At 40.3% G+C, this 60,948-nt stretch overlaps 2 protein-coding genes across 2 annotated transcripts; both read right to left on the bottom strand.

Annotated features, from left to right (window-relative positions):
* Positions 1-16,237: 16,237 nt before the first annotated feature.
* On the bottom strand, positions 16,238-16,585 carry LOC102967122 (40S ribosomal protein S15a-like). The gene has a single exon (XM_042988814.1). The coding sequence runs from the start codon at positions 16,583-16,585 to the stop codon at positions 16,238-16,240; it is 348 nt and encodes a 115-aa protein (XP_042844748.1).
* A 5,159-nt stretch (positions 16,586-21,744) lies between these two features.
* LOC122239496 lies at positions 21,745-42,725 on the bottom strand. The gene is made up of 6 exons (XM_042989214.1): positions 42,534-42,725; positions 41,756-41,793; positions 35,067-35,296; positions 28,929-28,979; positions 24,501-24,593; positions 21,745-22,614 (listed from the first exon to the last, which is right to left on the bottom strand). Exons 1-6 carry the CDS (start codon positions 42,723-42,725, stop codon positions 22,559-22,561), a joined length of 660 nt encoding a protein of 219 aa, XP_042845148.1. The 3' UTR covers positions 21,745-22,558.
* Between the last annotated feature and the right edge of the window lie 18,223 nt (positions 42,726-60,948).

Raw genomic sequence — 60,948 nt, 5'->3', positions numbered from 1 at the left:
TCGGGGCCTTTTGTGGTTCCATATGAATTTTAGGATTGCTTGTTCTAGTTTTGAGAAGAATGCTGGTGCAATTTTGATTGGGATTGCATTGAATGTGTAGATAGCTTTGGGTAGTATTGACATTTTGACAATATTTATTCTTCCAATCCATGAGCACGGAATGTTTTCCCATTTCTTTATATCTTCTTCAATTACCTTCATAACCTTTCTATAGTTTTCAGCATACAGATCTTTTACATCTTTGGTTAGATTTATTCCTAGGTATTTTATGCTTCTTGGTGCAATTGTGAATGGGATCAGTTTCTTTATTTGTCTTTCTGTTGCTTCATTGTTAGTGTATAAGCATGCAACTGATTTCTGTACATTGATTTTGTATTCTGCAACTTTGCTGAATTCATGTATCAGTTCTAGCAGACTTTTGGTGGAGTCTATCAGATTTTCCATGTATAGTATCATGTCATCTGCAAAAAGTGAAAGCTTGACTTCATCTTTGCCAATTTTGATGCCTTTGATTTCCTTTTGTTGTCTGATTGCTGATGCTAGAACGTCCAACACTATGTTAAACAACAGCGGTGAGAGTGGGCATCCCTGTCGTGTTCCTGATCTCAGGGAAAAAACTCTCAGTTTTTCCCCATTGAGGATGATGTTAGCTATGGGCTTTTCATAAATGGCTTTTATGATGTTTAAGTATGTTCCTTCTATCCCGACTTTCTCAAGGGTTTTTATTAAGAAAGGGTGCTGAATTTTGTCAAAGGCCTTTTCTGCATCGATTGACAGGATCATATGGTTCTTATCTTTTCTTGTATTAATGTGATGTATCACGTTGATTGATTTGCGAATGTTGAACCAGCCCTGCATCCCAGGAATGAATTCCACTTGATCATGGTGAATAATTCTTTTTATATGCTGTTGAGTTCGATTTGCTAGTATCTTATTGAGAATTTTTGCATCCATATTCATCAGGGATATTGGCCTGTAGTTCTCTTTTTTTACTGGGTCTCTGGTTTAGGAATCAAAGTAATACTGGCTTCATAGAATGAGTCTGGAAGTTTTCCTTCCCTTTCTACTTCTTGGAATAGCTTGAGAAGGATAGGTATTATTTCTGCTTTAAACGTCTGTTAGAACTCCCCTGGGAAGCCATCTGGTCCTGGACTCTTATTTGTTGGGAGATTTTTGATAACCGATTCAATTTCTTCGCTGGTTATGGGTCTGTTCAAGCTTTCTATTTCCTCCTGATTGAGTTTTGGAAGAGTGTGGGTGTTTAGGAATTTGTCCATTTCTTCCAGGTTGTCCAGTTTGTTGGCATATAATTTTTCATAGTATTCCCTGATAATTGCTTGTATCTCTGAGGGATTGGTTGTAATAATTCCATTCTCATTCATGATTTTATCTATTTGGGTCATCTCCCTTTTCTTTTTGAGAAGCCTGCCTAGAGGTTTGTCAATTTTGTTTATTTTTTCAAAAAACCAACTCTTGGTTTCGTTGATCTGCTCTACAGTTTTTTTAGATTCTATATTGTTTTTTTCTGCTCTGATCTTTATTATTTCTCTTCTTCTGCTGGCTTTAGGCTGCCTTTGCTGTTCTGCTTCCATTTCCTTTAGGTGTGCTGTTAGATTTTGTATTTGGGATTTTTCTTGTTTTTGAGATAGGCTTGGATTGCAATGTATTTTCCTCTCAGGACTGCCTTCACTGCATCCCAAAGCGTTTGGATTGTTGTATTTTCATTTTCGTTTGTTTCCATAGATTTTTTTATTTCTTCTCTAATTGCCTGGTTGACCCACTCATTCTTTAGTAGGGTGTTCTTTAACCTCCATGCTTTTGGAGGTTTTCCAGACTTTTTCCTGTGGTTGATTTCAAGCTTCATAGCATTGTTGTCTGAAAGTATGCATGGTATGATTTCAATCTTGTATACTTATGAAGGGCTGTTTTATGACCCAGTATGTGATCTATCTTGGAGAATGTTCCATGTGCACTCGAGAAGAAAGTATATTCTGTTGCTTTGGGATGCAGAGTTCTAAATAGATCTGTCAAGTCCATCTGATCCAATGTATCATTCAGGACCCTTGTTTCTTTATTGACCGTGTGTCTAGATGATCTATCCATTTCTGTAAGTGGAGTGTTAAAGTCCCCTGCAATGACCACATTCTTATCAGTAAGGTTGTTTATGTTTATGAGTAATTGTTTTATATATTTGGGGGCTCCCGTATTTGGCGCATAGACATTTATAACTGTTAGCTCTTCCTGATGGATAGACCCTGTAATTATTATACAATGCCCTTCTTCATCTCTTGTTACAGCCTTTAATTTGAAGTCTAGTTTGTCTGATAGAAGTATGGCTACTCCAGCTTTCTTTTGGCTTCCAGTAGCATGATAAATAGTTCTCCATCCCTCACTCTCAATCGGAAGGTGTCCTCAGGTCTAAAATGAGTCTCTTGTAGACAGCAAATAGATGGGTCTTGTTTTTTTATCCATTCTGATACTCTATGTCTTTTGGTTGGTGCAGTTAGTCCATTTACATTCAGTGTTATTATAGAAAGATACGGGTTTAGAGTCATTGTGATGTCTGTATGTTTTATGCTTGTAGCGATGTCCTTGGTACTTTGTCTGACAGGATTCCCTTTAGGATCTCTTGTAGGGCTGGTTTAGTGGTGACGAATTCCTTCAGTTTTTGTTTGTTTGGGAAGACCTTTATCTCTCCTTCCATTCTGAATGACAGACTTGCTGGATAAAGGATTCTCAGCTGCATATTTTTTCTGTTCATCACATTGAAGATCTCGTGCCAATCCTTTCTGGCCTGCCAAGTTTCAAAAGAGAGATCAGTCACGAGTCTTATAGGTCTCCCTTTATATGTTAGGGCACGTTTATCCCTTGCTGCTTTCAGAATTTTCTCTTTATCCTTGTATTTTGCCAGTTTCACTATGATATGTCGTGCAGAAGATTGATTCAAGTTACGTCTGAAGGGAGTTCTCTGTGCCTCTTGGATTTCAGTGCTTTTTTCCTTCCCCAATTCAGGGAAGTTCTCAGCTATTATTTCTTCAAGTACACCTTCAGCACCTTTCCCTCTCTCTTCCTCCTCTGGGATACCAATTATGCATATATTTTTTCTTTTTAGCGTATCACTTAGTTCTCTAATTTTCCCCTCATACTCCTGGACTTTTTTCTCTCTCTTTCTCTCAGCTTCCTCTTTTTCCATAACTTTATCTTCTAGTTCCCCTATTCTCTCCTCTGCCTCTTCAGTCTGAGCCGTGGTTGTTTCCATTTTATTTTGCATGTCGTTTAAAGCGTTTTTCAGCTCCTCCTGACTGTTCCTTAGTCCCTTGATCTCTGTAGCAAGAGATTCTCTGCTGTCCTCTATACTGTTTTCAAGCCCAGCGATTAATTTTATGACTATTATTCTAAATTCACTTTCTGTTATATTATTTAAATCCTTTTTGATCAGTTCATTAGCTGTTGTTATTTCCTGGAGATTCTTTTGAGGGGAATTCTTCCATTTGGTCATTTTGGATAGTCCCTGGAGTGGTGCGTACCTGCAGGGCACTTCCCCTGTGCTGTGGTGTATAACTGGAGTTGGTGGGTGGGGCCGCAGTCAGACCTGATGTCTGCCCCCAGCCCACCGCTGGGGCCACAGTCAGACTGGTGTGTGCCTTCTCTTCCCCTCTCCTAGGGGCGGGATTCACTGTGGGGTGGCGTGGCCCATCTGGGCTACTTGCACACTGCCAGGGTTGTGGTGCTGGGGATCTGGCGTATTAGCTGGGGTGGGTAGGCAAGGTGCACGGGGGCAGGAGGGGCAGGCTTAGTTTGCTTCTCTTTAGGTGATCCACTTCAGGAGGGGCCCTGTGGCAGCGGGAGGGAGTCAGACTCCCTGCCAGAGGGGTGGCTCAGCAGAAGCACAGCATTGGGTGTTTGCCCAGAGCAAGCAAGTTCCCTGGCAGGAACTGGTTCCCTTTGGGATTTTGGCTGGGGGATGGGTGAGGGAGATGGCGCTGAGGAGCGCCTTTGTTCCCCGCCAAACTGAGCTCTGTCGTCCAGGGGCTCAGCAACTCTCCCTCCCTTTGTCCTCCAGCCTTCCTGCTTTCTGAGCAGAGCTGTTAACTTATGACCTCCCAGATGCTAAGTCCCACTTGCTGTCGGAACACACTCCATCCGGCCCCTCTGCTTTTGCAAGCCAGACTCGGGGGCTCTGCTTGGCCGGTGGGCTGGCCCTCCGACCCGGCTCCCTCCTGCCAGTCCGTGGAGCGCACACCGCCTCGTGGCCCTTCCTACCCTCTTCTGTGGGTCTCTCGTCTGCGCTTGGCTCTGGAGACTCCGTTCTGCTAATCCTCTGGCGGTTTTCTGGGTTATTTAGGCAGGTGTAGGTGGAATCTAAGTGATCAGCAGGACGCTCGGTGAGCCCAGCGTCCTCCTATGCCGCCATCTTCCGAAGATCTCCTGCTTTTAAAAGTTTCTATCACTACTTTTTGCCATTTTAATTACTACGTGTCTTGGTGTGGACCTCCTTGGGTTGATTTTGTTGGAAGATCTCTGTGCCTTGTGAATCTTGGATTTCTGTTTCTTTTCCCAGATTTGGGAAGTTTTTTAAATACATTTCAAATGTATTTTTTCAAACACATTTTCTGCCACCCTTTCTCTCTCTTCTTCTAGGATCCCTATAATGTGAGTGTTACTATATTGGATGGTGTCATTGAGTTCCCTTTATCTATTCTCATTTTTTATTTTTGTTTTTCTTTTTGCTGTTTAGCTTGATTGGTTTACATTACTATGTTCTCCAGGTCACTGATCTGTTCTTCTCTTTCCTCTAGTCTACTATTTACTCCATCTAGTATATTTTAAATTTCAGTTATTGAGTTCTTCAGAATCTTGTGACCTTGCTGAATTCATCTACTAGTTTTAGAGAGTTTTTTTCTTTTTAAAAAATGTATATTCCTTGGGATTTTCTATCTAGACAATTATGTCAGGCACAAATTAGATATTTCTTTCTTTCTAATCTGAATTTTTAAATTTTTTCTTACTCTACTGACAATACTATGTTGGATAAAGGAAGTGACAGTGGGCATCTTTGCCTTATTTCTGATCTCACAAAGAAAGGATTCGGTCTTTCACCATAAAGTATATTAGTTGTAGGTTTATTGTAGAGACTATCAAGTTGAAATTTAAAAAGTTTTGTTGTGTTAAATGTTATAAATATGTTGAACATGAGATATTGTCAGTTTTCACTGAAAATGACTGAAGGGGCGCCTGGGTGGCTCAATCAGTTAAGCGTCTGACTTCAGCTTAGGTCATGATCTCATACTTCATAAATTCAAGCCCTGTGTAGGGCTCTGTGCTGACAGCTGAGAGCCTGGAGCCTGCTTCGGATTCTGTGTCTCCCTCTCTCTCTGCCCCTCTCCCATTCGCACTCTGTCTCTCTCTCTCTCAGAAATAAACATTAAAAAAAATGAAAATGTTGCCTTATATTCTTTTCAATTAAATATATTTCTTTAAATTTAATGGTCTTTGTCAGTCTGATATGTAAAAAATAGTGTCTCATTGTTAGTCTTTTTTACATTTTTATGTAAGCAAATTTATTAATTTTTCTTTATGGATTTTGGAATTCATAGCATTTCCAAAAAGCTTTCCTTATTCCAATTTTATAATTTTTTACATGTCATTAGATCCTCTTAAGATTTAATTTCTTTTTAGAACTGTGTCAGTACTTCATCAAAAGGTTTTCCTACACACAGAGTATCTTTGACAAAAAGCGCTCTTTCAGTTGAAATGTCTTTATCTTTTTCTATCAGAATAGAAAAATTAGAGTCTGTTTTAATTACCATCATGAAGAAATTACTCTTATAATAAAAATGTCTAAGGTGAATGTAGATAATCATTTAGAAAAATATATTGCAGTGTTGTGAGAGCTGCAGCATATGATGGTGAAACAGATTTTGAGCCATAAGACCTGGGTCTAAGTACTATTTTCACCTCTGGAATTGTGTGGCTTTAGACAGTTGCTTAATTCCCCTGGACCTCAATTTTCCCTTTGTAAAATGAAGGGGTCATATTAATCTAGAAGTTTCCATTTTCTTCTGCATATATTTGAATCTATGCAGAATTGTATTGTTAAATACTTAAGCCTGCAATATTAAATGGTGTAGAAAATTTGATCATATTTGTGTTTATCTACTTTATCTGCTGATGTGAAAAAGTTGTAAACAGTTTTTTTAGATTATAACACATACTCTTCTGTCTTAAATACCATTATATTGTTAATGCTTTTGCTATCTATTGTTCTGGAAAAATTAGACATTTTTTAAGAATTTTTTTTAACATTATTATTTATTTTTGAGAGACAGAGAGAGACAGAGCATGAGTGGGGGAGGGGCAGAGAGAGAGGGAAACACAGAATCTGAGGCAGGCTACAGGCTCTGAGCTGTCAGCACAGAGCCTGATGCAGGGCTTGAACCCACAAACTGTGAGATCATGATCTGACCTGAAGTCGGACATTCAACTGAGCCACCCAGGCGCCCCATGCAAAATTTGACATTTCAATGAAAAATTAGTAAAACCCACAGTTTACATTTCAAGGATGCCAAATTATCTTATTTTTGTTCTCTTCATCATTTGGACTTGTCTGGAAATCATTTACTGGAAATGCCTGTGTACCTGTGGCTTGGTACTTAGATTGATGAGCTAATCTCCCCAAACACACATGTATCCACTGTGGTTTGTAAACATTTGGGTTTCAGTAATCTTACAGAATGTCTTTTATGTAAACCAGCAATAAAATGTAAACAACTTATTTGATCACATTGTTTACAATATGGAAATAATTTGGCAGAGGATATGATGGAACTCATTGAGGTGGGAAGCTTAAGTGGGTACAAAGGCTTCAGATGGGAAAAGTTTTATTTATGGGAATAACAGTACACAACTCAGTTTTTTGTTTTTCGTTTTTACCTCCCCTGAGAACATAGTGTATTTGCTAAACCTCAGAGAGCAAGCACCTATGTAGCTCATTCTTGGAGTTTGCCAAATAAACATTCTCGTAACCAAAAATCTATTCAGAATACTCAAATTCTTTACTTGTAGTTCTCAAAAATGTGGGAGAGATTCACATGTATAGTCCACTGAAACAGTTTTTAAAATCTTCACTCCTTTCCCACCTATTTCTTCACAATCCTCATCTGCCATAGGGCATTTTGATCTACAATTTACCTCAAATATCCTCCTAAGTCCAGCTTAATGCTGCTCTTCCTTCTCACCTTGCTTCCCAAATCTTTATTATGTAGATCAATATTTCGTCTTTTGGACTGGTGAGGAGGTGAAATTGGGCTGGAAAATGCAGTTATTTTCTTTGGCAGGGTGGGCTTAAAGAAAAGGCTGTGAGAACAATTTTGGTTGCATTATATTAACAATATAGCACAAACTAGAGGCCTAGCTAATATTTGTTGAGTAAGTGAATGCACTCTGATCATTCTCATTATCCCAGAAATTGCCCTACTTAGTTAAAAAGAAAATCTAGAAATATTATGAAATATCAGCTATATCCTGTTATCAAGCTGAATGGAAACAGATCTTAAATTAACTCAGCTGTAATCATCTTGGCTGGCATGTTAGAAGATTTTTCTTTTGGATGCTGAGTATGCAGCATTTAATACTCACTAAACCATGTCATTTTGCTTCAAGGGACAGAAATGGAGTGGCTTTTTAATAAAAGCAATATAAATTGCTTATATAAGTTATATAAGTTATATTGCTTTTATGAAAGCAATATTATATATTGCTTTTATTAAAAATAATTAGAGCTCTTCAATTGAAATACTTAGTTATAAGTCTAAAAAAATATGTAGAAGACCTATAGGAGAAAAACTGTAAAACTCTGATAAATTAAAAAAAAAACTAAATAATTGGAGAGATATTCCATGTTCATGATTAGAAAGATTCAACACTGTCAAGATGTCAATTCTTCCCAACTTGATCTATAGGTTCATTGCAATCCCAATCAAAATCCCAGCAGATTATTTTGTGGATAATGACAAACTGAATATAAAGTTTATATGGACAGGCAAAAGAGTCAGAATAGCCAACACAATATTGAAGGAAAGGACCAAAGTTGGAGGACTAGGACTACTCAACTTCAAGACTATGAAGATAGTGTAGTATTGGTGAAAAAATAACAAATATACCAATGGAACAGAATAAAGAGTCCAGAAATAGACCCCCATATACAGTCAATGATGTTTGACAAAGGAGTAAAAGCAATATAATGGAGCAAAGATAGTTTCTTCAACAAATGGTGCTGGAAGAATTGGACATCCACATGCAGAAAAATGAATCTAGACACAGACCTTACACCCTTCACAAAAATTAACTGAAATGTATCATAGATTTAAATATAAGCTATTATAAAGTATAAAACTATAGCCCCCTAGTAGATAACATAGGAGAAAAGTTAGATAACTTTGGGTATAGTGCTGCCTTTTTAAATACACCACCAAAGGCATGATCCATGAAAGAAATAATTGATAAGGTGGACTTCATTAAAGTTAAAACTTCTGCTCTGTGGAAGACAATCTCATGAGAGTGAGAAGATAAGACACAAACTGAGAAAATATTTGCAAAAGGCACATCCAATAAAGGGCTATTCTCCAAAATATACAAAGAAATTCAACAATAAGGAAACAAACAACTGGATTAAAAAATGGCTAAAGACCTTAACAGACACCTCACTAAAGATGATATAATAGATGGCAAATAAGAATATGAAAATATATTCAACATCATATCTCATTAGGGAAGTGCAAATTAAAACAACGAGATACCACTACATACTTATTAGAATGGTCAAAATCTGAAACACTGGTAAAATCAAATGCTGGAGAGGATGTGGAGGAACAGCAACTCTCTCATTCATTGCTAATGGGAATCCAAAATAGTACAGCTACTTTGAAGACAGTTTGGAAGTTCCTTGCAAAACTGAACATAATCTTATCATATGATCCAACAATCATGCTCCTTGGTAATAATCCAAAGGATTTAAAACTTATGTCCACATAATCAAAGAAATAGAAAAGCATTCCATGCTCATGGATTGGAAGAATAAACACTGTTAAAATGTTTATACTACCCAAGTCAATCCCTATCAAATAACACCAGCATTTTTTTGCAGAACCAGAACAAACAATCCCAAAATTTGTATGGAACCACAAAAGATTGTGAAAAGCCAAAGCAATACTGAAAAAGAAAAACAAAACTGGAGGCATCATGATTCCAGATTTCAAGATATATTACAAAGCTGTAATCATCAAGACAGTATGGTACTGGCACAAAAACAGACACATAGATCAATGGGACATAATATAAAAGCCAGAAATGGACCCACAACTATATGGTTAGCTCATCTTCAACAAAGCAGGAAAGAATATTCAGTGGGAAAAAGTCTTTTCAACAAATGGTGCTGGGAAAACTAGATGGCGACCTGCAGAAGAATGAAACTGGACCACTTACTTATGCCATACACAAAAATAAATTCAAAATGGAAGAAAGATCTAAATGTGAGACAGGAAACCATCAAAATCTTAGAGAAGAACACAGGCAGAGATCTCTCTGACCTTGGCTGGAGCAACTTCTCACTAGACACATTGCCAAAGGCAAGGGAAACAAAAGCAAACATGAATTATTGGTACTTCATCAAGATAAATAGCTCTGCACAGTGAAGGAAACAATAAACAAAACTGAAAGACAGCCTATGGAATGGGAGAAGATATCTGCAAATGACACATCTGATAAAGGGTTGGTATCCAAAATCTACAAAGAACCTATCAGGGAGGTAGAGAGTGTTTAAGAAATTGAATTATATTTTCAAGTTTTTAAGATCAATTTCATTTAATGCCCCCCAAAATGTTGTGTAATATTTGTATGTCTCTATTAGTGCAGATCCAGTGATATTTCTTTTGTCTGTTTAATCATATATGTGTGCACATATATACATATATGCACATATACCTAATACATGCATTTGAAAAAAACACCATTATATCTACTTATTTCCAGACAAGTCAGAGAAACTTATTTAAACTAAAAACAATATAGCTGAAGTTAATGTATACATATGCTGAAAATTCAAAGCACAGCAGGGTATGAAATGAAAGATAAAACTCTCTCAATATACTCCTCCCATCAGGAATCATTGTCAACTGTTTCTCATGTAGTCTTTTGTACATTAGAACATTTTAAAAATTCTCCATGTGTAGGCAGATATATGCTTTTTAATATTTAGTTTTATTTTTACCTATTGAAAAATTTATTTGTACAGTTGATATACAATGTTACATTAGTTTAAGGTTTATAACGTAGTGATTCAACATTTGTATACATTATGCTATGCTCACCACAAATGTAGAGAGATGGTAGCTTTAAAAAGATTTACACAAAAAGAATATACTACATTTACTACTGTGAGTCTTTTTTGTTTGTTTCATTTGCTAATATATTACAAATTTTTTTATGGTTTTATTTTTGAAAGACAGAGACAGAGCATGAGTGGGGAAGGGGCAGAGAGAGAGAGGGAGACCCAGAATCTGAAGCAGGCTCCAGGCTCTGAGCTGTCAGCACAGAGCCTGATGCAGGGCTCGAACTCACAGACTGTGAGATCATGACCTGAGCTGAAGTTGGATACCTGAGCCACTCAGGCGCCCCTCACTTGATAATATATTTTAAGCCCATTTCCATTCCATTTCAACAAGATCTACCTAATTTTGTCAGGGCTGTATAGCATTCCATTGCATAGACATAGTATAATTTTTATAAATAAAATTAAATGATATTTAGTTATATATAATTATTAGTTATATATATATATATATAATTTTTTTCTATTGTAAGCAGTACTGCAGCTCATAGCCGTGTGTGTGTGTGTGTGTGTGTGTGTGTGTGCACGCGTGCGTGTATGTGTGTGTGTGTATGAATATATTCCTAGCTATTGAATTACAGGGTAAAAGAGCATGCACAGTAAAATTTTAAAAATAGATTTACCAAAATGTTCCCATCCCAAATGTAAAGATTTATTCTAACAGTGTATGAGAATGCCCATTTCCCTACCCATCATAAAAAAAATGTGTGCATATTGAGTAAATAAACTTTTGTTATTCTGGTAAAAATTCAAAGACAGGCATTTTGCTTTTCTTTTGACTTTTAATCTTGAAAGCTTTCTTCATTAAGGACTTGCAGCTCCCAGGAGGAGCTCTCTGGTCACCCCTGAACTGAGGATTAGCCTTCTCGCCTAATCTTATCCCCAAAAATAATCCTTTGAAACAAATGGTGATGATTGGTGGGGTGGTGGTGGCTAGGTTCTGGAAGGGTAAGTGGTTTTAGATCAGATAAGGCTCATGATATTTTGTTATTCCATAGCAAGTGGAGGTGATTCATATTATTAGGTTCGAGTTGGCAAACTACAGGTCTATGAGAAGCAGTGTGGCTCCAGTATAAACAATGGAACATGCAGAAAGAGCCCAGGGTAGACTGATATAAGGTGGAGTCTACTGTGCATCTTTACATGCACTGCATCACTAGGTAGAGTCAAGTACATCTCAATTCACTAGGTTCTGTCTCAGGACAGGGCCTGATTAGTTTTGGAGGGCATCTACGGTAGGGAATAGATCATTTAAACCTTCTTTACTGTGCCAGGTACCTTGTAAGCCTTCCATATATGTGTGACTAATTGAATTGAACTCATAGGAGCTGCATTAAATGGCTATGGTGTTTTGGGCCCAGTCAATACAAGCTGATTGAGCATAGGGATCACTCTGAGGAAAGGGACTCACCACTTAGGATCCAGAAAGGGTGTCCTCTCATTGTCACATTGGTTACACTCCTCTATATGCCATGGACTCTATAGATAATTTTTGGCTCTGATTGATGCCTCTTTATTTGTAAATAAATCATACTTTGGGGGTTCCTGGGTGGGTTAGTTGGATAAGGGTCTGCCTTTGGCTCAGGTCATAATCTTGTGGTTTGTGGGTTTGAGTACCACATTGGGCTGACAGCTTGGAGTCTGGACCCTGCTTTAGATACTGTGTGCATCACTCTCTCTCTCACTCTGCCTCTCCCCTGCTCACACTCTGTCTCTCTCAAAAATAAATACTTAAAAAAAATTTAAAAATTTTTCATATTTTCCAGGTTATACTTGCTTAGCAAATAGTAAAAAGTGGGGAAAAAAATCTCATCTGTATTATACCATAAAGAGATGGCCATTGTATTGACTGGCTCTAGTTAATTCTCTTCTGTGTATGTATTTATTTATCACATATTTTATAATTGTTATGAATAATTTAAGATATACCAAAAGATACAAAAATATTACAGCCAACACGCAGGTACTCACTATCCTGCTTAAGAAGTAAAACATTGGGGGCGCCTGGGTGGCTCAGTCGGTTAAGCGGCCGACTTCAGCTCAGGTCATGATCTCGCGGTCCGTGAGGGCTGTGAGTTCGAGCCCCGCGTCAGGCTCTGTGCTGACAGCTCAGAGCCTGGAGCCTGTTTCAGATTCTGTGTCTCCCTCTCTCTGACCCTCCCCTGTTCATGCTCTGTCTCTCTGTGTCTCAAAAATAAATAAATGTTAAAAAAAAAAATTAAAAAAAAAAAGAAGTAAAACATTGACCCATGCTGTTGAAGCTCCTTTTGCCCGTTTTTCCTGTCATGTTTCTTTCCCTCTCCCTAAGAGATAGTTGTTACACTGCTATATATATTCTTATATTTATATGCATCTATCATTATGTATTGTAAAATATTGATTTACATGTTTTTAAGATTCGCATAATTATTTTTTATGCAATTTGTATTTTTTAAAGTTTATTTATTTATTTTGAGAGAGTGCGCCTGTGAGCAGGTGAGGGGAAGAGAGAGTGGGAGAGAGAGAATCCCAAGTGGGTTCTGCGCTGCCAACACAGAGCTCAACGTGGGGCTTGAGCTCATGAACTGTGAGATCAGGCCTGAGCCGAAATCAAGCCAGATGCTCAGCTCACTGAGCCATCTAGGTGTTCCTGCAATTTGTATTTGATGCTTAATATGATTGTGAGAGGCATGTTGACGTAGCTCTAGTTCCTCCATTTTCATTGCTGTATAGTATTCCTCCACATGACCTGACTACCATTTATTCATCCATTCTCTTATTAGTAGTTAGTAAGTTGTTTTCATGTTTTGCTATTACAAAAAGTAAAATTTTCAGTGGTTGTCTCTTTATGTACTTGTAGAAAGTTTATTTTGGGTTAAGTTTCTCTTAGCAAAATTGAGTCCCTTATTTTATGCATTTTAATATAATTGAGGTCATCCTATATACACATATTTTTCCACTTACTATTAAGACATAAGGATTCCTCCTTGTTGCATACTTTTCATAAATAATTTTTTAATGTTTATTTTTGAGAGACAGAGAGAGAGAATGTGAACTGGGCAGGTGCAGAGAGAGGGAGGGGCAGAGGATCTGAAGCTGTGCTGATGGCTGAGAGTCTGATGTGGGGCTCAAACTCATGAATGGTGAGATCATGACCTGAGCTGAAGTTGGATGCTTAACTGACTGAGCCACCCAGGCTTTATGAAAAGCCACCCTTTTCATGAATATTTTTTAATGGTCATATAACATTCCAACATGTGAGTAGAATAAAACATTCTGGTATTATTAGAAATCCAGGTTGTATCCAGATTTTCACTATTATAGATGATGCTCTGAATGAATTTGACTAGAAAGCTTTTTAGGTATTTTGGATGATTTCCTTAGGTTGGCTTTCTAAATAGTGAATTATTGGGCCAAATGGGATGTATGATTCTACAGCTTTTGCTACTACCTTGCCAAATTGCTCTTCAAAAGGCTCATAGTAAGATTCTTGCCAACTAGCAGTGTACAATCTGAACCTGGAACTTGAAGGGCATTGTTGATGTCTTTTCCTGATTTAGGGGAGAGTGGTTCCAAATACTTCCTACAAGCAATTCAGAGTGTCCTGGACCAGAGGACACAGAAAGAGATGGGCACTAAATAAAAGAGCGAGAGGCTAAAATATTACAAGGTTTCTTGTCTAAAGGAGAGGACTGCTTCTCATACTGTTCCAGAGAGAACTGACTACAGGAAGGTGGGGCAAGACATCTAAAGATGCCTTGCATATTTGCTCAGAAAGTCCCTTTTTCCTCAGTGTCTTTCTTCTAGTATAGCTCATCTCTAACTTCCTTTTTGTCTCCTTTTCTCTTTTGATTTTCAGGTAAATGATAATATCTGCAGATAAAAACATGGGAGTCAGAAATCTTTTAAAGAAACTGAATCTTTTTTCTTAGAAGATATTATCTGTCATTTTGTTTATAATACTCAATTACAGTCAACAAATATTAGGCATCTGCCATATCCCACGCTAGGATACAATGGTGAACAAAATATATTATGATAGTTTATTATTGTTAGCATGAATCCTATGATAGTATATTGAGTATATACCCTGTACGATAACCATACTTGTTGTAGAGAGTAATGGCAGTCATGTCTATCATTAGCAATACTAATAAAGATTACTACACTGACTAGCAGTGTCTGCGAATTTGTTGTGTTGACAAGTGTTTTTCTGGGCACTGCTGGAAATGAGATGTATAGGCAGATATTTTTCCTGGAGTTTCCAGATCTTTCATTGCTGAGCAGGCATGCCAGATTGGTTGCTTATTAAAACTGGCATGGTGCCCTGTGGGGCTAATGTGTTAATGACAAGTAGTGCTTCTCTTGAGCATTGGCCCTGCCCCTCATTAGTGTCCCCCAGGATCTGCCGCTGCCACCTTGGGTCTCCATTCTGCCCCCAACATTCCACTGAAAGCCTCCAGGAGTGGGGTTTCAGTGCTGCTCATACATCATAGGTGAGTCTTTAAAAAGGGATCTTAAAGATGGCAGGATAATTTAATGGCCAAATGTAATATTTGTAGCTCCAGAGGCTAAGATAATGATGAAAGCAATGAAACCTTAGGGTCTGGAGCAGGGTCTTTCCACCGAAGAGGGTGAAGAAGGTTGTGGAAGTATTTATTTATTTTTATTGTTTTGAACTTCCTTTGAATGTTCATGTATTTGCTAACAGGTCATGAGGGAAGGAAAGATATAAAAGTAGCTAAGAGGGAACTATGGTATTTTGAATTGGTATGGTGGTGTGGGTGGTTTCATTGTATGAAAGTAGAAGAAGGATGGTGGAAACTAGAAGAGGGGTGACCTACTCAATAGACCTGTGCAAACCTGACCACACAGGCCAGTTGGGGAGCCTGTTAGCTACAAATACCATGTTCCAGTTGTTCATGGAGAGGGCTTTCTCAGGCTATATTATACTTTGAACGGTAAGGGCAATTTTTATGCCCTCTATGCACACATTCCCAACAAGGGTTTATTGTTACACAATTGTTAAGAGTTAATGATATATTTATTGCACTGTTTCAGCTTTTGGCATTTGTCAACACTTTTCAATAATAATACTGGGCAAAAAAATGATTGCTGAGAGCTCACATTATTAGTGAACTGATTTTCTAAGCTCATAGAATTTAAACACTCTTGGAAAAAATTTCTCAATATAAAAAATTGTATCTGATCTGTTAATTTTATAAGCGTATTCATTATTACTATTATTAAAACTAATGAATTCAACTTGGCATTGGATCAACATATAATTAGAGGAATAAAATTCACTCTGAATGCTGAACTCATTGGGAATGGATAATTTGACTACTCTAGCCAGTTCTATTATTAATTTCGGGGTTGTTCAGTTCAGCTTCAATTAAAATCAAACATTTATTAGTTTCAATTGAATTGAATTGAATTGTTATCTTTGAATAAGTAATGTGGGTAATATATGCACAAGGTAATATATGCAATGATAATAAAATTCAAACATTATAAAATGGTATACAGAGAGAGTAAGTCTCTGTCCCATCACTGACCCTGTGTATCTGCCCTCTCCTCAATGGCAATCACTTTATCAGTTATGTGAGTGTGTGTATGTGTGTGTGTATCCATTGAAAGATGTATCAGAGACCAATCTATCTGTTTTTCTATCTTATCTCTATCCATATGTGATTTTATTTTACATAGATAGCAATATGGTATAAACATTTTTCTCCTTCTGCTTTTTAATTAATATTATACCTTGTTCATAGTTTCATATCATTTTTTTTTTGTCCATTGAGGAATCTTATTTGCACATCTAGTACATTCCTAGAAGAAGAATCCTAGGATTTTCTCTCCTGAGTATTTTCATCTTGCTTCTTCATGGTCCAGGATGCCAGCTGAGGTTAGTACAATGAAACCAAATTGGTGAGATGGGAGCAGATTATTCTGCCATTTTTCTACATCTTTGAGCTGTACATCAAATCTGGGGCTGATCACTCCATACTTGTTTAATCTGCCCATGAGGTTCCCAACAATTTTCCCAGTTCTATGATCATCAACAATTTCAAATTCGCCAATGTAACCATGGTTCATCGTTACAATTAGAAACTGGATGACTTTGGAGCATGGCCTGATAACAACCTGGCATTTGCCTCTCTTTTCAGCATTGTTAATGCTCTTGAGAGCATCCACCAGGACATTCATGTGCACCATTACGGTGGCACAGACAGATGGTGGAAACAGTTTTCCTATCTTTTTTGAAAAACTGTTGAGCATTTTACTATAACCCAAAAATGTATGGAGTACCTACCATGTTCTAAGTATTGCCTGGGAAGGAAAGATGAATATGACATGTTTCTGTCTCCCAGGGCTTATGTTCTGGTGGAAAAGAAGATATATCTCTGGGTGATTATAAAAAAGATAGGCTGTAGGTGTGCTGTAAGAATGGTGGGAGCAGAGTTAAAAGAATGAACCTATAAGAAAAAGATTAATTCTATTTGGAAGACATGAGAAGTTCTCCCAGAAGTAGAAGCTTTGAAAAAGATATTGAATAATTGGTATATCTCTGATGGGTGCAGATGTGGGTTAAGGGTTTCCAAGCAGGAAGGGGGAGAAAGGGATGCATGCTAAATCTGTTCAGGGCACAGTAACTATGTGATGTGGTTTGGATATCAATTTGGTGGTGGTAGTGGGCATGTTTGTGGGAGAATGGGAGTGAGAGATAGAGTTGGTTTGTTGCTTTGAATGTCAGAGTGAAGAGCAAAGCTGTGTGTGTATGTGTGTATGAGAAGTGGGTGGAGATGAAGGAGGGAAGGCTTTTGTGTAGGCCAGATGTAGGGAGAGCCTGAATCTGAGCACGTTTTGTGGGAGGAGAAAGGAAGAGATGAATTCCTGAGATATCACAGAGCTAATTTTTCTTATGAATAAAGGTTGGCAGCTTTGTAACATCATTAGCCATTCTAAATCTATTTCCTGATGAACTTGGAGTTTTGAATTCCTAATGAGGACAATCTGACTGACAGCCCATTTAGGATAATACACCTTAATAGAAAAGTCAAACACACTTACTTTAACAGAGACATGCAACACCATTAATTTGCAGAAGAAAAATAACTGTAGGTTGGCATCCCTTACTATGTAGTTATCATGGACATGGCTGATTGGAAAAAGCACTGAAGAATTGTGTGTGTGTGTGATTCTGAATTGAAACAAGGAACACACATCTATGTTCAATTGTGCCACTACTTGCAAAGGTGATTTCTACAAGTGAGAGTGCTAGAAAACCTTTAAAGGGTAAAAAATGAAGGAAATAAAATGCTCCAGATAACCTTAAGAGCGAAGTATAAATGACACTTTGCAAGCCAACTTCATTAGCCTGTCTTCAGCATGAGCGCTGTGGTGACAAATCGACATTACTTGTTTTTTTTTCATTATTTGGAATCTCTCACAATTCCAAGTGGTTCTTGGAAATGGGAAGCTAGACAATTAGCACATGAATTTGTGAAATTCAAATTGACTAGATTCTCAAAACAGCTACTTAAAAAAATTATAGTTTGTTTTTTTTTTAAACTACTTCTGTCTTTACCCTACAGGGACACATACATGTAGCACAGTAAGTGAAATTAATATCCTTTTTTATGTGCCCCTAATAAATAGTTTTTTTCCCTGAGCAAGTGGCTACTTGCAAGACCTGTCAAATATTTCAAATTACTGGCTGGAGTGATGCTCAGGTGAATGGTCCACTGACTTTGTTTCGCACAAGCCACTTTAAAAGTTCAAGGCAGGTGGTAAGTCACACCAAAGATTCCATGAGTCCTCACCATACTCAGGGCTGGGGATTAGAGGTTCCGTAACTTGGGAATTGTAACTATGTTGAGTGGGGACAAGTGGCTGGAACTAGGCAAACTTCATGTTCCTTGGACATCAGTATGGCCAGGAATGGTAAGGGGAAGGCATTGAGGTGCACAAGTTATTGGCAAGATGAGTCATTGCCCAGCTTCCAAAAACAATGCAGAAAGTCCCATTTGCAGTTTCTTTTATCCCTGACCTACCTCTGAATACCTCCAGAGTCAGATATGTGCAATTGTTAGAAGGCTTCTGAAATATTATGTTGATTTCTGCTTCCTTATGATCCATTTGTCCTAGCACTACCCAGAAACCAGAACTTTAGGATGCATAAGAAACAGCTAGGGATGCTTTTCCCTTTTCTCTTTTCTTAAATATATTTATTATGGAAAACTTTAAACATGATACAACAGTAGAGAAAACTATAAATAAAAAAACTATGTCTTCCTTATCCACTCTCAATAGTTGTCAATATATCAATGTATTTATCCTCTCTCCTGCTTTTTTTTTTTTTTTTTTTGAGAGAGAGTGTGCAAGTGGAGGAGAGGCGCAGAGGGATAGATAGAGAATCTTCAGCAGGCTCCAGGCTCAGTGTGGAGCCCAATAGGGACTCCATCCCATAACCGTGGGATCGTGACTTGAACTGAAATCAAGAGTAAGACTTTCAACGGACTAAGCCACCCAGGTGCCCCCTCTCCTGATTTTTTAATGGAGTAATTTAAGGAAAATCTCAGTCATACAATTTGATCTGCATATACATTAATATGCATCTTGGCCAGATGACAACTTTATTTCTATACATTCATAACAGCATTATTACACATAACAAAATTAACAATAATTCTCTAATTTAGGTAGTACCTAATCCATATTCATGTTGTCCTGGTTGTCTCCAAAATGTCTTCTAAAGGTGGTTTCTACACATTATACATTGCACTGAATTTTATATTTCTTAATATAAATATATTTTATATTTCTATCTATGACAGTCCCCCCCCATCCATTAAAAAAGTATTATTTGCTGGAGGAACTAAATCATTCATTTTACAGAATGTGCTACATTAAAGATTTGGCTGATTGTATCATTATAGTAAATTTTAAATAGTTTGCCCTGTTTCCTATTAACTGACAGTTACTTATATAGGAGACTTATTTAGATTTAGTTCCATTTTGGGGGCAAAAATACATGACAGATGGTGCTGTGTGCTTCCTACTGAGTCACAGCAGAAGGAGTCCCACATTTAGTGGTGTTGAGATTGATCCATGGATTCAGGTGTTATACCCCTGAATGCACTGATGCATTGGTCTGGCCCAGACCTCTGAATCAGAATCTCTGATAAAATAGCCCAGGTGACCCATGGACCACTAATATCTGAAAAACATTGTTCTAGTGAGGCATTCTGAGGTGGGAGAAGTTTTGGGAAATACAGTGTGTGATGATTAATTTTATGTGTCAAGTTGACTGGGACATGGGGTGCCCAGACATTTGGTCAAACATTATTTCTGGATGTGTCTGTGAGGATGTTTCTAGATGGGATTAACATTTGAATTGGTAGACCAATTAATGCATATCACCTCCCTCCTCAGGGAGGACCTCATCCAATCAATTAAGGATATGAATAGAACAATCAGGCTGAGTAAGAGGAAATTCTTCCTACCCAACTGAGCTAGAACATCAGTCTTTTCTACCCTTGGACTCAAACTGAAAACTTGACTCTTTGAGCCTCCTGGCTTTTAGACTAGAACTTATACCATTGGCTCTCCTTATACCATTGGGTCTCCCACTTGCCAGCTGTAGGTCTTGGGACTTGTCATCTTCCATAATTGAATGATCCAATTCCTTATAATAAATCTTTCTTTCTATCTCATTGGTTCTGTTTCTCTGAAGAACTTGGACTAATATACTGTACTAAACAATGCAAAATATGGTTTTTTTTACTGCAGGACCTCTCAGATTCTTTAATACATGCTAACATGTATTGTAATTTTCCAAGCAGGGGGATGGTTTGTAGAATTTTCTAGACTAATGTGACCAAGAAACCTTTTATGATCATGCATCTTGTGAGGTTGGTGTTCCACCTGTTTACAGTAAACAAAGCTTTGATGTGTAGAATAAACCTCCTTAATTTTCCATCTGCCAGCTCTTCAGATATTTTAAGGTGGCAGTTTCTATCCTTAGACTTCTCTTTTTTAGGGTGAATTTCCTAGGACTTCCAAGTTTTCCTTATGTGCTTACTCTCGCATGTTCTTTTTCCTTTTCTCTTTTTGGAGTATTCTCTGGTTAGTCAAATCCTAAATAGTTGTGGCTTACCTTTTATATGTTGTGAGGACTATGAAGAAGGCCTTAAGGAAGGCCTTCAGAAACAGCTGGTGTTTGCCTGGTTCAGAAAAAGTAGGACCTCTAGCTGGTCAAAATAAGCTTTTGGTACCTCAAATTATGTGCTCTTCTCAGAACTATCTCTAGCAGTTAGTGCTGCTTCATTTCTTTAAAGCTTTTAACAAAAAAGATAATTTATTGGTTCATGGAATAGTACCTTCAGGTATGGTTTGACCAGGGCTCAAATGGAGAGACCTGACTTCTCTCCATTTCTCTGCTCTCCTTCCTTAGTCTTCTATTCTCAGGCAGACTCTCCTTTGGTGGTTATAGGATGGCTGCAGTGACCCCCAAGGCCTTGTCCTTTCTCATTCATGTCTAGCAGAAAAAAGCAGAGTCTGCTTCTTGTGAGGCTTTAACCTTTAGATACTTCCATCTGATGAGTTTATCTGGATGGAAACAGATGAGCCTTTCCTTTTTATTTCCCAATTTGAGTATATATCCAAAGACACAGACTCTTGCACATGTTTTAAGTGCCTAGAAGCAGCTGAAGCTGCTGAGAAGCCAGAGAAATTCAACATCAGTGGGTGAGGAGGGCCTCAAACTTTACTGTGGTCAGCCCCTGGTCTTTGGTTGTTCAATAATTTACCCACCTGCCTCCCCTCCTCCCAACCCATTTTTTAGCTGAAGCCCAGAGAGCTTAGGTGATTTTTCAGATATCACACAGACAGCTGTGGGGCAAAGCTGTGCCAGACGCTCTTTTCTACAAAGGCTGGGACTACATGTTATGTGGGAAATCCCACTTATGAACTTTATTTCTTGGGCAAATGTTTGAAGGTGCTTTTTAATTCTGCAATATCAGAAACTGCTTTCCCTTATCAACCCTGAATGTACCCTTTGTTTTGGAGGCCAGTCAGAAGGGGCAGCAGCTATTACTCACTGGCTGTCCTTTGGACCTTGGCTCCACGAGATGGGGGGCTGCAAGGCTTCCTGAGTGGGCAGGGTTTGTGAGTTCACGATCTTGTGGATGGCTTATATCAGACCTTTAAAAAGGACAGAGTTGAGAGAAATCTAAGTTTAAGAAACTCTGGGGTATGATATATATGGAACTTAAATGTTATATATACTTACACACACGTGTATGTGTATGTACATATATATACACACACACACACATATATATACATATATATATATAATTTTCCGAATCTTTTCAGCTCATCTACCTTATTTTTTTTCTTGCTCCTTCCTAGTCCTTTACATACTTATTCACAGAGCAAGAGTGTTGAAGAATGGTCAAGGATAATGAGTCTACCATAGCATAAGTCTAGGTTCAAATCCCGGTGCAGCCACTTACTGGATGATTGTAGGCAAACTGCCTAAATTTCTACACGTTTGGTTTTGAATCTGCAAAATGAAAATACTAATACCACTACTACACATATCAGCTGATTTTTGTGATTGTTAATGGGGATAATGCTTATCAAGGGTTTAGTATAGTGCATAACCCACATACTACGTAGACATTAGCTCTTATACTATCATAATTATACTTTCTACATAGTTATAATTATTGTGTAGACATCCTTTTTCTGTATTCATGTAGTATGTGATCAACATGAAACATTTTATCTGAAATAATTAAAAATTTTTACAGAAAGAATTTCTTGGGAAATCCAGGATATTTTACTTCTTAGCACTGCGGCACAATTTCCTGCCCTGAGGTCACATTTTGAGTCCGCAGCAGCTCTTGATTATTTTGGGTCCACTCTCAGCAATTGGGCAGCAGCTCCTCCTCTCCTTTCTTTGGCAGCTGGGGCAGTGCTGGGTCAGGATGCACAGAAACCATCTGCAGCCAGTGGCTTCAGGGAGCAGTGCATGGTTGATCAGAGCCTTGACCTGGTTGGCTCCACCTGACTTTCTAGGAACTCCCACCTTTTCCCTCACCATTGTAGCTGGGTAGATAAGATTTTATGGTATGTGATAACAATGAGATCTTGCATTTAGAGTGTCTTTCTTTTTCTCTTTTATTCCAAGGTGTTCTCTTGAAAGGGCAAATATTCATCTTTAAGTAGTAGCATTCCTGTGAAGTTAAAAGGGATAGAGAGGCAAAGAGAAAATGAACTCCTAGATAATTCCATGATAGTTGGACCAGGGTGTGGCTGGACAAGTTGGGGATAAGAGGAAAGCTAACTGTCAAACTCTCCTGCCCCTCTATTCTCTCAGATCCTTTCTTCTAGAAGATGCTATCTGAACACTTACGAATGTAAGGCCTGGAATCTCTCTGCTACTTTAGCTCCAAGTGCCTAGGCAAAGTGGTCAAGATGGTAGAACTTGTCTCTCACAATCTTCTGGGTCCTGTGGGTGCCTCCTCACCTTGCCTCTACCCATCTACCAAACAGCCCAGGCATGGAATATTCCCTAGGCTATTTAGATTAAACCAAATCACAGGTTCTAGTGATGTAACATGTTCCCCTTTCTCGGAAGTTCATGTTTGTAAAGGGTTATCTGGAGAGAGGGGAATGTTTGCTACTCAGAATTAGGAGACTTGGACTACATTCCTGTTGACGAGCTGGTTGATTTGGGGCTAAATATCAACGTCTTTTGGCTTCACTTTCTCTTATTTCAAGCAAAAAAACTTAATTAGATGGTGTTAACATCTAGAACTTAGTTTCCTGTGAGTATCTGTATATGTGAAGCAAGTCATGGGGTTAGGGTATACTTTTTAGTTAATCAATTAATCAATCAGTTAATTACATTAGAAAAAATTTTATTCTAGTATAGTTAATATATGGTGTTATATTAGTTTCGGGCGTACATTAATAGTTATTCAGCAATTCTATACTCAGGCTTCATCACAGTAAGTGTACTCTTAATCCCCTTGGCCTATTTCACCCATCCCCTACCTGCCTCCCCTCTGGTAACAATCAGTTTTTTCTTTATAGTTAAGAGTCTGTTTTTCTGGTTGTCTCTTTCTTTGTTCATTTGTTTTGTTTCTTAAATTCTACCTATGAATGAAATCATATGGTATTTGTCTTTCTCTGACTATTTCACTTAGCATAATATACTCTAGATCCATCCATGTTGTTGCAAATGGCAAGATTTCATTCTTTTTTATGGCTAAGTAATATTCCGCTGTATATACATACCACATCTTCTTTATCATTCATTTGTTGATGGACATTCGGGCTGCTTTCATAGTTTGGCTATTGTAAATAATGCTGCAATAAACACAGGGGTGCATGTATGGCCTGCCTCCCCCACCCCCTGTGTTTTCATGTTCTTTGGGTAAATACCCAGTAGTGGAATTGCTGGATCATACAGTAGTTCTATTTTAAGTTTTTTGAAGAACCTCCATAGTGTTTTCTATAGTGACTATACCAGTTTGCATTTGGGATAGGGTATACTTTTGAGTAGAAGGCCTTTCTGGTACCTTCCAAATAAGTGACGGTCTATATATCCTGCTTCATGTTCCTCTCCTGAGAACCGCCAGAAATTTGGGGAGCTCAGAGTGCCCCTCTAAGGCATCAGTGGAGGACAACTAAATGGATTATTCTTGGAAAGGTATAAGGAACAACCAGAGGAATGAACCATATCCTGCCTCTGAACATGGCACTGTTCTGAGGCAAGGGAATAGCATGTGGATTATTATTTCATTCATATATATATATATATATATATATATATATATATATATATATATAAATTTCACACATTTCTGTCTGGCCATATTTTTGGGACCCCCCCCCCCCCCCAACTTGACAGTGGCCAAGCTGAATTCTCAGGACACAAAACAAGACAAACAAGAAGGCAATAGCTATTCCTGGGAGAGAAAGAATCAATAACCAATGTTTTTTCCTGCCAACCTGAATTTGGAAAGAAAGGTACAGCATGAAATTTTACCTTCCTCTTTCAACCAGGCACCACAGACAGAGATATGGGATAGTTGACTTTGTTAAGAATTCTTACCATGTACTGCCTTCTGCCAGTTTCCCAGGGTGCTGTCTGCAGGCTCCATAGTGAGCGCGGTGTCCCATTGGGTCTCATCTTGGTCACCAGAAACTACACAGGAGGAAAAATAATTCTTCCTCTATGCTTTATAGTGAGTACCTGGCTGAGATCTCTTTTTCTCTAGGGTACCTTGTAAATGGATCAGCTTAGTTAAGATGGTTAAAAGTTCCCCACTGTGGTCACTAAAATTCAAGATGACTTTTGGTAAGGTTAACCTACTTGCTCAACTGTAAAACAAAATTTTATTCATCTAAGGCCTCACACTGGGCCTAGTCCAGTTTAAGTCAGACCCACTCTGATCCTGGGCTCAGTCCAGTTTCTAAGTCAAAACCAGTACAATGCCAGACCCAGTCTGGGTTTTGAGGTGGAGCCAGTCTGACTCTGGCCAGTTTACAGACCCACTTTAGAAAAAGAAATGCTCAAACAAGTCTGAAAGCTCTAATGCTAAAAGCTGCAGAGCTAGGATCCGAAAGACACTTATCCACTACCTACAGAGACAGTGAGAAAGCAGTGAGCTCAAGAGGTTCAACAGGCGCCTATATGTCTGGTTGCTCATTGCCCTTGGGGGTTATCAGGAGTCTCTTTTGGTTCCCTCTTCTGACAAGAGAACTGCTAGAAGATAAACTGAGGCATATGAAAAATTTTAATACTGGGTGAAATAAGTCAGTCAGAGAAGGACAGATATCATCTTTTCACTCATATGTGGATCTTGAGAAACTTAACAGAAGTCCATGGGGGAAGGGAAGAGGAAAAAAATTAGTTACAAACAGAGAGGGAGGGAGACAAACCACAAGAGACTCTTAAAATCAGAGAACAAGTTGAGGGTGGATGGGGGGGGGGTGGGGGAGAGGGGAAATGGGTGATGGGCCCTAAGGAGGCACTTATTGGGATGAGCACTGGGCGTTGTCTGTAAGCCAGTTTGACAGTAAATTATATTTAAAAAAAAAAGAAAAATTTTAATAATTTGAGCAAAAATCAATTCAAATTGGGCAGCACCAAACCAGAAGTGGTTAGCAGAGCTCCCCATTTCAAATTTATTAAGCATGCATTGGACTAGATCTTCCAGGGAAAGTAGGTTCCAGTCTTTGCTTTCCACCAACTTTGAAGTTAAAACTTTGCCAATGGAAGTATAGATGCTCTTGAAAAAGATTTGCCTCTTTAGTGACATCTGTTTTCCTGTCTATCTGATAATTTTGGTCTTGTCTATACACTGCATCAATGGGGACAGGGTGAGCTTAGTCTTTTGACTTGACCTCTGGCTTCCTTTGTGCTGTTTTTTAACTTTTTCACAGGTTTGGTTTGCTGGATTTTTCTCCCTTTTTCCCCCTTCCTCTTTCCTTCTTTTCTTTCTTTTTTCCTCTATATCTTCTTTTATCTTCCTTTTCTCACTTCCTCTCTTCCTTCTAACACAATTTTATTCAATTACAATACATTTTATTATATTCCAATATAATTTTGTCTGTGTGAAAAAGGATAAATAAGCCACAGATAGTCATAGGCAAATAGTTAAAATACAAAGCAATATATGATATTGTAAATTTATATGCAAAGAGAATTGGTTGTATAATTAGATAAGAAAACCTAACTTTGACTAAGGTTTAGGGGAAAGGTTTCACAAAAGAGGTGAAATTTAGTATGTGTCTTAAAGGCTGTGTAGTGGAAGAGAGAGGTATCCATATGTGTGATGGAACCAGCAAGTCTGGAGAACAGCAGCAAGTTTGGAGTGACAGAGAGCATTAGGTATGTGAAGAACTGATTAAGGTAGGAAAGATAGGTCAAACCAGGTTCTGAAGAGGTATTCAAAACTTTATTCTTTCCAAAAGCTCCCAAAGACAGTGCAAAGTTCCCAAACAAGAAACACGCATGATGAGCTCTGAATTTTATTTAAAGCTCAAAATTATATTATCAAAAGAGATGATGATAATACTAATAGCTGGTGTTTACTGTGCATTTACTATACAGAGACACTATGTTAGCTACTTTATATCCATTATTGCATTCAATTCTTATGATCACATCACAGTGTGGGAGTGTTATGGACTGAACTGTGTCCCTCTCAAATTTATTTGTTGAAGTCCTAACTGCCAGTAACTCAGAATGTAATCCTATTCAGAGATAAGGTCTTTTATTTTTAAATTTTTTAATGTTTATTTATTTTTGAGAGAGACAGAGAGACAAAGCACGAGCAGGGGATGGACAGAAAGAGAGGAAGACACAGAATTCGAAGCCGACTCCAGGCTCTGAGCTGTCAGCACAGAGCCCGACACAGATCATGAACTCACAAATTGTGAGATCATGACCTGAGCAGAAGTTGGACACTTAACCAACTGAGCCACCTAGGCACCTCTGGAGATAAGGTCTTTAAAGAGGCGATTACATTAAAGTGAGGCCATCTGAGTGAGCTCTAAGCCAGTCTGACTAGTAACCTTACAAGAAAAGGAAATTTGGACATACAGAGAGATACCAGGGATGTGTGAGCACAGAGAAAAGATTGTGTGAGGACACAGGGAGAGGGCAGCCATCTGTAAGCAAAAGAGAGTCCCCAGAATGAAATCAACCTTGCCAATAGCTTGACCTTGGACTCAGTCACCAGAGCTGTGAGAAAATAAATACTGTTGTTTGAGCTATGTGGCCTGTGGTATTTTGTTATGGAAGCCCTAGAAAACCAATACAGGATGGGTGTTATCCCCATTTTGTAGCTGAGGTGACCAAGGCACAGACAGCTATTTCCTCATGATTGCACAGCGAACACATGGAAGAGATGGAAAGAGCCCTAAGTCACTATACATACCCCAAGGCTGCCTTGGAATCCCAGAGGGGCCCAGAGACTGTGAGGAGTATAAGGCATTAATCCACTTGTAGTTTTAAAGGTGATATAAAGGGGTGGTAGAAGGATAAGCTTGAGGGACCCATGCTTAATGCTAACTGTTGCCCAGACACAATTCATTTGGAAACATGATACCTAACTCCTCTGTTTTCCCTTTTATTAGTAATGTCACAAAACAATTCCATAGTTTCTCTCTAGATCAACGGTGAGAATCTGGAGGTATATTTTAAAACTCAGGAAATAGTCCATATTAAGATGATTAAGAAAGATCTACGAGGTTTCCTTCCTTGCTGTAAACTGTGTACTTTATGTTAAAATTGATTACTGTCATCATTCATATGGCAGATGTTGATGAGTGTCACCCTGAATCTTCAAGACATCAGATCATCCAGCTATCAGGCTGGTTTTGCAGAATGCACAATTTTGGTTTTCCAGTGTATAATTCAGTGTCAGAAGAGTTTATGTGCCGCTTAAGCCCCTGCAGCCTATAGATAGGAAATACATTCAAAATGCAATAATTATGTTTTTAGACTGCTGGGTCTGTGCTAATAAATCAGAGAGGAAAGTCTGGCAGGATTGGAGACTAGTGCTAAGGACAATAATGTCAAGATTCTAGCGAGGAGGATTGGAGGTCTGTACATAGTTGGGCGGGGGCTGATATTCAGCAACTGGATACACAGTCACTTGTGAATTCCATGTCTTCTTGTCCTTTTTCATGAAAGCAAGGGAATTTACAAAAGCCTTCCACTATTGGGGGAGCACTGGAGTGTAGCAAAGATTTATGAATGAATACTCTTTTTTAGTTCTTTCTCTGCCTCATCCTTCCTCATCCTTTAATTTCATTCCCATTTCTATTTGATAAACAAGTGGGAAGAAAAGACTATAATATTTGTAAAAAAAAAAAAATAAGCACATGTTAGGAGACCTGGGATTTAGTTCTGACTTTGCTAATTGGTATGTGACCTTGGGGGAGTCAATTTGCCTCTCTGAGCCTTCATTTCTGACTATATAAAATGAAGGGGATAGATTATGTAATTCTAATATTTGATGATTCCAACTTCTCTTTGTTCTATGAAAAAAAGTTGAAATAAAAAAGGCTGAAGGCTATCAACTAGCATGAACTGTTAGTGTCGGGGTCAATCCTCCTAGGAGAGTTGGTGATGTGCTCCTTTGTTTTGACTATCTTCTTTCTCCACTGTTTCTCCTTTTTCTTTGTTTTCTCTGGTTCACATTTTATTTATTTATTTAATATAATTTTTAATGTTTTATTTATTTTTTGAGAGAGAGAGTGACAGAGCGTGAGGGGCGGGGGGAGCAGAGTGAGAGCGTGAGAGAGAGAGAGAGAGAGAGAGAGAGAGAGAATCTAAAGCAAGCTCCAGGCTCCGAGCTATTAGTACAGAGCCTGACGTGGGCCTTGAACCCATGAACTGGGAGATCGTAACCTGAGCCGAAGTCAGATGCTTAACTGACTGAGCCACCTAGGCGCCCCTCTCTGGTTCCCATTTTATATAAATGTGGGTGCCCCCCAGGCCATGCTTCAGGCATTTCCCAATCCTAACCTTGTCTATCAAATCTTGACATTTCTGGGTCCTCTTCTCCTCCCTGAGCACCTTCAGGTAAAAGAAACAAAATAGATAAATATTTTCATAATTAGGATGTAAATGATTTATTTTCGCAGGCATCATTTTTTAGATGCCTACAGCCTCTTCAATCCACTATTGAGTCCCACTATGTGCAAAGCACTCTGTTATTGACAATAGGGATTTAGATAGATAAGATGGGGACCCTGCCCTCAGGATGCACACTTGAGGTAGGGACACACACTACTGACTGTGTGTGATGTAACCTGGTCTGTGAGGAGAAGAGGAAAGCCCATGTTGGGTCTTGCTAGTTGACAGGATGGATTTTGAAAAGCAGCAGTGGGTGGAGGGGTAGGCAGGTCAGTTACAGGAGACCTTTAGAATAAAGGCCCATGGCAGGCAGCAATTTCAAGTGTATTTAGTGAAAGGCAAGTGGTGTGTATGGGGGGCGGGGTATGATGATCTGAGTGGGAGGACAGAGTTGGAAGATGAGCTGAAGCAGAAGCAGAGTGACTGGGGCTTTGAATGCCATTCTGAAGAATCTGGGTTGCATTGTATAGGTGGTTAGGACCCATTGAAAGTGGTCTGGGTCATGGCATGAGCTGAAGCTCTGTTCTCCCTAGAATGTGTCATGTTTGGAGGAACTGGGTTGGGAAGTGTAGACCCAGCCATGGTCTATTTGCATAAGAGATACAGAGTCCTAGACACTAGGATGTACACAGGCACTACTTTTTGTGCAAGAGGTCATAAAGACACCACCCATAACCCTGTGTTATAGGGATAGGGGACATTGGTAGCCCACTAGTTTGGTTTGGAGCACCTAGGAAACGCCTCTGGGACTTTTGGGATGATTTAGGAAGAACTAGAAGAGTCTGCAGGTCCTATAGAGTGGGTGGGGGTAGGGTCAGAGAAATGCTTTTGTGTGAATGTCACTGTCTCACCGGGAAGCTGTGGTTAAGAGAAGAGGAAGGGCGTTTGGAAGGTAATGAATGAAGGAGAAAAGAAGGGCACTGATGACCATCACTTTGTGGAGCCACAGAGATGGAAGTGTGGCCCTTTGACACACCCCATTGTGGGGGTTGCTGTACTTGTTTGATCTCAGGACAAGGCCAATGCTAACCAGACTCTCCTTTCTATACCTCTAAACATTAGGGGTGTGGAGGCAAATACTGCCACTTTTCACCTGAGCAGCAACATGCTATGAGATATCACTGGTTTAGTAGCTTTTTAAGCATTTCTTTGACTCTTTTAAAACCTAGGGATTAGCCAAGGAGGTTCCTCATGTCACAGAGAGGACTAAGGAAGATTTGAAGGAAGAAAAGTTGGCCTCTCCACTCTCCTCCTGGGTCTGCTAGACAAACAGATCCTGATGCTCACTGACCCACATGTGCCCAGAAACCTGAAGAGTTAGCACAGGGAAAGTGGGAAGACTCAGAAGGAGTGCACTTGAAGTGCAGCTTCAAGTCTAGGGCTTATTTCAGTTCACAGAGAGTTGCCTTTCACATTTCAACGCCCCCTGATCTTGCATTCTCGAGGCAGCACTCTCTCAGATACGCTCAACACATCCACTTAAGTAACTCGATTACTCTCACAGGCGCTTTTACATAATGCACCTCCCATCAGGTAGGGCGCTCAATCATTCAGCACAGAACCCAGCGTCTCTCCTCTAATATCACTTTACACACAGCTAATGAACACGGGTTCCCAACAAGTGACTGCACCAGTCAATAAAGGACCGCGCAATCCTACCTGCCTGTGCTGCCTCCGCTGCCGCCTCTGGAACCAATTAGCCTGCTCTTTCCCAGGTGCTGCGGGAATACATTTCCCAAAGTGGTTCTCCTGCTCACCCTGGGGTTATCTTTCTCTCTCTCTTCATCTTCACAGAGGGCATGCAAAACAAGGGAGGCTGTGGCAGTTCCACTGACAGGCTAGACAAGTTAGCGCTGGGAGCTGGGGACACGATTTAAATTCACCATCCAACTCCATTGTCTTGATCCAGCAAAGGGGTCCAGGGTGATTTGGGTTATGGGGCATATATAAGGAACCCCCACCACTCCTGATGCTCTGAAAAGCAAGTAAGCTGCTGGGAGAACAGGCTGGTTTGTATCTTAGTCCCTCTCCTCTTCTGGTCTCAGGGTTTGAACTGTTACCTGCAGGTACAGATCCAGGAAGAAATGAAAGTGCACTTGCCCTCATTTGCACTTGTCCTTTCTCCTGCTCACCCCTGCCATAAAATCACAGTTAGATATGGTTCCTGTGTTGGAAGTCAGGATGCACTGACAATCATTGGTTGGGAGACTTCAGGCAGGAAAGTTCACCAACTTCTTAGTTTGTTCTCCTGTGGAGTTTCTGCTCTGCCTCTTTCATCAGGCTACTGAGAGGACCAAATGATGAAGCCCTTGTGAAAATACTTTGTAAAAGGAGAGCTCTGCACAGATACACAACACTGAGTGATAATGTGGGGAAATGGAAACAGCAATGGCTAGAATCCAGCAGATTAGAACTGAGTTATTTTCTGTTCAGTTTTGCTACTTATTAGCTCAGGGGCTTTGGACACATCACTTTACTTACACAGGACTCAGTTTTCTCATTGAGAAATTGGGGAAGATAAAACTTACTTCATAAAATTGTTTGAAAATTAAAAGAGGTAATGGGTGTGAAAACTGTATTGTTTTCAAATGTATCGTACAAATGGAAGGAATTGTTATTGCCTATGTCAATTTAATTGTGGCCTTAATCCAACTCTCCCTGTCCTTTGGGTATTTCATTTGCATTTTATTATTTTCTACCAGTTTTTATGCCACTTTTTGTTTATTTTGAAAAACACTTCTCCTCTCTTTTAGGGCTTCTTGATAAGACAATAAGCTTCTCATGCAAAGCCTACATGGGCCAGGTCTGCAGTGGGTTCTTCAGCCACAGCTATGCCATTGAAGGATTTGTATACAATCAGTGCTTAATAAGTGCTGCAGACCCACTGAAATCATTGAGTACTCAAGTCCATCTTCTGTTATCTCATTTCCAAGAGAGATGCTAGTGGTCTGACTCAAGAAAAGGAAAAAACAGTGAGCTAAGAGAGTTAGTCTTTGATGATTTCTTCTTTCCTTGATGTCCTTTTCCTTTGGTTCAATGAATGATTCTGGTTCCCTAAGCCAGTTGTGGAAGTCAGTCACTCATCACAAGTTCTGTCCCAGTAAGGCAGTAAAGTCTTTAATGATGGGGCTTTGTTGTAACTAATGGGATGAGTCCAGAAGAGATAATCTCTTGAATTACAGTTATAATCACTATTTCAGTCTAATACAGTATCTTAAACTGAAAGATGCAATTGGATAAAAAATACCTCTATTTTTTTCCAATTGTAAATCATACTTTTGAGACTTAAGGGTTAGAAAACCATTGCATTAGTATATAGTTTGGAGCAGGATAAATTTCCATGGGCACTAGCAATGGTGAATCTTGGGAATCTTGTGCCTGGTGCGAGATTGCAAACAGCAACTCTCTAATTCAATCTATTAATCACTTGTTGAATTCTTATGAGGTGCTAAGTACTGTGCTGAGTTTTGTGGGAGACACAAAGAAGGGGGAGATGTGATTCCCACACTCACACTAACACCAACCTGTACTGGGTCTGCATTACAGGGGAATAGGGCCTAGAGGTGTGTTCCTTAACAATTATTAATGAATGCTTTCTTTCAGAATGTGGGGTCCTAGAATCAAACCCCATGATTTCATGCCTCCATGCTTTACTTCCAGGAGTCCAAACCTGAGTCATGCTTCTCTCCCTATTTCCTCTGTAATAATATTGGCCATGATAATATTTGACAAATTTCTGACTTATCAAAGTGATCTCTGTGATGGCTGACAGCATCATTGATGGACTAGATGACAGCAGTAAAAAGAGATGGGGATGGTTAGTACCTGGAAGGGAGCAAATGTGTTAGGATCAAGGTAAGTTTCTTTTTGGTTGAAGGTAAATAGTCCTGATCATTTTAAGAAATTTCCCAAGGCTATGTGTATGTGTGTGTGTGTGTGTGTGTGTGTGTGTGTGTGTGTTTCTCTTTTGCCCTTCTCCATCTCTAACCCCTTTCATAAAGTCACTGGATAGAGACCTGTAAATGCCTTTGGAGTCACTATTATAAGCTATTAGATCAAGATTCCAGTGGTAAATATATTCAAGTCGAAAGGTGTTTCAATATGTTCCCACAAAGACATAACTTCTTTAATTATGAAAGCCCAAATTACTCAAATCTCTTGAGAGAATTAACAGGGGAAGGGATTGTAGTCCAAAGCCAAACCACACTCTGATTCCATATTACAGGTAAGTTTCCATTTGGATCCAATGGTATGTAGGTCTTCCTCCTTGTGATTAATACACAAACAAAATGGGTTCCTGTACTGTTGATGGTTCCTAGTGTGTGCGTGTGTGTGTGTGTGTGTGTGTGTGTAGAAAAAGATACACCACAAAGGGAGGGTGAGAATTGGTGACATAAACTACTGATGAATGCTAACACCATATCTGGTATTCACCATGGTGTCGTGCATCAGATGAGTGTGAGGGATAAATGTGTATAAAGCACAGTGTGATTTCCTGCACCCGTCCCCAGCATCTTCAGTGAGAAGGTAGGGGGTGCTGAGTGAAAGACTCAGGAGAGCAGCAGTGATCTAGGCCTTGGCAACCTTTCCCACTCCCACCCCCATTATTGCTCTACTGGAGACAGGAGAGAGGTTGTGGTTTCAACTTCTCAGCTTTAAGTCTGGATTAATATTTTTTTCTTTTTAAACATTTCAAAAATGTACATTTTCAAGTATACGCAAAAGTAGAGAGAATAGTTTAATAAACCCCCATGTACTCATTACCCAGCTTCAACAATTACCAACATTTACCAATCTCAATTCATCCATTACTACCTCCCACCATTTTTCTGTGGTATTTGAAAGCAAATCCCATGCATCATATTTTAAAAGTTGTTAATACTTCAATATGCATTCACACTGAAAAAGTTATATATGCCTGATACCATTATCACATTGAATACAAATTTCAGTAAATAATCCTATCTGCAACCTAGTTCATACTCAGTTTTGCTGTCTCCAAAATATATTTTTCCAATTGGTTTTTTTGAATCACAATTTAAACAAGTTCCAACCAGTGCATTTAGCTGATTCTTTTATATCTCTTTTAATCTATTCACTTTCCATGCCATTGATTTGTTGGAGAAATTGGTAGTTGTATCCCCAGTGAATAAAAATGGTCTTTGGTGGAAGAAAGACCACTGGATAAAACACCAGGAGACCGATGCTCAAGGCCCAGCTCTGCTAGTCACAGTTGACCTTTCTGGCTCTTAGTTTCCTCGCCTAAAAAAAATGAAGAGGTTTGATCAGGTGGTCTGTGAGAACCCTTTCTAAACAGCAGAGGAAACAGGACAGAAAGGGCTGCTATATTCTGTATATTCCAGACCCTCAAACTTTCAACCTCCCTAAAAGGTAGATATTGTTTCTTCATTTGAGAAAAAACTAACCAGTTGAATCCAGTCAGATTTGGAAGAAGGTGGACCTTCCTCACCAGCAGTGTCTTCCCTTGACACCTCTCTGAAACAATAGGGAGAAAACCTGGAGGCTTGGAGAAGCTAGGAGGGGCCCATTGAGTCATTTTCCTTATCTCGACCTTTCCTACCTCATAGAGTACAACGGTTTATTCCTCACCCTTGGTCAGGACACGTAATGTCTGAGTTCCTTCATTCTTCTATAATACTTTATGGCCTAACTGAGAAGATTCCAGGGCACCTAGATTGGGAAGGGACCTGAGCAATAACTACTCCAACTCCTTATGGGATGAACAGATCCGTCTACGACATTCCCCAAAGCACTTAGCCTCCCTGTGGAGGCAACTCATGGCCTCCTGAGTCGGCTCATTTCAATTCAGTCTAGCCACTAGTTAGGTCTTTCTTACTTCATATTTTCCCTTCTGAAACTTTCGCTGTTTGGGCTTTACTCTGGCGGGTTTTTTTGTTTGTTTTTGTTTTAAGAAACTGTTTATTTTCCATCGATCTCATTTCCATTTTCTGCTTAAGAGTCTGTGGAAGAACAGTTTAAGATCACTCACTCAGTGGTTGTTCCTACCGGTGCAGTGGCCTGTGAGGCGGGAGCTGCGGACCAGTCCCTCAGAAGCAGGCTGAGCGCTCCAGTCCTCAGGAAGGAACCTGCCCGTCCTCAGACCAGTCTGAGACTGAGGGTCGAGTAGCAGTAAATTCTGGAGGTGAAGCACTTCATTTTCCCTGAAATTCCACCTTGGCACAGTCTTCTCAGGAGGGGCTTGCTCTTTCTTCCTTTTCAATCTCTTCAGGATCTCCCTACAAAAGAGATCACGTGTGACTTTCCGCGGGAGTTCAGAGGGTGGTCCCACGCATGCGCAGAACTTCCCGCGGAGAACCACCACCTCAGACAAGCTGAAGGAGCGTCCTTGTTGTGGCCTAGGGTGGCACTGCCCGCGGGGGCACAGAAGAGAGTTTGTGTTACACGGCCGGCCGTGTAGGGGGGTTAACATTAGACGGGAGGCTGGTGGTCAGCCCTGAGATCAGTAACCAGTGGAAGTCTTGGCTTCCCAGAGGCTGCCTGGATCCAGTTAATGAGACTTCCGGGGCTGAACAGCGCAGACAACCGGAGTGGCTCCAGTGGCAGTAGCAAACTTCATTTCAGCGCAGCCCACAGGCCAGTATTTCTGGAGGATACAACAGTGACACCAGCCAGGTTTTCAGTGGCAAAAATGCCACAAGCTGTCAGCCGAGGCTTCTTTCAGCTTCTCTTCAGATTTATGCGGTAGTGCCATCATTTTTCCTTTTGCAAATGGATGGTCCATTGGGAAATCAAGGATGGTGCCACCTAAGTGGGTTCCTCTGCAAGGAATTAGAGGATATTCTCCTTTATTTGCATCAAGGGCTCTGGACATCGTGCAAGTTTCCTTTTAAGTTACCGCAGAAAACCAGAACAATGCCATGTGAACCCCCTCTGTGGGTAGTGCAGGAAAAGCCCGTTTTTATAAACATCTCTTAGTTTTCACCTGGCAACTCTCCAACTGATTGAAGACTTAGACTGTACTTATTCCTATCTTCTCCGGCCAAGGCGCTTCAACCACGCACTGTAATGTCGACTCCACAGCGCCCCAGCTACTTTCCTGTGGACGCGTTCCACTGGCCAATACCCCTCACGAAGTGCCGCTTCTGCAGATGGACGCGATATTACAGGTGGGTGACCAGTGTGGAGTGGGGACTCTCACTGTCTTTGCTCTGTACATTACGTCCAGCTATATGGCCTGATATCCCTTACAGGATCTTTCTGAAACTTTTACAAAGATGCCTATAGAAGGGAGATGTTTTCAGAAAGCAGAAATCAAATACACAGGATCCTTCCACTGGAGAAATGTTAACAGGGAAAAAAAAAAACCCGTAAGAATACTATCATTGTGAATTTTTATCTCCAAGGACTTTTAGATTGGAGATTGAATTGAGGGTGTTCTTTTTTTTTTTTTTTTTTTAAGAAATGTTTATTTATTTTGAGAGAGAGCGAGAGAGAGAGCGAGCACGCATAAGCAGGGGAGGGGCAGAGAGAGAGGGAGACAGAATCCTAAGCAGGCTCCACATTGACAGCAGAGAGCCTGATGTGGGGCTCCATCTCACAAACAGTGAGATCATGACCTGAGCCAAAATCAAGAGTCGGAGGCTTAACTGACTGAGCTACCCAAGCGCTCCGAGGATGTTCTTTTAAAATATTTTAGTTATCAGGGCACCTGGGTGGCTCATTCAGTTGAGCTTCCAAATTCAGCTCTGGACATGATCTCGTTTCATGAGTTTGAGCCCCATATCGGGCTTGTTGCTGTCAGCCTGTCAGCACAAAGTCCACTTAGGATCCTCTTTCTCCCTCTCTCTGCACCCCTTCCCACGTGTGTGCTCCCCAAAATAAAATTAAAATTTTTTTAATGTTTTAGTTATCTCAGACATTCCTTGTTTGTACGGACTTCCTTGGACTAACCTATGTATTTTCCTCTTAGAAATTTACCTTTTTCACCATAGATTGTCTGAGTTATGCTATTGTGATAGTTTCTGATTGGTCAGCTCCCTGGCACTGGGTGAAATTGTCCTGGAATATGCAGCTTTCTTTTATAAAAGAGAAGCATGTGGGTGGAAGTTGCAATATTGGAAGAGCTCAGAACCAGAGTGTGGCTTCTGGGAGTGGCTTCAGGCAATAAATGAGACTCAAATGAGATAATGGGTGTAAAAGCTACAGACAAGTATAAAATTCCATGAAAATGTAAGGAGCAGAGTACTGTGAGCAGGCTCTTGGCCAGTGTGGTAGTGCAGGTGCTAGGAAACATTGCAATCTGTTCTAGTTCTTATAAGATAGAGCTCCTACAGTGCTTTTTCTTTTCCTTACTCTCATTTTTCTTTTTTAAAAATGTTTATTTTTGAGAGAGAGAGAGAGTACATATACGAGCAAGCAGGGAAGGGGCAGAGAGGGAGACAGAAGATTCAAAATGGGCTCCACACTGATAGCAGAGAGCCCAATGCAGGGCTTGAACTTACGAACCGAACCGTGAGATCATGACCAGAGCTGAAGTTGGATGCTCAGCTGCTCAACTGTCTGAGGCACCCAGGCACCTGGCCTACTCTAATTCTAATTGCTACCTTGGACAAGTTGCTTAAACTTTGAGTCTTGCTTTTCTTGTTGCTACAGAGATTATTTTTACTATTAATGACTATAAGTTCCTCTCCATGTTTCTTCCAACCGTCCCCCTGACCCTGACCCTGCTGCCCTAGTCCCACAGACAGTTCTGGAAGGGTATATCCTAGGAGCTGGTAATCCTCATCACCTTCCTGTGGCCTCCATGTTGTGTGGTAGTGCTGTTCTGGGAAGAGTGGAGGAGGAGCTATCTGTTATTAGCCTTTGACCAAATTCCCTTCAGTCAATGTCAGTCTTCCCTTAAGCAGTGTGGACTTTCAAGGGCTTCCCTGGCCTGTACTCCATACCTTCTTACCCTGCCAGCAGTGGCATGGAGTGGGGAGGGAGGTAGGATACAGGCAGTATTTCTCTTTTTTCTGGAGAAAGGGCAACCGAGGAAGGTTGAAGTGTCCTTGGGTACACTGCCAAAGCCTGCCTCTCCCACAAGGGTGGGGCCAGGAGAACAGGAAGATTACTGGATTTGATGGGTGACACTCAGAGGTCAGAGCAGCTCATGAAGTCCTCCTTCCTGAGCAAATGTGGTGGTTTGACTGGGACCAGTGTAAGGAGAGTACTTCCATCATGCCAGTGCATTCAGTAGCTTCTAAGTCAGCCAGACCATCAACACAAATCATCCTTGCTCCAGACATTTGTTTTTTTACCCAACAAAACCATCAAACTCTTACCTGAAATTGTGCAAGGGAAGTTTAAGGCATGCTCTGTGAAATAAATTCCTTTTCTCCCTGTTTCCTCTCCCTGCCCCTCTGCAGTCCCTATTGTTCAGCAAGGGATTACTGTGCAAACCAGGCAACCTCTCTTTCACTCAACAAAGAAATTTAGCAATCTCTGAGGCTGTGTCACCTTGCCAGCGAAACACTGAATGGCAATAGCGCTGAGAGTCAACACTAATAGCCGACACCAAATTAAACTGCCAGACTCAGTGTGATGTAGCTCTGTCACCTCTTGACACTTCTGATGTGAGTACAGGGGCTTCTGCAGGAAATTCATCAGCTGTAGTTCATGACGCATCATCTTTACATATCTGTCCATCTACATTTGTCAGCAACAGGCAAGCTTTAAATGACTTCAGTGATTGGTATATAGATTGCACTACCTCTAGACATAGTAAACAAGGTTTTAACTCTTGGGGCTCCTTCACCTCTGCTTTCCTTGCTGACAAGGCCTGGTTATGGTATTGCCATTCTCCTTGTGGTTTGGGTGATGATTGACAAAGTCTGATTAAGAAGTTCTTCTTGCCTTTTTCCTACTAAATTTGTCCAATATTTCCAAGTTAGCTATTCTGTGGATGCACCTTCTCTCTGATGTGTATTTCTAGAATGTCATCTAAAAACATATATTTGCTCATTAATGGCTCGATTCACCATTGCTTTGATGGGCAAAATTAGAAGTTTAGTACAAACTCATTCATTAATCAAACTTGTTTGCTTCTCTTTGGACAATGTCTGACTTTCCCATGCCTTCCAGGTAGATTATTTTAGTATACCAGTAGCTGCTAATGTGCCAAGATTGGGGCTTATTGATTTAAAAAATATTTTCAGACCCTTAAAATGCTGACTGGTCATTACCACCTTACATATTTATTTTGCACATTTGTCAACACCCTCAAGCTCCTACACATCCTGAGGAATAAGTTAAGTAGCTTTCTAGGGGGTGCAGATGTGTTTTTTTTTCTCCTTAAATGTTTTCCTATTGTGATTCCAGAAAGAATAGTCTCAAATATATAAATAGTGATGAGGACATGTAAGTCTCCAGCTTTCCGTATCTCATTACAAGCTCTATTAATTTTTTTTTGGTGTTCATTTCAATAATAGCACTTTTCATATACATTTCTGTAGAATGAAGACTCTACTTGTTTACATGTGTATATTTATTTTTGTTTTTGTTTTTAAGGAAAATGACGTTCTCTCTTTTTTTTTTTAAAGTTTATTTATTTTTGACAGAGACAGAGTGCAAGCATGAGCTGGGGAGGGGCAGAGAGAGAGAGAGAGAGACATAGAATCCAAAGCAGGCTCCAAACTCCAAGCTGTCAGCACAGAGCCTGATGCGGGGCTCTAACTCATCAACTGTGAGATCGTGACCTGGGCTAAAGTCAGACGCTTAACTGACTGAGCCCCCCAGGCGCCCCAGGAAAATGACGTTTTCTATGGGAAGGATGATGCTTTCTTGTTTTCAGTTCTTTGAGAGTAGAGCACTTGGCATTGTGGCCTTAGTGACTGGGAAATGCTGTTTCATGCTGGCTTATGCGGGCCATTCTCAGGCCTTGAGTAGGTAGTGCTGCCTCTGAGGTTGTAAGATTGTCTGGTAATTGTTCTTCCTTGTAGTGCCCAGTCACTCACTGGCATTTTGGGCTACTGATGAAGTTCATAGTGTGCTTAAAGGCACCTCTGCAAAGACATCTCTGGTGGCTGTGGATAGTTTTGAGGCCTTGAGGAATGTAGGGGTGTGAATATAGCAGGGATAGGCCCAAAGCACTAACAGGAGCTGGTACACTATCCCCAAGTAGATTTTCTAAGGCAGATGAAATGCCTGTTTAAATTTCTTGAAATATCTGAATTTAATTCTAACATTATCTGGGGATGGGTGGGTAGTGGTGGTGATGATGAATAGGGGTGAAATAAGATTTTCCCGGAGTTGATAGTGTTGCAGCTAGGTGTTTGATACATGGGGTTCATTAAACTACTTTCTCTGCTTTTGTATATGTTCGAAAACCTCCATAATACAACGTTTAAAAATGTTATTAAATTTCTCAAAATGTTGGATTTTGGCTTTGTGAATTGAAATGATACTCGATTTGACTATTGTTAATGATCCTGCATTGTTTAATAGATAAATTCACATCAAGCACTTTTAATATTTATTTCACATCGATCTCTAAAGTATTTATGTGGGCTCTGTTTTCTTAGTACCTTTTGGACTTCTCTTGTTTAAAAAGCCACTGGTTTTGGTGTCAGACTTAAGCTAGGTCAGCTCCATACTGCCTAAGGGAAGCCTGACATTTGATATGCTTACCTAGGGTATTGTCTGGAACTTCAAGAAAATAAGGCTTCCCCCTCCTCACCCTTCACCCTAGAACTCTCCTGAGAATTGTGGCTGTGGAGAAGAGGCTCGCTGAGAAAGGAGGCAGTGCTCACAAGATTGCATCCATATGAATCGTGTTTTTACACATATATCATCTCATTTGAGTTTTATTCCTGCTCTTCAAAATGCTCTCTTGATTCAGAATGCAAGACACCCATTACTTTTAATAAGGCTGGTCTATACATTAAGGCAGATCATGTCATGTAAAGGTTTATGGCATAACCATAAGATTAAATATCTAACACAGTTCACATTCCATATGGGTTTCATGAATTAACAAATATTAAGGAGAGCATACTTAGGATGAACTCACAGAACAAAATCTTCTGATTGACTAATACACAAGACTACAGTCTAATACATCCAGGAGCAGGAACAAATTCCTGTTTACTCAGAACCATTGTGGTGAGGTCAAGACCCAGTATATGGAGCCAGCCTGAGAGGAAACAGTGAGCAAAGTGGAAGAAAATGCTATAAAATGTATAGCTCATATCTTAGAAACGTTTGGAAAGAGTTGCTTTGAGAGGACATTTTTGTAAAATGATAGACATCTCAGCAATGAGACAGCTGTGGGAATCAAATCCCATTTATATGAGACTGCTCTGCTTAAATATACATTTGAAATGCATATGAAGCATGGAGGTGGTTAGAATAAGTCATGGGGTAAAAACAAATTGAGACTGGCCACTCAAGGCTATGTTTCAGAGGCTGTGACTTGAAGTGGCTGTGACAAACACTTAGCTCACTCAACTGGGGATTATAATGGGAGTGCTGACAACCCTCACTAATTAGGACGCTCCGGCAGCCCTGTAATAGCTGCAGGGAGCTGCTGTCAGTAAACGGTGTTATATTCGGGGGTCATTGCATCCGGTGTCTCTCTGCACCACAGAGACTTTGCTTGCCTTGCTCCTAGCAGTCATCTTGCTTCCAGCTCTTTCTCTAACGCCCCAAGTATTTCAGTGCCCTTCTCCCAGAGACACAGAAGATTCTGAGCTTACCCGCAGTCTCCTCCACAGCGGAGGGTGAAAGATGACACCTGCAAACACACAAACTAATTATAACCCTATTTAGTTCCTGTGGGTGAATCTCTCTGTCTATCCCCTTTGCCCTTTCCCACATTTAATTCCTATTTGTTGAGGAGGGAAGGATTATTTCTGGAAACCAGCCTTTCCCCTCCAGCTCTCCCCAGCCACCAAAACAGGCGAGTCATCCTGTGGTAATTAACAATCTCATCTTGAGGAGTACATTTTATGGTACTCTTGGTCAGGCAAATTCTAAATTAGCTCAGTTAAAACAGGTCATAAGACACAATGCTGCCATCCCTATTAACTCCTGGATATCGGCCAATGCACCGCACTATTTCGGGAGCTGGGCTTTTGGCAAAAGGAATCATTATCCAGAGATTATGTGCAGGAGGAGAGGTGTGGAGAACACACAGTCCTGGTGGCCTTCTCCCCTTCTGACTTCACTCTCAAGTTCTGGCGTGATAAATGAAAGGTTAGAAAGGATTGATTGTGGAGAGGACAGGATATGGGGATGCTGAGGGAGTGCTCAGAGACCATTCACTGAAGTCACTGTCCCTGTCATCACCTAGGAATGCTGGGTAAAGTATGCCAGATTTACAGATGGCTTCCCATTGGTCCAGAAGAGGATGAAAGGGCTTTACCAGATACCACCAAGAGTGGTTTGACCTCCCCAGGCAATGCATGTAGAACAGAATTGAGTGGAGAGAGGCTGGGGGCTCCAGGTCCTTCTCAGCCAGAACAACTGGATTACCTTCAGCAAGTCATATTCTCCTTTCTTGTCCTGTTTCTTAAAGAGGTTGGGTAATATGACCCCTAAGGCCCTTCCTGTCTCAAACATCTTATGACTTGCAGAATTCTCTGCAAACTTGTGGGGTCCTCCTGTGATGTTCCCTTCAGTCTCTGAAGATACTTGTGGGCTCTGTGGTCTCAGGTTTGATGTCATCTTTACGATAGTATTTAAGGCATGGTTGTCTCTGGTTCTGAAAATACATCTTTCTAAGATTTTTTACTGGCCACTTTTGATGTTCTGGGCTTGGAGGTAACAAGGCATTGAGCACAAAATAATCTGCTGTGTTATGAATGCAAAGAGAGGAACACTTTATTTTCAGATTTTTACCTAAATTCTAGTTAGTTAATATACAGTGCAATTTTGGTTTCAGGAGTAGAATTCACTGATACATCACTTACATACAACACCCACTGCTCATCATAACAAGTGCCCTCCTTAATACCCATCACCGTCTAGCCCATCCCCCAGCCCCTTCACTCTATCAACCCTCAGTTTGTTCTCTATCTTGAAGAGTCTTTTATGGTTTGTTTCCCTCCCCTCTACCCTGTCCCATATATTCATCTGTTTGGTTTCTTAAATTCCACATACGAGTGGAATCCTATGGTGTTTGTCTGTCTTTAACTTATTTCGCTTAGCATAATACACTGTAACTTCATGCACATCGTTGCAAATGGCAAGATTTCTTTCTTTTGATGCCGAGTAATATTCCATTGTATATACATACATATATACACCACATCTTCTTTATCCATCATTTGACATTTTGGGCTCTCTCCATAGTTTGGCTATTGATAATGCTGCTATAAACATTGGGGTGCATGTACCCCTTTGAATCTGTATTTTGTATCCTTTGGGTAATTACCTAGCACAGTTGCTGGATGATAGGGTAGTTCTTTTTTTTAACTTTTTGACCTCCATACTGTTTTACAGAGTGGCTGCACCAGTTTGCATTCCCACCAGTAGTGCAAGAGGGCTCCCCTTTTTCTGCGGAGGAACACTTAACTTTAAGTTTTTCATTTTAATTTAATTTAATTTAATTTAATTTAATTTAATTTAATTTAATTTAATTTAATTTAATTTAATTTGATTTTAAGACAGAGTGAGCAGGGGAGGAGCAGAGAGAGAGAGGGAATGAGAGAATCCTAAGCAGGCTCCACATAGTTATCACAGAGCCTGATGTGGGGCTCAAACTCATAAACCATAAGATCATGACCTGAGCCAAAATCAAGAGTATGATGCTTAGTGGACTGAGCCACCCAGGCGCCCCAGAGGAACACTTAACTTTAAAAAGATATGCAAACAAGTATTTTTTGAAGGGCTTACAATGTGCTAAAGCAGTTTGCCAGGAGCATGTGTGTGTACTCTGGAGATGGGTTACTGCCATGAACAAGACACTCTCTCTGCCCTTTATCAGCTTGCACTCTAAGGGAGACCAATAAATAAATAATAAATAAAGATGGAGGGCTGAGTTTGAGCTGAGGTATACAACAGAAAAACTTGAAATTTGGCATGGGAGTGGAGGAGCAACTTTTAAAACCATAGTGGTGTTAGGGTCCTACCTAGATCTGTGTGGGAGCATTGGGTAGCTCTTAACTCTGGGCACTAGTATCAGGAATGATTCCACACTTTACTTCTCTGAGTGTAATTTATTATATTATTTTTATTTTATTATTTTATTTTAGAGAGAGAGAGCAGACTCGTGTGCACACGAGCATGGGAGGGGCAGAGAGGGCGAGAGAGAGAATCTTAAGCTGGCTCCACACTCAGCATGGAGCCTGAGACAGGGTTCAATCCCATGACCCTAGGATCATAACCTGAGCTCAAGTCAAGAATGGAATGCTCAACTGATTGAGCCACTTAGGTGCTCCTGAGTGTAGTTAAGGAAGGAAGGGAATCTGAGAAAGATAATTTGGGGCTTCTAGGACTCTGATATATAGCTGGGGGTGGGAGAATGGCTGTGGGAGGGGGATGGAAATGGTGCTACACGTGATGAAGAGCTTGAATTGGATCCACAGGGAGATGAGAAGCCACTTTGGCACTTAAAAGTGTGGGATGGTGTGCTCATCACATCACCAAAAGAAAGAACTTTGGCAGTAATTTGAAGGTATGATGAAGGAAATGATCATCAACACAAGAGTTTAATAAATTGATGATAATATCTTAGATCACAGAAGATGAAATCTGCAAAATGTGGTGAAATTCTGAACCCAAGACATAAAAGAAAAATCTCATTCACATTGAAATATATACAATATTTATTTGAAAATTACCATGTACTTGGGGCACCTGGGTGTATTAGTTGAGTGTCCGACTCTTGATTTTGGTTCAGGTCATGATCTCAGAGTTTGTGAGATTGAGCCCCGTGTCAGGCTATGCACTGACGGTGTGGAACCTGCCTGGGATTCTCTCTCTCTCCCTCTCTCTCTCTGTCCCTCTCCAGTTTGCATGTGTGCGTGCGCACACTCTCTGAAAATAAATAAAGATTAGAAAAAGAAAATAATAATGTACAGATGCATAGATGCCCAGTTAAGAAGAAAAAGAAAAACAGCAGCTATAATCTACTAAATGTTTATTAAATGCCAGGCATGTTTTACTTACTTTACATATTATCTCATTCAATCCTCACAACAGTCCTAAGTGGTAGGTATTGTGACCTCATTATACAGATGAAGAAACTAAGGCTAAGAGACATTAGGTGACTTGCCCAAGGTAAGTAGTTAACAACTGTGGAGGATCAAGTTGTAATTAAGGGATGGTCATTTCTCAGAGTCTAGACTTGTTTGATTCCAAGTCTTATTCCCTATGCAGTATAACCTGATTTGTTGATGAAACATTATGCTTGTTATAATATTTTCCTGTAATCTCTAAGAAAAATATGAATTTTGAAGGATTTTAAGGTCAGTGAGTAAAACATTTAAGGTAAGATGTTAATGCAATACTACTGAGACCCAGTGCCCTCCCAATGATTTCTCAAAACCACTGACACAAATGTAATCATCATCATCATCACTCTTGCCATTAAGTACAAACATCAGAAGACAGACATCCTTTATGAGCTGGAGGAAGATGAATTCATGCCCCTGACAGGGGATGTCATTTTCACAAGGGAAGAAAGGAATTCAGGTGGACTCCCTCATGTTGACTTTTGATCCAGAGATTTGAGGGAATGTTCTTGACTTCTTCCTTTGGCTTTGAAAGATGGAGAGTAGAAAGGAAACTGGAAGAAATCTCTTTTTTGAAAACAAGTGTTTTTGATGCCCATGTGACATGGAAACAGTTTTCTTTTATATTAAATATAATATTGACATCTTTGTTTCTTCTCAAATTTTTGTGACTCAGTGAACTAGAAGACAGTGAAAATGATGATTTCCTAATGTTTGGCAATTGACAGCTTCATGTATAATAAAATTAAGATCATTAAAGGTAAATTCTGTGAGAAAAATGTGTGATTTAAGTTCATTAAAAAAAAAGGCTATGAAAAGTTCTTGTATGTCCTTGTAGAACCTTCTGGCATTGGGTGTTGTAGGTTCCTGGAATGATATACTTTTTTAGGTTGTGCAGGATTTTATCTGAAGACTTGAAAACTAGTTTCTCATTTGAAATGATTTATAGGTAACCCTCTTTATGAGAAAGAGGGGAGACCAAATGGCTTCTTTGGGTTTCTTTATGCTTTTATAAAATGCTATATACCATGTCACACTATGTCTTTTACCATTTATTTTTTCCACCGGTATCAGTCATGGGCTTAGTCATGAAAAAGAGAGTCTACTCTGGCTGATTTAAGCAAGAAAGGGATTGATGTAAAGGATATTAAAGGGTAGTGTGGAGAAACATATTTGGGGTCAGGATTATAGGAGGATCACTTACACCCAGGTACAGTGACTGGCCTGATGGGAAAGCCTTGAAGCTGTTGAGCACTACCTGCCTTAGGAAGTGCTAAGGACACTAGCCCTGCTGCCACTTTTGTGCCAGAAATTGTACTCTGAACTAATGGAAAACCTTCATGGTTTTCTGCTTCCACCACCAAACACTGCATACTTCTGCCACTCCCCTCTCCAGAAACAAAGGATGTGCTCCTCAGCCTGCTCATACATTGCACACTTCTAAAATAGTGTTACCTTTGTGTGCCTGATTGGCAGAGCCTAAATCTCAGGCCTGTGTCCTAGCTGCAAGGGAGGCTGGGCATTTGTGTTCTACTTTGGGGATATTGAATTTACAATGTGGGGATTTCCCTAGACAGAGGCAATTTATTCAAAAGATAATGAGCCCTGTGAATGTGGCGGATGTCACTATTCCATCCCAGGCAACTTCTTGCTTCCAAGTATTTGAAGGAGTGGTATGTGGGCAAGAAAAGATGAGAGGAAACTCATTAAGAGGCTCTGCAGCAGGTGTTATGGGCATACTACCCATATCCATTGGAACTTACCATACTAATGTGTTCCATCCCCTCCAGCTTCTAATGTCTGCATCCCTTTGCTTGGGGCAGGATGCTGGGAGAACTAATACCACCTCAGCAGCTGTCACTCAATCACTGAGCCACAGTGGTAGCTGGCTTGAAATCTGACACTTTTTGGCTTCCTTCCTTCCCTAGTCTCCCTTCCTCACTCACCTGCTGGCCTGTGGTTCTCAAATCCATCATCTCATGTCTGCCTCAGGGGGATATCACACTAAGACAACCTTTTTGCCATAGGTGTCCTCATGTTTATTATGAGTTAATTTTAATTTTTTCATTACCATCCAGTGATCATGTTTAATGAGGAAAGTAGGGCCCAGTTACTAGTGTGGCTTCAACAGAAGGCTTCTTGCTTTCTCACTGGGAACTGTGTTGTGGGATGGGCTGCTCCCAGGCAGGGCTTTGTCTCCAGGTCTCCAGACTTGAGCACAAAAGCCCTCACAGTTACTCTTTGCTCCTCCTTAGGTTATTTCAGGTGAAAGAAAATCACTCCTAGGACCATACTTTTGCACAGGTTGCTGCTAAAATATTTTTAAAGGGTTCAGCTCACTTCTCTCAGACCTCCTCTCTGCTCCTTTACAGGTTGCAGAAGATAAAAGAGAGAGGATGAGATGGAAGCCCTTACAAAAAACGTAGGCTCGGGCACCTGGGTGGCTCAGTCGGTTGAGTGTCTGACTTTGGCTCAGATCATGATCTCATGATTCATGGGTTCGAGCCCTGCATCAGGCTCTGTGCTGGCAGCTTGGAGCCTAGAGCCTACTTCGGATTCTGTGTCTCCCTCTCTCTCTGCTCCTCTCTCACTCATGCTCTGTCTCTCTCTCTCTCTCAAAAATAAATGTTAAAATAAAATGGGCCAACAACAAAAAAATTATTTATAAAATATGTAGGCTCTCTGCCTCCTAAGATTAGATTCTGTTGCAGCAGAGGGAGGTAATCTCCACTTTGCTCTACAATAAGAAATAAAGCAGTCACCGTTCTGTCAATTTTCTAGCTTAAAGTTATTTCTGCTGATTTTATATCCAGCAGTGCTGCTATTGACAGAGACTTAGCCTGGCTGAGCTACCTGCAAACCTTTCCAAGTACCTCCATAAGAACACTGGTGAGAACTCTTTTCTGAGAGAGCCTGTGTACTCTATAAAGATCAGAAAATTTCATACATAGTTTTTGAACATGGAATGGAACAGAATCTCAGGACCCCTTCAAAGCATGCTTTTATGAGTGGCTTGAACACATGGAGAAAGACGTCCCTTTTCAAAAGATGCTATCTTCCAAGGGTCTTGCTCTCCACTGGCTCCAGCTGCTGACCCACCTTTCCACCCCTCCATGTGTATATGGGCTTCCCATTCTCCTGCCCCTTTGCTTTCTCCAGATATAAAAGTCATACACTCCCAACTACAGTGCATTTCCTCTGAAAACACTTGACCCATGAGTTCCACAAACACTCTGTTTTCAAGTTGTGGAAAATGGAGGCACAGAGGAGAGAAGTGATGTCTTTAGAGTTATTCATGCCACGGAAGGAAGGAGAGCTGCCTTGAAAATGCTCCCTTAAGAATTAGACAGAAAGGCTTTTATACCACTTAGTGCCTGAAAAGAACCACTAGAAGGGGCCAGTGCGGAGGGCGCTTGAGGACAAATTCAACAAATACCACAGAAAATAAGGTTTGTGTTTTTTTTTTTCTTTCTCTAAATTATCCCTTGAAAAATAAGAAGTTGTCTTAAAAATTTTTTCTTATGTTCATTTATTTTTGAGAGGGGGGGCAAGGGAAGAGGGGGCAGAGAGAGGGAGACAGACGATTTGAAACAGGCTCCATGCTGGCAGCAGAGTCTGATGGGGGGCTTGAACTCATGAAACCACAAGATCATATCCTGAGCCAAAGTTGGACATGTAACCAACTAAGCCACCCAGACGACCCTAAGGAGTTGTCTTATAGTCATCTAATCCATACCAAATTTTGCTGAGTGCCTACTATGTGCTGGACAATGCTCTAGACCAGGGGTCAACCAACTTTTTCTGTAAAGGGCCAAATAGTAAACATTTAGGCTTTGCAAGCCACATAATTTCATCTATTCAACTCTGTCATTACAAAGCAAAGCAGCCATAGAGAGTATAAAAAATGAACAGGTGTGGTGGTGTTCCTATAAAACTTTGTTTACAAAAGCTTTATTCACAAATTTGGCTCATTAGCCATATTTGCTGATTCCTGTTCTAGGCACTGGGATACAGTAGTTAACAGAACAACATCCCTGCTTTCCAGGAACCTACATTAAGATGAAAGTGCTACTTTAAAATCTGAATCCTTACCAATGGCTACTTGTTGCTTGAGATAAACATTCAGCCACAGCATTATGCACGGACTCAAAACAGGCCTAGATGAAAGTGAAGTTGGTATGCCTTGAAAGTTTGTGTGAAGTGACCCAAAAAAATGGCTCTAAAAAGACACCGAGGTCAAACATGCTTGTGATGAGTTTGAATAAAATTACTTCATGTGATGTGAGATTGACAGGAAAGATTTGTAAACTGATATTTCTAGATTGATTCTGTAGATGTAATTTAAATATGTATGTGAGTGAAATTAAAATACTAAGTAGAAACTTGACTATTTAATTCACATTCTGGAAAGCATATATGCACATTGGCCAAAATACTTTTGGGGAAACTTTTCTTTGGGGGAAGTGGGAAACTGCCTTCTGTTTTGTCCCCCAAGCTGTCATGGTCTCCTCAGTACTTGACTGAGCTTTCTCCTGCTTAGACTCTTGCTCTCCCACACTCCACAGTTAGCTCTCCACAAACCTGTGACAGTTATGGTTTTAAGATGGAGATCAGATCGTACGACTCTCATGCTTGAGGCTCTCCAGTGGCTTCCCCCACATGCAGAATGCTGTCCAAAGTCCTTCACATGGCCCACAAAGGCTACCACAACCTGGCCCTTATCTCCCTCTCCAGGCCAATTTTCCACTCCATTTCTCCTCCCTCACTCTGATCCAGCCCCACTTAACCTCCTTGCTGGTCCTTGACTCAGGGCCTTGCATTTGTCCTCTCTCTGAATGATGCTTCCTCACTTCATCCAGGTCCTGCTTAAATGCCACCTCCTCAGAGAGACTTTCCCCACTGCCTGGTCTGAAGAAATCCCTAGTCATTATCCATCCCCTTAATCTACTTCTTTTTTTGTGATAGTGCTTACTACTCTCTGCCTTTGTTATATATATATTTGGACATTTGCCAGTCTCCCTCACTGGAATGTAAGCTTCCTGAGGGCTTTGTCTTTTTTTAAAAAATGCTGAATTCTCATTCTAGAACAATGTCCTGCATATAGTAGGCAGTCAATGAATATTGAATAAATGAATAAGTAAGTGACTATATTCTATCTACGAAGTACCAATTATAGGCCAGACATTGTGCCTTCTTCTTCAGTGTATATCATTATGTAACTTCTTTTGCATATGTTAGTCCATGGGTGATGGACAGTGGACAGAGTGAAGAGATCCCACTTTAGTGCAAATAGATGACAAATGTTATTTGAGAGTATAAAATCAATTAAAAGAAAAAAAGAATTTTATTTGCCTTGTGGGTCTCCATGTAGCTGTGGTATGGCCTTTGTTTTATCTTGGGTTAAGTCCTGCCTTCCTCACTATCTCAGAGCTGATTAGCCTCCCTCTCTCTTCCCTGAGGGTAATAAGAAAATGTATGAGTTCTCTCTTTGCTTCATGTCTTCCATTTGCAGACCTCTTTTTCAGCTCTCTCTGTAGAATAGGGATTCCCTTAATACAGTTTTCCATCAGTTTGGATGCCCAGATGGTGCAATTCCATAGTGACTAAGCCCAAAGCCCTAGTATGCCCTCTCCTCTGACCTAGAAAACTCTGTGTTTCCTAAGCTAATGTTTCCCAAATGCTGCTATTTCCTTTTGCTTTAAGATTCAGACATATGGCCTAAATCCACTGACTTATTTTATTTCAAAATTTCTTTTGGTATCTCTGTGAAGTGTGTTGATCTGGAGCACCTGGTTGAAAGTTAGGACCTTAGCTACAAATCATAGTCACAGAGCTTAAAACTGGCAGATAATTTCTTCTTTATCCTGAAGTATTGTTGGCTGGGTGGCAGAGTCACTTCATGAAGAAGGCAGCACTTGGCACAGTGACCTCTTCATTCAGTGCTCCTTTCCTCTGCCCCTGTGCTCACTTCATCCTTCATCCTGCTTGTCCCACTGGCAGCTCTTCCTATTTTACCATCGACCTTTGCCTTCTCCATGTTTCTCTTTGAATTATCACATGGCCCCTCAATTGTTTTCTTGTTTCTAGACATCCTTTTGTCACCTTTTTGGCTCATTCAGGTATTTCATGTTGGGCTTCTGTCTTCCAAATGATGCGTTATGTTCTCCATGTGAGTTGGCATTAATCTTGATGATGATTCCCAAGTCAGTGAAGGATTTCTTTTATCCCATGGGCCAGGGCACGTTCTAACTATGGCTTCCTTTTTCATATTTCTTTGAAAGCTTTCTTTCTGAGAAGTGCATCATTTTGAACTCATTCATTCCTCCTCTAGTGTGAGCTTCAGCTGTTTGGAATCTCTAACCCAATTTTCTTTTTTGGTACTCTCAGTGCAGGTGAGGCTACTTGATCTTTGCATACAGATACTTCTTTCTTGATTTAGTTCCTAGAAGGTGTGTTTCTGGGATGAAGTAAAACCCTCCCTGCTATCCTGCTTATCTCTGGCTCTTGCTAAGATTTTCCAAGGGACCATTAATGCCTCTTTACCTTCACCAACATGGGGTGGCTTGAATATAGACCTGTTGCCATTCTCTGCCATTTTTGAGAGATAATGTTTTTGGGGCTGAATTATCTTCTTAGTAAATGTGCCACAAGAGAGGGCTGTGTTTTCTGAATGAGGATTCTCTTCTTTTAATTTAACTGTTAATCTGGATATTCCTTGGGAGAGTATGTTTTAAGAATTAAGAATATTGTAGTCTTTCTTTCTTTCTTTCTTTCTTTCTTTCTTTCTTTCTTTCTTTCTTATAATTGTCAAGTTAGCTAACATACAGTGTATACAGTGTAGTCTTGGCTTCGGGAGTAGGTTCCCATGATTCATCATTTACATGCAACACCTAGTACTCATCCCAACAAGTGCCCTCCTCAATGCCCATCACCCATTTTCTCCGCCCCCCCCCATCAACCCTCAGTTTGTTCTCTGTATTAAAGAGTCTTTTATGGTTTGCCACCCTCTCTGTTTGTAACTTATTTTTCCTTCCTTTCCCCTGTGGTCTTCTGTTAAGTTTCTCGTATCCTACATATGAGTGAAAACATATGATATCATTCTCTGACTGATTTCATTTAGCAGAATACCCTCCAGTTCTAGCCATGTTGTTGCTAATGGCAAGATTTCATTCTTTTTCATTGCCAAGTAATATTCCATTTTATATATGTATATACCACATCTTCTTTATCCATTCATCTGTTAATGGACATTTGGGCTCTTTCCATAATTTGGCTATTGTTGATAGCATTGCAATAAACATTGGGTATGTGTGCCCTTATGAATTAGCACTCCCGTATCCTTTGGATAAATTCCTAGTAGTGCTATTGCTGGGTCTTATGGTAATTCTATTTTTAATTAAAAATTTTTTTTAATCTTTATTTATTTTTGAGAGAGAGACAGTGTGTGAACAGGGGAGGAGCAGAGAGAGAGGGAGGTACAGAATCTGAAGCAGGCTCCTGGCTCTGCCCCTCTATTTTTAATTTTTTGAGGAACCTACACACTGTTTTACAGAGTGGCTGCACCAGTTTGCCTTTTTTTTTTTTTTTTTTTTGGTTTACCATAAGGTGGTAAATATTCCTGGTTAAAAAAAAATGTGTGACATGTAGAAATGTATAAAGAGGCAGCAACAACAACAACAACAACAACAATAACAACAACTAATTCAAATCATGTTCCTTATAGAAGGAGCAGATATCAGTACTAGGAGGGATCTTATTCTCCTTCCAGGCTGACTGCTCCTAATTGATGGATGAATCTCCCACACTTTCCTAGAAAGTGCTGTGAAGGTCTGTTCCCAGGTCTCTGACTTTTGCTCTGTGATTTCTTTCACCTGGGATGAGTCCTCCCCCCGCCCTTCTCTGTAGGTTTAAATCATTTCTTCTCTCAAGTCCCTTTCCTAAATCCTTAATCCCTACATGTGGATATATTTGGTTTACTCTTTCATCCATTTATTTATATTCATTTCATTAGGGTAATGTTTGTGAAAGCTTGATGGTTAGTGAACTTTCCTATTTTAAAGGTGTTAGCAGTTTTCTGTTTTTTTTTGTTTTTGTTTATTTTTGTGTGGTTTGTTGTTTTGTTTTTGCAGATAGAGATTTTACATTGTGGAAGACAGGAGTACTGTTTTCTTTCTTTCTTTCTTTCTTTCTTTCTCTCTTTCTTTCTTTCTTTCTTTCTTTCTTTCTTTCTTTCTTTCTTTCGTCAGGGGACCTTAACATTTCACTATGCCTTTGGTAATGCAAAGGTAAAGTGCAGATCCTTCTTGGAAAGGACAGTTTGAGATCATGTTGAAAGAGCCAATCTCAAAATGATGTGAAGTGTTGTTCATTGTGACAGTTGCAACTATTCAGAGATTGTTTTGGTGCTGACTGGGAGATGAAGGAAAGATTTTCTTCTCTAGTTGGAGAGAAGGGGGGTGTCAGGCCTTGGTTCCTAAGTGGGAAGCTTCTGTCCATGGAAGTAGGAAATTGGCTTCCAAACACAGTGGCATGTGTATTGGGAGACTATGGAGAGAGACGCTTCCAGAGGCATGGCTTTACAGACTCTGGGAACAACACCAAGCTGTGGGTCTTCCCTGTGGTGTAACTACTCTTAGGGACCCCCAAGCTTTCACAAAGGTCTGTTGAATACCATAGCCAGCCTAGGCTTGTGTTGGGAGATTAAGAGAGAGTCCATGGTCCTCACTCTGGAGAATTGGTACTAAGAGTGCTCAGGTGACCTGGAGAAGCTGGCTATTCCAAGTAGTGACCTACAGAGGAGCTTAGAGTAGTAATCCAGATCCAGACATGACAAGTAGCAGATGACAAGTCTACGACAAGTCCAAGATGGCCCCTGGGCTACATATATATCCCTTAGACACCCCAGAAATATCTAGGGAGGGAAACCATGGTAAACACTGGACTTTTCAGGAAGGAGTATGAGGTTGAACAAGGAGTCCAAACCATTGTTTTGGAAGCAATAGAGACAAAGGTAAAGGGAAATCCCAGGACTAGAGATGGAAGGCTGCTTGATTGTACATGAATTTAACAAATATTTGTGAGCACCTACTCTGTAATGGCACTGTGCTAGGCACTGGGGATACAAAGATGTCTTGATAAAACTCATACTGTCACAAAAACACACTGAATTATCTTGGTGGTAACATGGGAATACAGCACAACAAGGCAAATGCTGTAATAGAGGTGTGTATACAACACCACTTGAGTGTGGTGGATAGGGCATCTGACTCTGCCTAAGAGGGTGGGAAGGCTCAGGAAAAGTTCAAGGAGCAGGTGATGTTTAACCTGAGTTGAAATGATGAACAGGAGCTTAGACAAAATGGTGAAATGAATTGCAGGCAAAGAGAAGAACATGAGTTTATCTAGAAGTGTGAGAGAACATGACTTTTTGGGGGAAGTGGAGTAGTTTAGTAGAAAGGAAGGGTAAAAGACCTAATTGGAGTGGGCAGTTTGGGACAGGGGACAGATGGGAGAAGTATCTGGAAAAATGGGTAAGAATTTATATGACCCAGTAAGGTCTTTGGATTATATGTATATAATGAGGTATAAGTTTTAAAAATGTATACCACAGAGTTACAGGATGAATTATGCCCTTAAAAATAAACCATTCTGTGCCAATATGAGGGATGTCTTAAGTTGGATTCCCTAGATGCAGAGCCTGAAGTAGGGATTCTTACGATTTATTGAAGGGGTGCTCTTAGAGAAAAAAAAATAAAGGAGTGAGGGAAGTGGGACAGAGCAGGGGAGGAAGCTGGGCAAAGATGTGGTTTCAGGAAGAATCTAACCTCAGCTTGATCTCATCGGGAGTCTGGAGCATGAACTACATCTTAGAAGTTGTTCTGCTGCACCCAAGGGGAAGATGGCATCCCACATCTTCAGGTAAGATGGTTTCATCAGCTGTGGATAGTCTTCCAGAAAAGGGTGTTGGTGTGAGCTGTTAGCAGCTCATACCTGCAGTGTCTGGGGGACAAGTGCATCCGTTGGTAAAGGGGAACTGGATAGAGCTCCAAGAGCATCAGTTATGAAAAATGAATAAGAGGATCATCCCACTGGAAGTGGAGAAACAACTAGTTGTTGCCAGGAAAAGTGTGAAAAATGTGGAGAGAGGGCAGGGAATTGATGGAATTTGGTGACCAGTTGGATATGATGGTGGTAGAGGATCCCAGCTGTCCTCTTAGTTTGGGGCTTGAGTAACTGAGTGCCTACTGTCTGAGTGCTAGTCTCTAACTTAGAAATCTAGGTGAAGGGTAGATTTGTGAATAACGATGCTGAATTTGGATTGCTTTCATTATGTTTTGGTTTCTTGCCTAAGATCCAGGGAATGATGATCATTGGACAGGTGGAAATCCATTGCTGTAGCTCAGGGGAGGAAATTGAGCTGGAGAGTTTCTGATATCATCAGGGAGATCTGGCAATAAAAGCTGAGGGGTGTTTGAGACCACCCAGGGAGCAGAAGATAAGACAGACAATGCTGAAGACAACCTCTGCAGTGCCCTGTACCCACGGAAGCTTAGAATATGTTAAATTGAATTTCATATATTAATGAGGTGCTCATTTTAGCTTGTAGACTCAATTTCCCATCGGATTCTATCAACAAAGAATTAATGGACTGAGAATGACAATTGTTGTCCTTCTTGAAACTGTTTGTTGAGTGAGAGACATCACTAGATAGTTGGTTTTCTCTTTCTTCTTTCAGCCTGAATTTTCAACCAGGGGTCCGAGTGCTAGGCCCCTAAACTGAAACCTTATATATCCCTTCCTCTCAGGGATGGCTGTGTGGGGTTCCAAAAGGGTATGCATGCAAGTGTCTGCATGGACCTCCTCTCTCCAGGTACTTCTGGGTACATCTGAGACAGGGCACCTGAGCAGAACTTTACAAAGGGGGAACAATACTTTTTTTCCACATAGCCCTAGATACCTCACCCCGGGGGATAACAGGGTAGGAGAAATTTCTTCTACTATCACGAGCTTTTATGCTCTCCAACCTTATAGATTCCCATGGGGTTTTTGGGGTGCCACCAGCCTGTTCCTTGGTAGGTCAAATGGGTAAGGCAAAAACACTTGGGCTTCAAGTTTTTGATTTGCCAAGTAAATATAGCATAGGAAGAAGTTCTGGCAATACCACATGTTTTCACTCTGGAAAGACAGATTTTCATGTTGACTCGAAACCCTTGCCTTCTTTTTCTAGTGTATCAAACTACCCTACTGATTGTCCACCTGAGGAGTGATATTGCCTGTACTTTCTGAAGGGTTAACTAATACTCCTGGAGGATGTGATGGAAGAACATACACTGTGGACATGTTCAGTGTTACATGGCTCCACCTTAGGCAACTGACAGATGGTGATTTATACCACAAAATATCGGCATATTCTGATGAAGTACCTTGTTATTGAGACATTTTAGCAGATCTAATATTTCCATCCCTGTGTAACAGAAACATTTTCATTGACATTTTTAAGTTGTGCTGCTCTATTGTAAAAAAAAATGGCATTTTTTATTTCTACTGAGGTATAATTTACATATAGTAAAATTTGGTAATTCCATGTGTACAGTGTGATGAATCTCTGCCACATCAAGGAGCACAACAGCTCTATCTCCTTGGAGAGTTCCTTCCTGCCTCCTTTTTTTTTTTTTTTTTAAAGTAAGCTCTACACCCAATGTCAAGCTTGAACTGGGGACCCCAAGAACAAGAGTCTCATGCTGTACTGACTGAGCCAGCCACGTACCCCTCCTCTTGCCTCTTTATAGTCAGTCCCCTCCCCTGACCCCTAGGCCTAGGCAACCACTGATCTGCTTCTGTCACTATAGTTTCACCTTTTATGGAATTTATTTTTACTTATTTATTTATTTGTTTGTTTGTTTGTTTTTACCTTTTCTGGAGTTTAAAGATGGCAAATAGAAAGGGAAAAATGATCTCCTATTAAGTTGGGTGAAATATAGTATGACTAATCTTAAGAAAATCTGCTGAAGTACAGGCTTTTATATGCTTGTACAGACTATGTCTTTTAGACAGTAAGTAAAAAGAAAATGGTCCATTCAACAGGATATAGCCTTTGGTTAGAAGAGGAGCAGACTCTTCCTATAACCCTGAAGTTAAGTGGAAAATCAGGTTATTATCAGGATAATTCAGGTCAGAAACATCTAGATCATTTGGGCTTCAGTAACTTTTTTGGATCTGGAGATTCTGGCTGATTGGGCTTCTTCACTTCGTGAAGGTTGGTGTAATAACTTGTCTTATGGGGTCTTGGGACCTAGGGAGGGTGATTACTAACCAAAGAGCCATTCTGGAGATGAAAATACAGTCATTTTCCAAATTCAGTCTCTCAATGTGGGGTGTCTCTTAGAAGCAGCTGCCTGGGTTGCATGGCATGGTGGCCACAGGATCCCTCTTCTTCATTCACTTGCCTCCTGAACATGCAGGTGACTGGAACTATCTCTCATCTTTTATGCCTACAATTATTTATTCTTTTTTTTTTTCTTTTCAAATTTTTACTTGAATTCTAGTTCGTTAACATATGGTGCAATATTGGTTTCAGGAATAGAATTCAGTGATTCATCACTTATATACAATACCCAGTGCTCATCGCAATAAGTGCCCTCCTTAGTACCCATCACTCATCTAGCCCATCTTCCACCTACCTCCCTCCATCAACCCTCAGTTTGTTGTTTATTTTTAAGAGTCTCTTATGGTTTGTTTCTCTCTCTCTCTTTTCCCCTCACTTCCTCTATGTTCATCTGTTTGGTTTCTTAAATTCCACTTATGAGTGGAATCATATGGTGTTTGTCTTTCTCCGACTGACTTCTTTTGCTTAGCATAATACACTCTAGCTCCATCTATGTCCTTGAAAATGGCAAAATTGTATTCTTTTTGATGGCTGAGTAATATTCCATTGTGTATATATACTATAACTTCTTTATACATTCATCTGTCAGTAGATTTTTGGGCTTTCTCCATTGTTTGGCTATTGTAGATAATGCTGCTTCATTCCCACCATTTCTGCATCACCCATTATCCAGGATGTGAAGGGCAGGATATGTGGGGAGAAGGAAAGGGTAATAAGAAGGTGACTCTCTGCCACTCCTCCCCTGATGAAGCTGGTTGTTTTGTTCAGTTTCATCACTTCTCCTCAAAGGCTTCTCTGCAACCGTATCCCACTTGGTTGGGTTTTCACTCCAGAGCCTCCTTCACCCTCTGCCCCAGGCTGAGCATGAGTTGTGATGATGAAATACCCAGGAAAGTTTAAATCTTGATGGTCCCCCAGTCCTTTCAGTGCCGGGATCATACCTCTGTCTGGACCTGTCTGGGCCAGAGAAAAACAGAGCATGTTTGTATGGACTTGGCAGGGGAGGGTAGGTAAGAGCAAAAGGAATGGGTTTATTATGCATAAGTTTTGACCTAAGCATTGGGCTCTGTGCTTTAACATGATCTCTCTAATTCAAGAACAATCTCGATTTGAGCCAGTAGTAGGAGGGCAGGCAACTAATACTTATTGAGCACCAAGCATTGTGCTGGCCTTTATTGCTCTTTTAAGAACGAGGAAACTGAGGCTCAAAAAAGTTAAGTGAGTTGCCTGAGGTCCCACAGCTGATAAGTGATGTCTGTTTTCCATCTCTTTTAGGGGAGAGACCCTATTTGGAAGTTGTAGGTGGTGACAGGGGAAAGGGTCCTCTTTAGAGTCCAAAGAATTATAGAAAGAGGGTGAACAGACTGTTTTCCTGGGAATTTGAGTGAGCACTTGGGGTTGAAGCATGAGGAGGCAGTCATATCTTCTCCATCCTTTGTCCTCTGGACATTTTCTCAGCCTTCCTCACATTCCCTACTCCAGGAACCATCTTTCTAGAGCTGGGGCAAATGGGGTTCCAGTACCATTTCTTGGCAAGTGGAGGGGGCACTTCTCTCTCACTGCTTCTGAGGGCACTATGTTCCTGGGAACACAATGGAGCCCTGATTCCATTCTCCCATGGCATCATCGATAGACACATTTATTACCAGCCTCCACAGAATGTAGTGTCTGACTTATGCTTACTAGGTTCACACCATCAGAGGTGTTTGGACCCACTGATTCCATTTGCTAGAAATGCAGCCTGGATCATCCGAACACTGAAAGCATTTCTTACCTTTGTTCCCTTCAGTGGCAGAGCTAATCTACATGGTAGTAGTGTGAAAGGATTACTGTCTAATCTGGACCCATGTCTGATCATTTCCTGAGTTTATATAGCAAATTCTCATTTGTGCTTTGGCGTTGCAATAGGATGGGCTTCTAACAGAATAGGATGGAAGCTGGACAGGTGAGATAGCTCTTTGTTATGCTCTCATTCCTTCCTCTGGGGTCTGTTGGAGATCAGGGATGGGGGCAGAGGGAAGACAGTGTGCAGAGACATAGTAGATAGCCCTCCTCTCCCTTCTTCCCATGGGTTCACAATTTAGGAGAATGAAAGGGTGGGGACCTAAGCATGTGCATCATAGTTTCCAAATGCTGGGGCAATGGCATTGTCTGGCCTTTAAATATTCTCATATGTTGCTTTCTCTTACCTTGAAATTTAGAAAAATATATCACCAGACTCGTGGAGGTGTCAGTGGCATTTTCTGAGAGTGGTTACTGTCTTCTGAGAAACTCTCCCCCTTTTTCATAGGATAGTGCCTGTGACAGTGTGAGGAATTCAGGACCTGTATTAGCGTGAGTAAGCAAGGTGCCTGGGGTACAAGCTTTAAGATGGTGCTAACTCTCAAGGACATGCAAGTACAGGGTCAGCACTTGCATGGCCCAGAGAATGAGTTCTTCCTAAAATTTTGTGCTCTAAGGACTTTGCTTGCCTCTGTCTCGTCTCAGCCTTGGAGGGAATTTGTATGTCACAGAAATGACCCTCAGAAAACACACATTTTGTCAGGATGCAGAGAGAACCCACAGCACTTTACCCCTTTGACAAAGCAGACCTGTTCCATTGTCATTGGTATGGAAAATAAACTGTAATCAGCTGTCTCGGGTCCGATTTGAACATATTAGTTTTCCTGAGGGATATGTCAGCAGGTACAACCCACATGCCAGGGACTAAGGAGATAACAACAACGATGCTAATTTGAAAATACTTCTGTGGCACTTAGCAGAGTGTGATTTTAATTCATTTTTTGTCCCTTGGTAATCATAAAGTGCTTTCAGCCTGTGAATATCCATTTTTGACCAGCATGCTCATACCTCATCTGGGGACTGCATTTAATGGCCATAGTGATGATGGGGTTCACAGGGGAATTGTGTAAGGTACAGATATTTGCTTTGTGGAGAGAAACATTTCTACTGATACTAATTCACAAGGCTATTGTGTGCAAGGAACTGTAGATCTGAATACTTGCCTATATACAAGTATTATTTGTACACACATGTATGCACAGAGCTAATATTTGCATAGCCACTTTGGGCTTGATTCAGAGTTTTATTAAAATTGTTTTATTTAATTCTTGGAATAATTCTGTGAAACTTATTGAAGCCACTTAGTGTAACTGAAAAAGTATAATCTGCTCTGGATTGCTTGAATTCCACCTTTGCCGCTTAACTAGTTGTGTGACCTTGGGCAAGTTATTTAATCTCTGAGCCTCAGTTTCCTCAACAGTAAAGTAGGGATAATCATGCCCACCTTATAGGGCTATTGGGGGGATTAATGAGTAATACACAAATA

This window comes from Panthera tigris, chromosome B3 (assembly GCF_018350195.1).
Source record: "Panthera tigris isolate Pti1 chromosome B3, P.tigris_Pti1_mat1.1, whole genome shotgun sequence".
Lineage (NCBI taxonomy): Eukaryota > Metazoa > Chordata > Mammalia > Carnivora > Felidae > Panthera > Panthera tigris.
Note: the sequence above shows the minus strand (reverse complement) of the source record. Positions and strands in the feature narration are given on the sequence as shown.

Bases quoted from the DNA above. Each gene is read 5' to 3' on its own strand.
- LOC102967122 (XM_042988814.1), bottom strand. From the start codon at position 16,585: ATGGTGCACATGAATGTCCTGGTGGATGCTCTCAAGAGCATTAACAAT.
- LOC122239496 (XM_042989214.1), bottom strand. From the start codon at position 42,725: ATGACATCAAACCTGAGACCACAGAGCCCACAAGTATCTTCAGAGACT. The intron at 41,794-42,533 runs GTAATCCAGTTG...GTGTGTTTGCAG, and splicing joins GAGAATATGACTTGCTGAAG to GTGTCATCTTTCACCCTCCG. The intron at 28,980-35,066 runs GTAGGAACAACC...TTTTACCTGAAG, and splicing joins CCTCACAGGCCACTGCACCG to GTGCTCAGGGAGGAGAAGAG.